Source organism: Meles meles, chromosome 7 (genome assembly GCF_922984935.1).
Source record: "Meles meles chromosome 7, mMelMel3.1 paternal haplotype, whole genome shotgun sequence".
Taxonomy (NCBI): domain Eukaryota; kingdom Metazoa; phylum Chordata; class Mammalia; order Carnivora; family Mustelidae; genus Meles; species Meles meles.
Genome location: NC_060072.1, coordinates 10,887,970 through 10,949,525, shown reverse-complemented (window position 1 = coordinate 10,949,525; position 61,556 = coordinate 10,887,970). Strand labels below are relative to the sequence as shown.

At 52.3% G+C, this 61,556-nt stretch overlaps 2 protein-coding genes across 2 annotated transcripts in view; one reads left to right on the top strand and one right to left on the bottom strand.

Moving 5' to 3' along the window:
* Positions 1-1,314: 1,314 nt before the first annotated feature.
* Positions 1,315-18,225, bottom strand: PVALB (parvalbumin). The gene is made up of 4 exons (XM_046012610.1): positions 18,072-18,225; positions 16,207-16,339; positions 14,879-14,988; positions 1,315-1,533 (listed from the first exon to the last, which is right to left on the bottom strand). Exons 1-4 carry the CDS (start codon positions 18,130-18,132, stop codon positions 1,505-1,507), a joined length of 333 nt encoding a protein of 110 aa, XP_045868566.1. The 5' UTR covers positions 18,133-18,225; the 3' UTR covers positions 1,315-1,504.
* A 42,585-nt stretch (positions 18,226-60,810) lies between these two features.
* Positions 60,811-61,556, top strand: part of NCF4 (neutrophil cytosolic factor 4) — an 18,036-nt gene continuing 17,290 nt past the window's right edge. Inside the window, exon 1 of the mRNA XM_046012501.1 lies at positions 60,811-60,974. Coding sequence (XP_045868457.1) covers positions 60,943-60,974 — 32 coding nt within the window. The 5' untranslated portion in view covers positions 60,811-60,942. The remainder of the gene's footprint in view (positions 60,975-61,556) is intronic.

The following is a 61,556-nucleotide window of genomic DNA, read 5'->3' as shown; positions in this document are numbered from 1 at the left end:
AGTTCTGGTCCGGAGTCCCCTCCTAAGCCTGAGTCAGCTGACTCTGCCCAGCTGTGGGTAGTGGCCTGTCCATCCCTGCCCCTCAGCCTGAGCTGGGATGGAGCCCCCTGCCCTGGCCTTGCCTTCAGTGAGGGCGTTCCCTGCTAGCCCCGCCCAAGACGACAGGGCAGGTCCTGGGGGCAGGGTCCAGCGACACAGCTGGGTACAGGGTCTGGAAACCTGACATGAGAGAGGAGAACACACCAGTTCCCTCCCCAAGGCGGTCATGGGAAAGAGCAGAAGGCATCCTGCAGGAATGTGGCCGTCCCTGCTCCTGATTTCTGCTGGGACACCTCTCTCCAAGTATCAGGCCCTGAAACTTCTGTGGACCCGACCTCACCTGTCTTCACAGATGGGATCCATCCGGGATGTGCCAATCAGGGCCCCCAGCCTTTGGGTCACAGTGACTGGTTCAGGGAGGGACGCAGGCTCTGGAGGTGGCTGCCAGGGTTGGGGACCCTTCCTCCACTACTTAGACAGCAATTTGGGGGCAAACATAGAGCTTCTCTGGGTCCATGTTTCTTCATCTGTACCAAGGAGACAGTGATAGCCCTCACTTACAGGGTTGTTGTTCAGAGGGAATCACGGAAAGGGTTCAGCACAAAGGAAGTGCACAATAAATATTAGCTATTGGTATTCATGGAACTAAATTTGGGTCTTCTTGATGGAGGGATTGGAAGAGAGAAGTTATTTTTACTGGCTTTGAGCTGCTGGAGGAATCTTGCCATCACGAGGGAGCGCCTGTCTGACAGCGAATCTAGCACAAAGGAATCCAGTGCTCAGAGATATGGGAAGAAGGGATATCACTTGAGTCCCTTGATCCAACCGTTCCTGAAGGCCTACCCCTGGACTATTCAGGCATAACCAAATCTTTGTGTTTTTTTTTTTTTCCTTTTTCCTTTTTCGTTTAAGTTACTCTGGGTCAGGCTTCTGTCATTTGTAACAAAGAGTCTTCATGGCTGTCCACTCCTCCCTCCATCCATCCACCCATACGTCCTGGCTGTGTGGGTTTACACACATCACTTTCCTTGCTAAGACTTAACTTCTGCATCTGTAAAATGGGAGTTTCATCACCTACCTTATGGGTGGTTTCAAGGATTAATGGATAACCCACGCAGGGTACCATTCTCAGGACCACAGGCGGAGGAGGGGTCAGGAAATTTCCCTCCTGTCCTGTCCTTTCAGTCTAAATCCTACACCACCCCCTTGCACAGGTGTGGAAAGCCAAGGCAAGCTCCACACCCCACCAGACCCGGGGCCTCCCGAGCAGCAGAATCCGATTGGTTCAGCCTTTATTGTTTCACCAGCATTTTTCAGAAGAATGATGTCATTTGAGGGCCACAGGGGATGGGAGGAGTAAAAAATAACATAAACACACTGAACAGAAATGCAGGAGGGCAGCAAGAGGGGCTGACATTGGGTGTTTGGGGCGGAGGGGTGGAAGACCAGGGGTAGTCACAGCCTCTTAGCTTTCGGCCACCAGAGTGGAGAATTCTGCAAAAGAAGAGGACAGAGAGGTGAGTCAGAGGAGGACAGCATGGGAGGACTCACCACGGCCTGACCGCTGCGCCCCACACGGTGCCTCCTGCTGGTTCTCCCACCTGCTGCAGACCTAGAGTAACGGAATGAGTGAGTGTGGGGAGGAATGAATGAATGAATGAACGAACGAACGAACAAATGGGAAACGATGAGCCTATTATCTCTTTTGTTTTGCTTTTTAGACATTTCGATTCCACAGTAGTGAATACACACGGTTATATTCACGTTAGGTGTGCAGTACAGTGATGCCAACTACTACTTCCGTATCCCACTCAGTGCCCATCCGGAGAAGTGTTCTCTTAGCGAGCCCGCCACCTCTCTTGCTCATGATGTCCTGCCACCCGCAAATTCCTAATAGTAACTACAGTGATAACAGCGGCAGGCGTCTGATGGTTTACCCCACATCAGGAGCTATTCTAAGCACTTGATATTCAAGATCTTGTCTGACTCTGATCTCGCCGTACGCACGTGGTCTTCATTCCCATTCTACAGATGAGGAAGCTGAGGCTCAGAGTCCAGCTGTCTTTATGGGGCCACACGGCTAGTGACGAGCAGAACCAGGGCTTAGACCCAGGTCTGTTGGAGCCTCTTGGGACCTGGAGCTCTTCCTTAGCTCCTTGTCTAATTTCTCCCCGGCTGCCTACCAGGATCACCAGCAGAATCCTAAGAAGACACAGATGGCCAGGTCCTTGCCCTAGGATTTGTGACTTAGGAGGCCCCGGGTCAGGGAGGAGTTCTTTTAGCTGTTCAGCGGGGATTCCGGTGAGCAGCTTGGTTCAAGGACCGCTGTGCGTTCTTCCTCCTCAGGGGGGCCGAACCAGACTCTGGAGGAGACCAGAGCAAGTGACATCTCCACGCAGGTCAGACAGGTGGGGGCGCGGGTGCTCCATTGAGCTAGGCCCTGTCTCACACAGCGGCTCACGGAGTCCTGCCCACCCCTCAGGAACCTGGGAGCTAGTCCCATTTTACAGAAGGGGACACTGAGGCCCAGAGAAGACAAGTGACTTTTCAGAGCCTCTGGGGTCCTAAGGGGCTCAGCTGGGACTCAAGCCCTGGGGTCAGGGTCTCTCTACAGGGCTTGCCCCTCCCGCCTCAGGAGCGTCTCCCTGCCCCACTTCATTGGATATGAACTGATGTCAGGGGTTGGTGACAGCACTCGGGGGAGATCCCGTGTCCCTCTACTCAATCCGACTCCACCTACATGAACAAAGGGATGGCCCCGACCAGGTAAGGGGAGACACAGGGGAGCCGAAGATGATCTCTGCCTTGAAGGAGCTTCTGGCCTAATCAGGGAAGAAACCGTCCTTGGCAGGACAAGCTCCATGCCGCTGGCCTTCTGTCTGAATCTCCAGTGTGCCCAGCCCATTCCCACCCCAGGATCTTTGCACCTGCTGTTCTCTCCGCCTGGTGTGTTCTCAGACTTCCCACGGCTACCTTCTTCTCACTCACCAGGCCCCAGCTCTGATGTCGCTCCCCTGGGGCCTTTTCTGACCTCTCTGGTGACAGTAGTGACCCTCCCCTACCGGGATCCTTTTTGCTATCATCAGTTTTTATTCTAGTCATATAGCACTTACCACTCTCGAAATCCTTCTGAGTGTGTTCTTGCTTATTCGTTATCTGCCTCTCCCACTGGGACATAAACGTGTCTCTCTGGAGAGAGCCCACTCCCCTTCTTTCCTGCTCCATCCCACCACCTGCCTCCAAGCCCGACACTGAGGGGCCGTGCGTGTTTGTGAATGGATGGAAGGTGCAGAGACTTCACTGTCACGGGGAGAAGAGGCACACCTCTACTTAAGGTGTCACCAAAACTTCAGAGGGAAGGTGGCTTCGAATAGAGTCCTGTGAGGGAGCAGGAGCCCACAGGAGAAAGCAGACAGTGGCAAGGGATCACAGGCCGTGGCTTTTCATGGCGCAGGCTCGGAAGGCAGGAAACAAGGGGACAGATTTAGGAAGAACCCAGTAGCCATGCTAGGCTGGTGTCCTGCGTGATAGGGCTGGCGCTCCAAACAGGCCTGGGGCCCTGAGTCTGGTTCCACCACTTATGGGCTGTGTGAGCTCAGACAAATCTCCTGGCCTCTCTGAGACTCACTGTCATCATCTGTAAAAGGGAGAAAAGTCAGCGCTGCTTCTTGAATTGGGAGATAGTCAGAAGCGAGGTGCTGGTGCACAGGAGGTCCTTGGATTCCCCCTCCCACCCCGCTGTGAGCTCCTCTGCCCCTGTTCCCTAGGTCCTCCTAATGGCGGGGTCCTTGTGTGACAGTCACAGGGGCTATCACAGAGTAACGGGGGCTTCTGAGACCTTTCTTTGGAGTAAAGGGGGCCCAGGGAGTGCCTGCCCTGTTGTTTTTCTCTCCAGGAGACCAGAGAGGACAAGGAGGAGTTTGCCACCCTCTACCACGATGCTCTCTGAGAAGCTGTGTCCCCAGCCTGCCGGAGAGTGTGGGCCCCCAGGTAAGTCTCCACTGCATCTAGAAAGCATTGAAAGTTAGGGGGCCAGGCCCTGCCTGGCGTGTCTGCTGGGAAATGTGCCTCTCTGGGTGTGGGTCTGGGTGTCTGTCAGGGCAGCGGAGGTGGGGGGCAGTACCAATTCCTTGGGAGAGACCCGTGAAAACGAATATGAAGTGGCCTCAGAAAGGCCACCAGAAGGACTGGGGCTCCTTAAGGGGAGCACTGCCCTCCCCAGATTTTGAATGAAGCACGTATGTGCCCCCACCCCCGATCCCATGCGACCTCATTGTAGTCCTTCTGTGCCGCGGTCACGTGCAGTGGTAGCCCTGGGGGACGCTGCGTGTGGGGTATACGGAAGCCACCATGCTGTCGTTGCGGCTCTTCTGTAAAGCGAACGTTGTTTCCAAATAAAAAAGCGAAAAAACTAACAGCAACCAAACCAAACACAGGCTCCCACCGTGGGATTAACAGGTGGGATCCCTCCCAGGCAGAGGGACACGTCCCCGGGCTCCTCCTTCTCCTGGGGTGTGAGCTGGGAAGTGGACGCCACCCTCTCCTGTCCCCAGGCTGTTCCCGAGGGCAGGAAAGACAAGTGACCTGGATGTGGGGACCTAAGTATCGACTAGAGGTGGCAGAGAGAGAAGGTCCTCTAGCTGGTCCGAAACACCCACGGGGCCACAGGCGGAGTGGTAACAGTGAGGGGCAGGGATGGAGCCCAAACACCGAATACTCCAAAAATCCCTCCCAGGGGCCAGGGACACAGTGTTTGGTTCCTCAGCCAGGAGCTCCTGTGACCCCACAGCCCCTTGGTGAGGCAGGCTGTTCTCTCATTAATACTGTCCATTTTTATAGAATTTAGGAATTCTTATGTATTGAATGCCAAATGGCAAGTGTTTTACACATTTTATGTGTGTGTGTGTGTGTATATGTGTGTGTGCGTGTGTGTATATATATATGTGTGTGTGTGTATGTATATATGTACATATATATACACACACACACACACACACATATATATAATCTCATTAAATTCTCATGACTCCTCCATGGGAGAGATGCTTTCGTCTTTATTTTACAGATGGAGAAACTGAGGCCCGAGAGCTAAGTAGCTTGCCCAAGATCACAGAGCAGACGGGAGTCAAGCTTCTGCTTTAAGGCTCCCTTCTTTACCCCCGAGCTTCCCCACCAACTTTGACCTAGGTGCAGAGTGACTCATGCGCCAGCTCAACTATCCCCATCCTCCATGACTCTGTCACTTTACCCCCGTTTTATTTACTTCATGGTACTTTGCACTCTCTGAAATGAGCTTATTTACGGACTGACTTCCTTTTGTTGATCTCCCCTTTACTAGAATGTAAACCCCAGGAGGGCAGGGAGCCCCAACTTGTCCACCACTGCCCTAGCAACAGAGTAGAACCTGGTGCTAATAAGCAAATGGATGGATGGACAGATGGATGGACGGACGGCTCCTGAGTCCTCCGTGGGTTTCAACAAATTCCGACTAGCCTCATAGAATTCTCACATCGGGCAGTAATTCCCAAGTCGCAGATGGAGAAACGGAAGGCTTGGAGACCTGAAGGGTCAGGGTCATGCAGAAAATAAGAGAGAGAGGAACAAGTTGGCCAGTGGTCCCAGGTGCACCCCCTGCGTGAGTGTGGAGAGGCCATTCCTGACTGGGCTGGGGTCCCAGGCTGTGTGCGGCAGGAACTCTCAACCTGCCACTGAATCTGGAAAACTGGCCAGGGCCGAGGTAGCCTGTCCTTGGGCAGAGTTCGCTCTGCGCCGGGATAAAGGAGAAATGAGTCTGTCTGCCAGCGCCAGCTCACGGAGAAATTGTCGAGAGGGAAAGTTGGTCCTTATGGTTTCCCGACCTGCACTGACCTCCCTAAGCCTCCCCCTAGAGATCACGGTCCTGGGGCCGCTCATCGGCAAAGAGCCATTTCACCACCTTCACGCTAGATGATGGCATTTGGTGCCATCAGTGTGAAGGGGACCAAGGAATGCCAACCAAGGGACGTTCCAGGGGCAGAAGGTCAGGCCTTTTGGAGCCTGACTGGGGGGTATCTTGGACCCGTGGGCTTTTCAAAAGCCTCTGAAGACAGACCCCTCTGCCCACCCTGGGGTCTACTCTGAAGCGGGCAGGACGTCACAAAGGCCACGTGCCCTGGCTTTTTGCAGAGAACACTGCATTCTAATTTTATCCTCCCAGAAGCTGGAGCAGGGCATTTTGTAGACAAATCGAGGGCAGCGGTCACCTCTTCTGGACCTTTCGTAGGTGCCTCAGGGCAGAGCTCTTAGCAATCAGCCAATTAACAAACAGCCCTCTTCTGGGGAGGGGGGAGTCTCCTCTAAAATGTTAGGTTTCTCCTTAAAGAAAAACAAATGAGCAGACATACAAAGTCCTGCAAAGTCTATGTCACCTGATTTGGCGGTAGGATGCTGGGATGCGGAACGGGGACGGGGTGCGGACCTTGGTTCTGCCTCCTGCTCACACCGTGCTCTCCTCTGTGCAAGGTCAGGTCTAGAAGACGTCTTGCCAGCTCTCCCACAGGGCTTGGAGCAAGGGCTCTGGGAGTCAGCTCCCAACTCCTGTTTTTGCTTCCATGACCTTGGACTAGAGCTACTTCACCACACCGTGCCTCAGTTTCCCCACCTGTAAAACGGAGCTCTCTGACTCATTCAAAGGAACCTGCACTAAGGCTCTTGCCCCAGGCCTGACACGTGTAGCCAGCACTCCGCATTTGGTAGCTGTTGTGATGCTTCTACTCGGGGTGCCTGGGTGGCTCAGTCCGTTAAGCATCTGCCTTCGGCTCGGGTCATGATCCCAGCCAGGGTCCTGGGATCGAGCCCCACATCAGGCTCCCTGCTCGGTGGAGAGTTTGCTTCTCCTTCTCCCTCTGCTGCTCCCCCTGCTTGTACTCTGGCTCTATCTCTCTGTCGAATAAATAAATAAAATCTTAAAAAAAAAAAAAAAAAAAGCTGTTCTACAGCTAAAGCTATGTGAAACCAAGCCTAGGAAATGCCTGTCTGCTGCCCAGCACAGAGGGAACGAAGGCCTGGCAACCAGCACTATGACATTTACTATCCATTTACTATCCCTCACGGGAGCTCTTACAGCCCCTGCCCCGCCCCCGCCCTACCACCATTTCCTGTCCCACCTGGCACCTGGAGCTGGGTCTGATTCTTGTTCCTTCGCTTCCTGGCTGGGGGACCTCCACTCACCACTTCACTCCCGTTTGTGAAGGGGCATGATAACGTCTGCTTGCCTGGCAGTTGGGAAGGCCAAACGAGCAAAGGCAGAAGGATGCCTGGTCCGAAAGTTTTAGTTCCCTCTCCCTTGGAGCTCTGCTCCAAGCGACACAGGCTGGAGCTTCAAAATGGCCACAGAAATCTCGGAGACAAGGACAGGGAGGACGTGAGCAGCCAGAGGGTGGGGGGCGGGGGTGCCTGAAGAGCAGGCAGCTGACCTGCCCCAAGTTTCTGGCACCATCTAACCCACTGAGTCAGGCCCCCAACTCCCGCTTGCCCATCTGTGGAAACTCAGCCTCTGACCCTCAGCTTCTGAATCTGTAAAATGGGGATAGGGCTCTGGGGAGGACCACATAAGGTAATCTGGTGAGAAGCGCCTGGTGCGGGGGGCCCAGCACACAGTGGGAGCGCATCTAAATCAAGGCTCCCTGTGGAGATGCGAGGGCCGGTGTTCCTTTGGCGGGACCCAGAGTCCTGACCTGGCTCTTGGAGGGGCCCTTGGGGTGGGGCGGAGAGGGTGGGGGGGCGGTGGGAGGGCTCAGTCCTCCCCACAGGAAGCTGAAATTAGCCTAATTAGGTCTGCCCCAGTCCCAGCACCGAGGGGACTGGACAAATTTAGAAGCTCTTGACAGGTGAGACCAGCACATGCTGACGGCCCCAAGTGAACCTGAGACAGACATTGAGTCAGTGCTTGGAACCGTCTTCCCTTCCCTCTGTCGTGATGACCAGGACAGAGGCACCAGCCCCCGGTTTAGCACCTCGCCTCTAAATAGCTCCTGGGCCGGGTTCCTTATAAATCGGTACTGCAAACAGGGATCACTTTCCCACCCTGGGGAACGGGAGGCAGGGTCATTTGGGGTCAAGCCAGACGGCCACGCAGAGCGGCGTAAACAGTCCTGGGGGCTCCCCCCGTGCTAGGCCCTGCCTTCGGTGTCATCCTGTTCCATCTGCGCTGGCTCTCTTGTCCCCATTTTACCAACAGGGAAACTGAGGCCGTGAGTCACTCAGCCAGGAAATTCTAACTCAGGACGGCTCACCTGGGGTGCGTCCCTCCCTCTCTCTCAGAGGTGGGGTTCTGACTCACGCCCTGACCCACGGAAGCAGGAGAGGGATCGATGGAGAGGGGATGTCTTCTCTCCTCCCTCCCCACGGCTCCTCCTCACAGGAAGGCAGGTCTCTAAGAGTGCTGCTTCCTCTCCCTCCGATCTGTCATATCTAGCTGCACACAGGCCGGGGTGAGGGAGCGTCCGTCCACTCGCGAATTCAAGCCAGCATCTCGCTAAGCCCGGAAACCATTTATAACCTGAATGTCTCCACGAAGCCGGCGGAGGGAGTGGCAGAGTCAGGGGACACAGGTTCTGTTCCGCCAAGGATTTCTGTGTGACCCTGGCACAGCTCCCACCGGGCCTCAGTTGTCACAGCTCTCAGTGGGGATCACAGACTCTGTCCCCCCAACCTCATGGGGTCGGTGTGAAGACGCAGGGAGACGGGACAAAATACTGTACACCTTAGGACTCTGCCACCAGGACCACGGCCGGCTCTGATAGGCTCCTCCTGCCTTCCCCAGAAACCACATCCCACAGGGGCTGAGGGCTGGAAGACCTCTCCTGCAGTCCCCGTCACTGTTCTCTATCTTAGACCCCGTTTCCTGTCCTTCGGTGTTTCGAGGCGGCTTCCGAGAGAAAACGCGCTTGTAAAATCGGAGGAAAGGAATCACTTCCAGAACACTCACTTCATGCAAGCAACAGCCCTGTGAGGTGGGCATTTTTGTTCCCACTTTGGGATGAGGAGGTGGTTGCCCAGAGAGAGAAAAGAGCTTGGCTTGTCTACACCACCGCATTCTGTGGGTTGGATTTTCGGCCTGACTTCAGGTGTTTTGGCCCAAAGGCTTACTCCCTCACTCCTTGCCTGCTGGAGACATTAAATGGGCTGCTTAAGGATAAAAGAGAACAGATTTTGCCAGAAGGAAGCAGAAAAGGTAAATGCCCTGAGGCATGTGAGTAGAGGAGATCGCCGTGGTCCAGCCATAATTATGATGAAATTTTTCAGCATCAGAAGCAAAAAGTAAACCACAGGCTCTTGGGCTGGAAGAGGCTGGGAGCCTTGGAAACAGGACCCATCACCGGAATCAGGTTTCAGGGAACCAGTAACAAGGATCCTCTGTGTGTGTGTGTGTGTGTGTGTGTGTGTGTGTATGTGTTTGTGAGAGAGAGAGAGAGCATGTGTGTGTGAAAGTGTAAGAGAGTGTGTGTATGAGAGAGTGTGAGTGTAGGAATGTGTGAGTGTGTGAATGAGAGTACGTGTGATTGTGTGAGTGTGTATGAGAGAGTGTGTGTCTGTGAGAGAGTGCATGAGGGAGTGTGTGTGAGAGTATGTGAGGAGTGTATAGGAGTGTGTATGAGAGTATGTGTGAGAGTGTGTGTGAGAATGTGTGTGTATGAGAGAGTATGTGTGTGAGAGTGTGTGTGAGAGAGTGCATGAGGGAGTGTGTGAGTATGTGAGAGTGTGTAGGGGAGAGTGTGTGAGTGTGTGTATGAGAGAGTATGTATATAAGTGTGTGAGAGTGCATGAGGGAGTGCGTGAGAGTGTGTGTGAGAGAGTATGTGTGTGAGTGTGTGAGCATCTCTGAGACAGTGCATGAGGGAGTGTGTGTGTGTGAATGAGAGATCGTGTGAGAGAGTGTATGAGTGTGTATATGAGAGAAAGTGTGAGAGAGTGCGTGTGTGTATGCAGCGTGTACAGATCTTGTCCATGTGTGTGTGTATGCGGGGTATGCAGATCTTGTCCGTGTGTGTGTGTGTGTCCGGGGTGTCCAGATCCCGTCCGCAGCACGGTGGGGAGCAGTGGGCCACCCGGAGTCAGAGTGTCGGGTTTGGAGAGCCGGGATGCTGATTGGCCGTGTGATGGGCTGATTGGCAAGTCGCCCCACTTCCGAGGCTCAGGTTGCGGGTCGGTGCGGTGCGGGTGTATCTCGTGGCGCTGGGAGCTGTCATGCAGCTGCACCAGCCCTATGAGCTAAGGCTGGGGCGCAGTGCCTGGCACACAGGACATGCCGCACGGGTGGCAGCCGCTGGTCCTGTCGGCCTGCACGTTCCACATGGGCAGGCACTGCGAGTGGAGAGCCCGGGCGGGGGACACATCTGTATGAGAGGCAGGGGACCGGGGGGTCCTGGCTGGACCTCTGAGCCTCCTTCCTGGCTCTGTGACTCAGTGGGCCTGCACACTAAACCCCTCAGTGCCTTGGTGTCCTCACTGTAGAAGGGGAAGAGTGATGGCACCCATCTTCTAGGATGATTATTCTAGGACCAGGGCATGGTCCCCGGGGCACCAGCCCCACCGAAGAATTTGTTGGAAGCGTGAACACTTGGGCTCCACTCCAGACGTGAGGAATCAGAAACTTGGGTTCGGGCACGGCCATGTGTGTTGTGAGAAGCCCTCCAGGGATTCCGATGTTGGCTCCAGTGTGAGACCCACCAAGGGGAAGGGCAAACACTTGAGAAGGAGTCCTTCCCTTAGCCGGTTATTTGTGCCTGGGTTTTGCAACTGTGGCCGGGTGTGGGGTACCTTCTACCTCTGTCCAGCTTCTTTCTCCTTTCCTGCCTTAAAACTCTCTGTTACCAGCTCTGCACCAGCCTCTCAAGGGTGGACTTTGAGAATCAATCGACCACATCTATAAAAGTCTGAGCTTCCTAGAAGTAGTTGCCCCAGAGACGGGAATGCAAAGGGTTATTATTAGAACTCTGTCTCTCTATTCCCTCCCTTCAATCTGGGGTTCTCAAGGACCTGGTAAGCATCACTCACCTTGAGAGGGCAAACAGTGGGAGACGAACGTGGTCCTGCTTCTAGAATTCCCCAGCACCTGCTGCATGCAAGCCCCCAGCCCACACGGGTCTCCAGCCTTTGCCCGTAGACCTCTCCCTACACACCTCTCCCTACACACCACTCTTCCTCATCACTGCAGCCCCAGAGCTGGCCATGTATTCATTCATTCACTCATTCGTTCATTCAGCAAACTTCCCTTGTGCCCCTTCTGTGTGTCAGGCCCTATTCTAGGTGGTGGGGTCAGAACGGAACAAGACAAAATTCCTGCTTTTGTGGACCTGGCATCGCAGCGGGGGAGAGAGAAGCAGGCAATAAGTCAGTACATAAAATCATCTTAGGGTAGGTGCTCGCTGAACTCCATGAATGAGCAGAGCACGCACAGGGCACGTGCTTTGATCCAGCACACGTGAGCTCAGATCCTGACCTTGCCTCTTCCAAGACATGAGGTTTAGGCAAAGCCCTAGCCTCTCCGAGCCTCGGTGTCCTCGTCTATAAAATGAAGATAGTAATAGTCTCCACTTCAGAGACAGCTAGGAAGATCGGGGGCGTAAAATGCTGAGCACAGTGCCTGACACACGGTAAGTGCTCCGTGAGTTTGACGTTACTGCTCTCATTATGCTAGGTGGCCCGGGCTCAGCTGGTCCTCTGCTTAGAGGTTTATTTGCTGAGGCATCCGTTGGAATCCCAGACCTGGCTGGGACCCCAGTGACTGGCTCCTGATTATAAAGATCAGGCACCTGAAGGTCAGATGGGGTTCCGTAACTTCCCTCGGGTCCCACCAGCAGTTGAAAGCATCCTCCTGCTGCTGGGCAGGGCTTGGAACCCTTTGCCTTTATAGGAAACAGGCAGGAAAGCATCGTGGCTGAAACAGAACTTCCCAGGGGACTGCAAAGTCCTCTGCCTCCCATCTCACTGCCTACCAGACATCGTCACCCCATCCTTCCCGGCACCCTCCAGAAAAAGTACCATGTTTGGGGTGGAGGTGAGAAAGGGAGGTACATGTATCTTCCATTCTCAAAAGTGTACCACGTGGGGCCCTGCTGACTCCGGGGATCCGCCCCCTGTTTCTTCTCCTGCCCCACCCTGTTTCATTCTGCCCTGACCCCCAGACCTCCCATCGGTCATCCTGAGCTGGAAAGCGCTGGCAGACACCCCTGGGTTTGCATCCAGTGTGCCTAGGGCGCGGACGCTGCTCCTTCTGCACCAGCCCCTCCATCCTCCGTCCTAGGTGACGCTCGGGCAGGGTTCGGCACGCGTTACCACACAGCTAACAAGTCTCTCTCTTCTTCCACCTCCAGCCAAACAACTTTCTTGCCCGTTTCTAGACATCCCTAAACCTCCCAGCCTTGTGCCCTTGCTGAAACCAACACCTTGCCCTGAGCTCTCCCAGGAACACCCCCGGCCCCCTCCTCCGGCCAGCGGCTTCCTGTCCCCAGCCTCCCATACGCCTCCACTCCGCCATCTCGCCCTCTCCAGAAGGCTCCTCCGCAACCTCCAGGTGTTGGCATTCCTTTGTGTACATATACATGGAACTGTAAGCACCTTGCAGCTAGGATAGAAATAGCATCGTGGCTGCTGCTGGCCGAGAACTTGCAATGTGCTGGGCGCTGGCTGCGCTTAACATGCTTCGGGTCACGGAACCTCACAGATGCCTGTGAGCGATGTGTCGTCATGCCCAGCTCATCGATGAGCAACTGGGGCTCAGGGCTGCTGGGCCTCTGCTCTGGGGCACCCAGCCAGGAAACAGGACCTCTGGGAATAGGGTTGAATTCATCTTTCCCTCCCTGACAGCCTCGCACTGGCTTGCTACTCGGGAAACGTCTGTTGGATCTGTTGGAAGAGTTGGGTTAGCTCTTTAAGACTGGAGATGGGCAGGGAGGGAGGCGGAGGGAAGCAGCCTAGGGTATGGCCTGGTTTTTCTTTATCATGTAGGTTGCTAGTGAGCAGCCATCCATGAAGGCCCCGCCTACCGCTTCCTGCCCAGCTCCAGCCTACTGGCTGCCCATAAAAAGGGGAAGCAGGTCTGGAGGTTTGGGTTGGGGTCCCGATGGGAACCCCATTCCCAGGTGGGGCTCTCAGGAAGGAGCCTGGGGAGATGTGCTACTCGCCACTCGCGGACCCGCCAAGACCAGCCAAGACCAGCCACCCATTTCTCTCCAGCACTTTCTGCACCCGCTCCTTTAAAATCACCTCCCTCCTTCGCAGCGCAGGAGAGACAGCTGGCGCTGGAATGCCAGGGGACTCGTTCAGCCTGACCTTGCCCAAGTTTCTCCATTTTGGTCTCGGGCATAAAACTTTAATCACGTACACCCACATTCAGAAGCCTTTCAGCTTTCCCAGAGCCATTTTGTGTCAATAGCCACTTAATTTTCATGATGAGCCCAACCAGGTCTTGGGATTTAAACCGTGAACCCCACTTGCTGGCACGGGAACTGGGTGTAGAGAGGGGCCGGGGCCAAGGTCATAGCTGGGGAAGCGCAGACAGGAAGCAGAGCCTGGAGGGCTGGTCTCTACACTCGGAACGGACGTTTATTAAGTGCCTGCTTTGGGGGAGATGTGGGCTCTATACTGAATATAAAAGGATGAAGACAACCTAGTCCCTGTTTTTAAAAATTTAGGTAACAAACACATATATAGCCCCGACTCCTGCCAGACACTATTCTAAACCCTTTACACATTAACACATCTAATGCTCACGACAATCCCATGGGATAAGGACTGTCGTTATCCTCAGTTCAGAGATGAGACAACTGAAGCCCAGAATAGTTACTGGAGTTGCCCAAAGTCACACCGCCAGAAAGTGGTAGGGATTTGAGCCCATGAGGCCAAGCGCCCCTACACAGTTTTCTCTTAGGTTGACGGGAAGGACGATTAGAAGATGAGACACAACTTGCTGGAAAGGGTTATTCTAAATCCCGGCTCACTCACTTCCATCCTAGCTCTTTGAACAGGCTAAGCATCCCCTGCCTCAGTTTCCCCATCTGCAAAATCGAGATCATTCTCCAGGCTGTTGGGATGCTAAGAAAGATAACGCTGCTGGGGTGTGTTCTGTGTGTTCTGTGAATATTCGTTCTGAACGGAGAAGGATGTGGGATGGTGGACCGCCAGCCCCTCCTTTGTTCTGAAAGCAAAGCCCCCAAAGCAAGGCAGGGTTCAATACTCCTTTTCCTGATTCCCAGGTGATTGCCAGTTGGCTGTTTTTCCTGGCTCTCCTACAATGCGGGAAGGGTATATTTGGGTGAAGCCCAAACAGGTTTTTGAAACCCAACGTTACAGGATACCAGGACAAGATGCTGAGGACGATAGAAGACAAGGAATTTCCATCCCTGGACTTTGAGAAACATGAGAACCCACAGGGTCCTTGGGGATCAGTTGGCCTCATCTCCTCAGGTTACGGTTGGGAGACTGAGGCCCAGAGAAGGACAGAGACGGCCCAAGGTCACACAGCCAGTTGGGCAGAGCCGGCACCAGAATCCAGGTAAAAGTGCAGGCGAAGTTCAGGGAAAATCCCCAAATTCTCCTTGATTCCTTGCGTAGTAGGGAGGGAAAACGTATCTATTTCTTTCGGGTTGTTCAAATTCAGAAAAAATAAAATGTACCAGGTGTTTTGCGTGTGTTCCTGGCTAGAGCTCTCAGCCTAATGCATTGCCTTTTCCTTCTAATCCTGAGGAGTGGGAGACCCCTCCTGTCTCTCTCCTGAGACAGAGATAGCTCCAAGCTCTTAGCATCCGAAAATCCCAAGATCCACGATGTGCTCTGGCCCCAGGTCATGGCTACTTACCATCGACCCCAATCTTGCCGTCCCCATCCTTGTCTCCAGCGGCCATCAGTGTCTTGGTTTCTTTCACAGACAGGTCTCTGGCATCTGGGGAGAAGCCCTTCAGGATGAATCTGGGGAGAAAAGCCGGGGAGGGAATCACGTGGAGGTCACCTTGCAGGAACAGTGTCCGGATGGTGGGCAGGCACCTGCGCAGCGGCAGCGGGCAACTGGGAGAGGCGGCCGGCAGTGGGCGTGCAGTGGCTGTGTTGTGCCGGGCGGCCTGGGCTGTGGTTGTGCTTTAACGGGGGGGCATGCAGGGAGGGACAGCCCGTCCTCGGCGAAAGGCCGACCTCACTCTGGGCAGGGCACCTGCATTTGCTTTTTTTTTCAACCAACCCCAAAAATGCAAAAGTGTCTTCTCTGTGCCGGGGCCATGCTGGAAATCGGGGCCACAGAGAAGGAAGTCACCCGAAAAAATGAGGAGGAGGTCGAGTGCTCAGAGCGAGACCACACAGGATGATGGATGCAATGATGGGGATAGAGAAGGGTGCTCAGAGGGTGCATCCATCCCACCTGGGATGAGGGGGAAAACCAGGGAGACTTCCTGGAGAGGGTGACGCCTAGAGGACTAGTAGAAGTCAGTCTGTGTGTATATGTGTGTGGGTAGGTAGAAGGAGAAGGTTCTAGACAAAGGGTATCCTTGCAAAATGATTTGGGGTGGGATTGGATGGGTAGGGAGGTTCCTACGGAAAGGTCTCTCTCCACACCCTCCCCCTTCTCTTTAGGACGAAATTCAAGGCCATCTTGGCCAGAGAGTGATGTAAGGCACAGCTGGGTGGGGAGACACGAGCCAGGTGCATTTTCCTAGTCATAATCTTCCCCTCCTCCGCTTTGTTCTCAGGACTTCTGAACCTCAGAGTCGGTTCTGCATCCCCCACTTGTCCAGACACTGCTTTAGCTGCGCTGGTACAGAAGTGGGGGTAGGGGGGTGCAGTCTGCAGGATGGTGGAGGGTGCCTTTGAGGCAAATGAAAAATCAATGAAATAAATACTCCAGCTAGCGCTCTCTGTCTTGCACATGGCGTTAGGCATCCAGAAAACCTGCCTCTTCCTGTGTGTTTAAATATTAAGTAGCCTCATCCCATTAGCAATATTAAGTGGCTATAATTTAATCTAGTAAGTTGCACTTTCTGCTGCCGATTTCATTCTTCCGGAAACAATAGTGGTGAAGCACAGATATTTTCTGCCAAATGTGCAGAGAGAAGGGGCAGATCTGATGGGCCCTCAGAAGCCAGAGTCCCAACCCCCACACCCTCTCAGGCTGGGCGGTCCCTGCAGGCCTCAGTTTACCCCAGCTCATCCTCCTCGATGAAGCCGCTCTTGTCTTTATCCAGGATGTGGAACACCTTCTTTACATCATCCGGGCTCTTCTTCTTCAGGCCGACCATTTGGAAGAACTTTTTGTGGTCGAAGGAGTCGACAGCTGTGGGGGCAGGGTGGAGAGGGTCCGGTTAAAATGAGGACAAAGGCAGATGGTAGGGAAGGGCAGGAGGGGCAGTAGGGAAAGGCAGGAGAACAGGGAGGGTAGCAGTATTTGTTGATTTGAGCTCCCTGGGCCATGCTGGGGGATGGAGGGATGCTCCTGTCTGGGAGGGCGGAAGGAGCCCAGACCAGCGCGGATGGATGGATAGTGCTTGGCCCAAGGTCACACAGCTAGAGGTACAAAAGGTAGACCACTCTGCTATGCCCTTCCCTGGGAGCAGGATCACCTTTGAAGACAGAGCAGCTTCCTGGCTTCCATGAAGGCTTTTGGGTGTTGGCTAAATGGGGATGGGCTGGGGATTTGGAGGTGGTGTGAACGTGGTGTGTGTATGTCTGCGGGGGCTGACCTTTTTTCTCGGCCACAGATTGTATTGCCAGAAAATCGACCAACACAGGGAAGACAAAGTTTCTCTCAAGGTCATACAGGGGGAGGAGGAGGGGGAGGACCCAGAAACCCTGGCTTTGCCACTGATATCAATTCTGGTGGGAGTTGGGGGTGTGTTGGAAGGCTCCCCAGGAACTCCCAGTTAAGTTTCTTTTCAGAGGGAGAAGTTTGGTCAAGGAGTCTTGGGTGGGTTATCCCAGCACCCCTGGAAGGGTAGCCTTCCAGAACTTCTTCATACCCTGAGGAGGGGGATGCCAAGCAAAAAGGAAATGGGACGCCCCCTCCCCAATTTTCTGTGTGCTAAGCTCCCTTTCAGGAACACCCGGAAAGGGTACAATTAGAGTCGTTTTGGTGTGGCAGGGAGGGAGGGATCCTGTTGAGAGTCATGTCCTCCCCTCAGCCTTGAGCTGAGGGAAGGACAGGTCCACCTCTGACACTAAGGAGGGGGACCAAGACCTGGAGATGACCTTAGTTCTAATCCCCCTTCTGTTCTAGGTGACCTTGGGCAAGTTTCTGGTCTCCTCCCAGCCTCAGTTTCCCCAGCTAGGGGAGCAGAGGGAAGAAGCAGGTAGGCAACTAAGTGCTCAAGTCCAGGGCAGCTCAGAGAGGTTAGACTGCCCACCCCACAACCTGGGCAACCTATGGAGGCTGGAAGTTGCAAGCGCTGAGGATGCCCCCCGCAGGGTTGGGCGGAAACAATGCCAGCTGCGGGGAAGGTCACCCCATTCGATCCCTGGAATGCTTGATCGCTTGCGGGTCCTTGGTGGTGGTGGGGGGGGCGAGTGGGGAGGGGTGCCCTGGGCCCCAGAGAGGGGCTTGGACTGCAAAGGAGCCAGCCACCGCCAGCCAAGTAGAGTCCCGTTCTCAACGGGGGGCCTCCGAAAAGGGCTGCTTGGAGAGAAGGCTTGCGCACCCGCGCCCCTCCAAGTGCCTTAAAGGGGAAGTATCAAGCGCCCACAAGGACCTGGAAGGTCCGCTTTGGACCCCGGTGTTTGCCCTTTGTCTGGACCCCGAATCCTCGCAGCACGGCCACCCTGTCTTTGGCACCGGCAAGTTTCCGTTGTCTGGCAGAGCACCACCCGGCCTCCCCACCGGCTCCCTGCGCCAAGTCCCGCTCGAGAGGAGTTGGGAAATGCCGAGGAACCCCCTGCTCCGTCCAGACAGCTCCCCGCAGGATGCTTGGGCAGAGGAGCGCTCCGGAGGACTGTCTAGCCGCGCGACCCGGGGGGGTGCAGGGCCAGGGTGGTGGATCAGGGGAGAGGGCTGGGGAGGGGAGCGCGCTGCTCACCGGTAAAGGCCCCCACTGCCTTCTTGATGTCCTCAGCGCTGAGCAAGTCTGTCATCGACATCCTGCAACTGTTTGAGCGCGCAGAGCAAGTGCGAAAAGATTAAAAAGTGCTTTTCTCATCATTTCTGCTCATATGACCAGCGCTGCAGTGCTGCGCGCCGGGCGCACGCCCGCCGGCCTGGCGCAGAGCCAGGGGGCGCGGGGCTGGGCGCGCAGCCAGAGCGGCTCAGTCTCGCAGAGCTGCCGGGGTCCGGCGGACGCGCCGACCCGATGCCGCTCCCGCCTCGCCCCGCCGGGGGTCCTCGGGATCCCTGGGGCCACGGCCGGTGCCGTGGGATTGATGGGGCGCCCGCGTCCCCAGCCGGGGCTGGAGGGCTCTCCTGCCGTCAAGGGCACGCAGGAGGCGCCCGCCTGGTGCGGCGCAGCTTCTCGGGTTCGTGCACCTCGGAGGATGTCCCGCCGCTGGGGGGAGGATACCCAACCGCCAGGGGCCAGGCCTACAGCCTGGTGGGCCCCTGGGTCCTACTCCCGTTCTGTCTTCCCTCCTACCTCAGCCTCCGCTCTCGTCTGTCCTGGATGCAAATTTATGCTGCAAAATCTGAGCGCTGAGGTCTGGAAACCTGAACCCCAAGGCCACTGGGAGGAGGCAGCCCGGAGAGGCTAGGCTGCTGCCCGGGGAGCCCTTTCCAGATGCCCCATCCCACATCTGGCCAGGGATGCACTGAAACCTTTTTTTTCCCCCCTAGTCTGACTTTCTAAAGAACTGTTCTCAGATCTCCACCAACTACTTGCTTCCCTGGTCTTCTGAGCCACTGACTGTAGTGTGGGTCCAGACTCCTGCCCCCCACAAAGCTTTTGGGAGAGGGGAGGTGGGAGAGGCCCCTTAAACTCTTTCTGCACCCTCTCCCCACCAGGCGACCAAAAGACCCATGTCTGGGGAGAGGCTGGAACCTTCAGCCCACACTTTCTAGACAAGCTCAGCAGGCTTCGTGGCTTGAACATCTTCTCCGGGAAACGTGACACTTCCTAATCTTAGGCAGCCAGAGACCAGTTGCATTCTTTCCCACGGTCTCCCCAGGATTCAGGCTGCAACCAGCTGCCTCTACAGTTTACAGAGCACTGGATGGGGAGTCGGGATGCCTGGGTTCTAGATCTACGGCTGTGCTAAGTCCCTGCGTGACCTTGGGTTATGACCTACTCCTTTTCTGGTTGTCTGCGTCCCTCCCTTGTGTTGATGGTGTTGGTGGTCCCTTGGGGTGGGATCTTGAGCCTCCAACGGAAGGTGTGCGCAGGTGGGGCGGGGCTGAGTCTGGTGCCCCTTGGTGGGTGGCTGGGGAGAACTGCCCAGCTGCCCGAGTTCCGGCACACTTGCTGTCAACACCGTCTCCCTCGGCTCAGCCCTGGACGGCTGCCCTTCCTGGAAACCTTAGGACGACGCCACTCGGGCTGCCCTCCTCCCTGTGAGTCAGCTCCTTCAGTCCACAGCCCTCCGGCTGGCTTCTAAGGAGCAGAGGCTCTGTCTCCTGACCCGCCGTCTCTTGCTGCATGGCCCTCTGTGGACCCTTCAGCAGCCTCTGCTGTCCCAGCCCCCAGCCAAGCTGTTCACTGGGACGTGCTGGGCTTCTGTGAAATTATTTCAGCCCCCGGGCTCAGCTCATGCCGGGGGTCTACCTGGAGAGTCTGTTTCCCTAGCTGAAGGATCCTTATGTTTTACTGGTGGGGAAATTGAGGCCAGAGAGGGTGAGTGAATGGCCTAAAGACACACAGCTAGGCAGTTGGCAGAGAGAGACCCCCTGCTGGGTCTGCTAACTTGGAGTTCAGTGACCCTCATCCATGGAGCCCCTCCCCGCTGCCCAGGATCCAGTCCTGTGAAGTCCCACCCATCTGAGCCACAGACCATGCCCAAACACTGACCCCCGTGTCAAAGGCAGGAACCTCAGCACAGGCCCATCTTCCCTCCTTCCTCCAACTCTCTCTGCTAGAGAAGCCTTTCATCAGCTTGACACCCTCTCTGGGCCAGAGTCCACCCAGTCAGAGCACCAGACGATGTTATTGGGGCCGGCCGGCCAACCCTCCATAGCCCTTCCTCCTGCCTCCTCTGCCCACTCATGGGCCTTCTCTGATGGCATCATCAGAGTCCACAGACGCCTGGCTCCACCCCTCTCGTTCCAAGGTGGGGAACCTGAGGCCCAGCCAGGAGGAGGGATCGGTCCCAGGTCACACCAGGAGTTCGGATGGAGAGCTGAGGAATCCGTACTCTCGGACCTGGACTCCTCAGCTGCTGACCTTTCAGTGCCCCCTCCCAGCCCTGTCTCCCTGGGGGCAGGGACGATGTGGCTGTCCCTTCCATCTGGCCTCCTCCCCACTGTAGCCGACCTCCAGCCTCAGTAGCTGCCACTCACCTTGGGTGGGGGAGGAGGGCTGGAACCTGTACTGAAAGCCCGGGCGGGTGGGAGGTCCTGCAGGGAAGTGAGCCTCGAGGTGGGACGGCCACCTATATAGGCTTCTGCTCTGGCTATTTTGGGAGGTGGCGCTACCCCCGGCCCCCGGCCCCCTCCCCTTCTGGTGTCAGGTACTTCCCAGCCTCGGTACTGGGTGTCTGTATCACATTCACCCTCCCTGGGCCCATCAAGCCAGGCCTATTAATAACCCCTGGCCCCTGCCTCCCTCCGGCACCCAAAATTGAGGCTCAGGCAGGGCTCTCCTCTTCCGCGAAGCCTTCCGTGACCACTTTAGACGGCAACACTGTTTCCAGCCTCCAAAATCCTACACGGGCCGGGCTGGTTTCTTGTGTACACCACCTCCTCCCTACAGCCTTGCCTGGTCACTCTCACATGGATGAGGAAACAGCACAGACACGCCAGGTGTGGTGGGAGTTCCTACTCAAAACCACAGACCTGGAGCTGGGTGTGGGCCCAGCAGGGGGAGGACATGAGCCAGTGTATGGAGATAGGGAGAGCCCCTCCCTGCCTTTGCATTCCCATCTCCCCATCTGTAAAATGGGCTCAGTTGGGGGTCAACTTTGCTCTATAGATGGGTTTGGGGGTCTAAGAACCCCCTGAAATTTTGTGCAAAAAAAAAAAAATCACATGCAAATGTGCTCTTGGGAAGCGAAGTTTCGTAGTTTTCATAAGATTGGCGCAGGAGGGGTCTCTGGCATGATCTCACTGGACACAGCCATCTAGGAGGTCATGCTTGAAAAGCATGAGTGAATGAATGAATTTAACATACATTTATTGAGTATCTAGTATGAACACCATGAAAGTTTCCTTCCCTCATCCCCAATCTTAAAAAGAATCTCCAAGGTGCTGATATTATCTGGAGTGAAGCTCCATTCTTGAGGGTGACATGAGGTGGCCCAGACTCTCTGCGGAGTCTGTTTGGGAGAGAAGCTGCTCTAAGTCCCTCATGGACCCCTGGCCCCATGCATGGAAAGAGTAGAGGGTGGGGTGGACGGGGAAGCCGGTGCTAGAGCCTGGATGCGGGGTCCATCCTGGATGTCCTGATGTAGCGGTCTGGACTAGCGTGACAGGCATGGCTACAGGGAGGCGTGAGAGATAGGGAACCTCTCGAGGGAGACTCTCGCAGGCTTGGGGGCTGTGATGAATGCATCTGACTCTAAGTTTGTGAGCTGGGCGGTGTGCTGCTGTGGAGGGTGGCGAGTCTGGGGGAGATGACGCAGAGCTGAGAATCCTAGGACGTTAGGGCTGAGAGAGGCTCCATCGTGATGTACTACAACCTGCTCATGTAAAGGGGAAGAAGCCAAGGCCAAGGTGACAGACGCAAATCGTGCAGAGCGTGGTGGGCCAGCCAGGACAACCTGTTGGATCTGGGATGCCTGGGGGACATTGTGGTGGAGATGCCAGGAGATCGACATTCTGGAGAGAGGCGAGACTGAACACAGAGTTTTGGTAGTTGTCAAGGAGGTCGTGGACTGGAGGTCATGGCCATGGCTGAGCTCTGCGAGGCAGGAATGAGACCGAGCCTTAAGGACTGGCGCTTAGGAAGATCCCTGGCTAGGATCTGGGAAAATAGTTGTGTTAAGCATGGTGTACGTTGCCTCGCGCTTTCATCCTTGTACCCCCTTATGAGCTGGGCATCGCCTTCCCTATGTTACTAACAAGGGAACAAGCCTAAGAGAGGTTAGGTAACTTGCCTAAGGTCACTGAGCAGGGCTAGGACTTAGGTCTCTCTGACCCCCAAGGCCCTTGCTCCTGTCCTCTCTACTCTCTTGGCTTCCTGGTAAGACTAACAGGAGCGACACAGTGAGGTCAGAGCTGATCAAGAGCGAACCCTTGGGAACCAGGATGGCCTTCCTCTCTACACCCACGTGTCTGCTGCATGTGCCTGCGCTTAAGCGGGTCTACGTGGGGTGAACCGCACTGGGAGGGTACATGCGCCGAGAACGTACTGTATGCTCAGTGCTAAATGCGTGTTATTTTCTTTTGCCCTCATTATGATCTTTAGAGGCTTAAGGAAGTAGCCTTTCTGGGAAGTTTAGTGACTTGTCCCAGATCACACCGCTCGGTGTCTCTCTTTCTCAGCTAGACCCTGTACTGCACTGGCCACCTGAGACTGATCGTCCCCTGAGGATTCCAAAAATGGCCCTGCCCTGCAGGTCCAAGTCCTGCGGGGGGGGAGTCCACTGTCCCAAGATCTTGATCAGAAGTCCCGGACCTGAGTTTCTTTGGCTGCAGTTAGCTTGGTTCGGTCATACGCCCTTCTTGAACCGGTCACTGTCATTTAGCGAGGGCTGCATGGGCCTGGGTCACAAAGCACCTTCAAGCCTGGAGGGGGGCAGAATGTCCACCCCATTGGAACTACCGGAGAAGGAGGCCTGTCCCTGGACCAAGAGGTAAGGGACTTGGGTGGTCAAATCCCATGGACTGTTCAGAGAATGAGTCTTGGAGGTGGCCCCGTGGCCCGGGCATAAAGGAGGTTTATGGCCCAAGTCCTTGGCGGGTTTGATGGTAGTCTGCATTAAGCTTCTGCAGTGATTCATTCTAGGGCCTAAACTGGCCTTTCAGGACCTGAGATCCTCAGCCCCTTCCTGTCCCCAGCAGGCAGCTACTCCCATCCCCTGGGGCCTCTGTTCCAAGGCAACACCCCTGCTCGGTGGAATTTCCCCGTTGCTTCTGGGTTTCTTACCTCAAACAGCCAGGAAGCAGCTGGGTGGGTAGATGGACGACCCCCACATTGACCCCGCCTCTTTTATCCTCTGGGTCCCCATACTGTGCCTGGCCTTCAGCTGGACACAGCCACGCACATGTTCCCAAAGCGGATCCCAATATCCCCTTTTACAGATGGAAAAACCGAGTTTTCCAGATGTCAAGTCACTTGCCCAGGGTCCCATGGCACACGGAGACCAGAGCCCAGGCTGTCTGTCCCCAGCCCCAGGCAGGGTCCAGCGCAATCCCTGAAGCCCGCTTCGGCCTCCCCGCTGCTGGAGGGGGACAGGCCAGCGCGTGTGGGTCAGCAGTCTCTGAGCTGCTCTGGGCCAGGCGACAAGCATTCAGCTGTTCGCTTCACGGGTGCTCTTGCATTAGTTCTCACTATTTCCACCTGCTGCGGCCGGGAACAGGATACAGAGTTTCTCACATCCAGGGCCCCGGCGGGCTGGGCGGACGCTGCAGGATCTAATGATATTTATGAGGTCAGCCCTGTGGTATGACGTGTATTAACTCGAAGGAATCTCGGCCCCATTCCTGAGAGCCAGATCTGGGGCCGGTGGCCCTGTCTTCCCTCTGGCCTCTCTCCTGTACTTAAGCGCAATTTCGCCACTGAGACAGAGGTCAAGGGGCAGAGGGTCCTAAGAGTGGTACGGGCACCCAGGCTCCCTGCAGTGGCACTGTGTGACCTTGAGCTAGTCGCCCCACCTCTCTGGGCCTCCGGTCTTTCCTTGAGCAGTGATGCTGAAGAGAGGCCGTGGAGAATACCAAATGGGTCGTGTCCAAGTAGGGGTCTGGAGGCTACGATATCCACAAACGATAGTTGGGGTGGATGGTTATCATTGTGATGAACTTGCCCTTGAGCCTGTCCTGCCACTGGACGGGGGAACCCTGGAGCGGCTTTGTGGAGGGAAACCAGGGTGGAGAACCCGAGTGCCAGCACCTGACCGCCCCTGGCTTTCCCAGGATGGTGTCGGAGATCAGGCTGCAGGTCCTTGCTGGGGAGGTCGGGTGACAGATACTCGGGGGAGGTACTGCAGCTTGGGAGGGTGGGAGGGGCTGCAAGTGGGGTGTCCCCCACTTCCCCACCTCCAGAGCCCTCCTGGATTGGGCTGGGATCTGGAAAGTGAGCCAGGGGTGAGCCTGTGAGCCACGGAGACTGTGGCCCTTGGACAGCCGGGTGTGTGTCCTTCCCTTGAAGACCCCATCCCGTCTTAGTGGTGCTCAGGGGAAACGAGGGAAGAGTTAGGACCCTGTGCGGGCTGGAGCAATTCACGGGAGCATGGTACCCCATGGCCATGGCTGGAGTAATTCAGGGGAGCAGGACACCCCATGGCCATGGCTGTGGTCATTGGAAGACTTGGTGGCAACTGGAACGGGCAGCCTCCGGGATTCTCCCTTCTCGCGTTATGCTGGGTGATGTTTGTGGAGAAGCAGACAGAGGACGGTCTGCAGAGTTTTAAGAGCTCTCTTGGCTCCCAGGCGCCTGCTGACATCAGGGGAGCAGATGACATCAAGTCTCAAGCCCAGCTCGGATCAATACGGCCATCTGAGGTTAAAAAGGCAACGGGCTTTCTCACGTTATCGTCTCTTCTTCAGGCACATAGGTAGCTGTGGGGGCAGATGCTGAACCCCCTTGGGTTTGTGTGGGACTCCGGGCCAGCCTTTCTGACTTGGGATGGCCAGAGCCCGGCACTGCCCTGGGGGACCCCAGGGTCTCTAACTGTGCGCACGTGTGCTTTCCGGCATCCCACATCTTTGTGCTCAAATCAGGCAAGTTCTAATGTTCTAAACTCTCCCATAGCCAACGGGAAAGATGAAGAACTCATCTGGAGACATTTATCTGGACCCAGTATCGTGGGCCGAGTGTGTCCCCCACCCCACATCTAGCTGTTGAAGTCTTAACCCGCAGGACCGCAGATCGTGACTGTATTTGGAGACAGGGTCCTCGCGGAGGTGATGAAGTTAACGTGAAATCAGTAGCGTGGGCCTAATCTGAGGTGACAGTGACCTTCTAGAAGAGGACACGGGTGCTCACGGCACCGAGGGAGGCCACATGAAGACACAGCCGAGGACGGCCATCTGCTAGCTCAGGAGCCAGGCCTCAGAAGCAATCTCAAACCGGCAGCCTCCAGAGCTGTGAAGAGAGAAGTCTGTGGTCTGCACTCCCCCCCGCCCAGTCTGTGGTCCTTTGCTGTGGCAGCCCCAGCTGGAGGTGTCCGGGTGTAAGGGGGGGAAAGGGTCTCCCTTTCTACGAGCATGACCCAGAAGCTGGACCACGTTTTTGCGACAGCTCTCGGCGTCCTTTGAAATGGCTAGCTTTCCTTTCTTTTAAAAAGGTTTTATTTAAAAAGTGACGGAGACTCTTTAGAGAAGCAAGGGAAACAGAGGGGCTAAGGGGGAGGGCGAGTCCCCAGTAACCCATCACCACCCGAGTACTGCCATGCCGTCATTTCTGGAGGCTTGTGCCTTCTTGCTCCTGTGGACCATCTGCCTGGGGCTCACCCTCAGTGACTTAGCGTGGGGGCCACTGCTTCCTGGAAGCCCTCCTGGGTCCCCCCCCCCCGACCTCACAGCCCTCCTAGCGCCTGCATTTACCTCCATCGCGACCTCAGCAATGGCCGCATTATTCCACGTGCTCTCTGTTTCCAGCTGCCTTTCCAGCCGGGCCTTGGAGGCACGGACATCAGCGTCCAGCTTTTCTCTCGGAGAGCCTCCGAGGAGAATAAATCGAACTGACGTTTTTATTTTTGGTTGTATGTGGACAGTGGTTGTTCTCGACAACATTCTTGGACTGCTCCCCATAATGCCGTCTACATCCTTTTGTTCACCTGCACTTAGGGAGCACCTGCTGGTGTATAATTAGTCTTTCAGGAACCTCGGCCTCCCCTTGGGGTTCCAGACTCATCCCCGGCGCTCTCCCTTCCTCCTGACCTGAAACTGCGGCTCACATTCTGGTAAGAGCAGGTGCTCTGGGGAGCAGGGACTGGATATTTGAAACCAGGCTAAGCAGATCTAGAATGTATGGCCCCCTTATGTCTTGGCATCCCTTCAGGCTCTGGGGGAGGCTTGATATTGGTGGCACCTAGTGCGAAAGTCTTTGGTGACACGACCTGTGTGTTTTAAGGACACGGCTGAACCCTTGCTTGCTTTTTCTTATCAAATATTTATTTCTTCCATCCTGATTCTGGGTCAGATTCTTTTGGAAAAAAAAAAATTCAATCACAGAAGCTGAATCAGTTTGGAAACACGATGGTTCCCGTCTTGCTCCGGGACTGTAGACTAAGCCATAGATGGTGATGGAGAGAACTGAGGTTTGAAAAATGACAGTGATGGGACTCGGGAAATAAACAGGTGGCCAAAGGGAGGCGGGAAGGACTATGGGTTGGAAATACAGGAGGGAGGGTCCTCTCTCTCCCCTTCCCTCCTCCTCTCCCCTTCTTGTACCAATCCTCTCTCCCTCTCCTCCTCCCTCTTCCTCCCTCCTCTCTGTCCTTCCCCTCTCCCTCTCTCCCTCCCCTCTCTTCTCTCTTCCCCTCCCCCTCTCCATCTCTCTTCCCTCCCCCCTCACTCCTTCCTCCTCCTCACTCTATCTCTCCTTCCCCCTCCCTAACCCTTTCCTGCCCCTCCCTCTTTCTCTTCCTTCGCCTCCCTTTCTCTCTTTTTCCCTCCTTCCCCTGTCCCCACCCCCTCCCTCTTTCTTGGCGCACTGCTCCTTTCCTTTCTCTGTCCTCGGCTGGCCTTTCTTCTCCCGGACTCTCTATCTTGAGTCCTTGGTCTTGTTGGGCTATGGAGCGAGTGGGAGTGGGAAGGGGGGAGTGCTTAGTGACCAATGGATAGATTTGGGTTTTTCCCCCTCTTATATTGCTTTTTTTTTTTTCCAATTGTGAAAAGAACACATAACAAAATCTACCATCTTAACCATTTTCCAGCGTACAGTCAGGGGAAAGCTGAGTGGGAACTCACACCCCGGCCTGTGCTTCACCTCTGGGCCCCTGAAGGAGGGTAGGACTTCTGGAAGGGAAGAGCCCAGGCTCTGGCGGCAGATGCTGGCTCGTATTTAAACCGCGGTCAGAGTGCCTCACCTAGAAAAGTTATAAAATAGGAAATGAAGCCTGAAGACATGACGTTAAGTGAAGAAGGCAGGCACGAAAGGTCACATGGTGTGTGATTTCCATTTATATAAGACATCCAGAAGGGGTAAATCCACAGGGACTGAGATCTGGTTGGCAGTGGCCAGGGGCTGGTGAGAGGCAGGGCTGAGGGGTGCCTGCGTAGGGGGCGCGGGGGTTTTAATAGAGGGTGACGGAAATGGTTGGGGGACAGCTAGAGGGCGTGGTGGCATAACACTGTGAAATTATAAATGTGGCTCAATGGCTCACTCTAAAATAGTTAATTTCTGTTATGTAAACGTCACCTCAGTTAAAAACATTTTCCCACAAAATTATTAGCGTGTCTTATAGATGGCAAGATATCAGACAATGATTGTTTTTGCTAATACAGTTGTGGAAGGCACACGCAAGGGAGACATTACCTTCAGTCCGCCTTGAAGGATCACCCGGACCACGGTCCCGATGGCTGGTAGAAAGCACTAGAAGGGACAGTTTTCTTCTCTGGACATTTTCTTGTTTTTTCCTCTCTTGTAGGCTCACTGCTGCTCAGCCCTCATGGTTTAGTTCAGGCATCGCCTCTTTCCAGAAGCCCTCCTTGATCCCTTCCCCCCATTACCTGCCACCCACATGTCCCCCTACAGTTACTATGGTCATTACTATGGAGGGGTTGCCCTTGACTTTTCTGCTCCCGTCCTGTTTATGAGCCCGTTGAGGTCAGGGACCTTGTAGAGGCAGAGTGGAAAGAAAACTATGCTGTACAGCTTGGAGTCACATCGACCTTGGTTCCAAACCCTCCTTGCCCAACTTAGTGGCTGGGTGACCTTGAGGGACTGTGCTTAACCTTCAGGAATGTTAGTTTCACAACCCAAACGACGAGGATCATATTTCCTTTATGGGGCTGTGCCAAGGAGTCTGGTATGTCCTCTCACTCCCTGTGAGACTTTTAACTTCTCCCCTTCTTCCCCCTGCACCCCTCCTTATTATTATGGTGTTGTTTTTGATTTTCCCATAGTTTCAGCCCTATTTCCGAACTACTCACTGACCATATGGACTATAGAAGAAGGGGCAGAATAGTGTCCAGGAGGGAGGGTGGCGGTGATGCAGGAGGGGAGAGGAAGCAAGGGGGTGCGTCCTGGGCCCCGAGGGTGTGGGGACAGTGATGCCTGCTGCTGTCGCCTGGTGGATGGGAGAGGATATCTCGGCTGAGCAGCTGGCTCGAGCTCTGTGATCCGACCAGAGACTTGCCCTCTCTGAGCCCCGGCTTCCATGTCGGTAAATTGAGAGTCTGGAGAGTTCCTCCCTTGAGTGTGTCGGGGACAGAATGCACACAGGGATACGGAGCCTGGGTCGTGTGGGAGGTACCAGTGGCCACAGATACAAAGGCGACCAGGATGACTGCTGGCTTGTGTCGCGCACGCGCTAGCGTGAAGGACAACGCCACGTCACAGAAATATAAAATAGTGTCACCACTTTGCCGAATTCGGAACAGATTCTTCAGTAAGAGAACTTTCGAGGACCCCAGTTTCCTACCCAAATTTTTAACATGAGTCGCAGACAAGCAAATAAGGAGACTTCTGTTCCTATTGGCGTGGCTGGTGCCTGGTCTTGTCGGCGGAGGGGTGAGTGGGCAAGGGGCAGGGGAGGCCGGAGGCAGGAAGAGATGTCCCTCCTTGAATTCAGTCAGACCACAGGTGTGGGCCCAGTTCCCTCTGATTGCCGAGGATAAGAGGTCGGGATGTGACCAGGATTACTCTCTGGGGCCAAGTGAGAGTCAGATCGCATAGTTGCGTGGTTTTGGAGCAAGAGGGTAGACAGGGACCCCTCTCTCCAGCTCTGGAGACCAGAGCAAAAGCCTCCCCAAGGACTCCGAATTCCAGGGCAGGAGTGGAATTAAAGACTTAGGTCTACCTCAGAACCCAAAGAAATGCTCCAGCCATTTGAGCTTGGTTCCTGCATCTGTCAAATGGGTACAGTCCAGCCGCTTGAGCAGACTCCGGTCTGAGAGTCTCGGTTTGGTCCCTCGCACAGGTGATTCGCACACGCTTCATCATTGCTGTTCCCCTCACTTCTCTCTCGCTCCTTGGTAATCACTTACCTCTCCAGACCTCAGTTTCCTTCTTCGGAAAACCGGGAGGCATCCTGCTTCTGGAAGCTGTAAAGACAGAGGTGAGACCCCTCAGTCCCCCGAGCCCCCAAAGTGCTCAGTTGGGGGCTGAGGGGAGCTGCCCCTGCCCTGGGGGATATTCACTCCTCCCTCGGCAGCCCTCCTGGTCTGTTCCCCGTTCTCTGACAAAAATGGGAGCTCCAAGCTCGGCTCAGATCTCACGCGTCTCCTGTGAGGCTCCCGCAGAGGTCTGCGAGCCGACCACCCATCCCGGGCTTAAGGAAGGAGTCTTCTCCCTCTGCTTCCTCAGGGCCACATCTGCTGCATTAGACAAGACAGACCCTGGAGCCTTTCTCTCCAAGAGGGGAAGAGCCGTCCGAAGCTCTCCAGGAGGCATTCACCGAGCAAAACAACTAGGAGAGTGTTTCTGCCTTCGGGGAATGTACAGACGAGTTACAATGCAGATACTGTGCGTGCTGTTGGGAATAGATACGGATGCCTGTAGCTTTGTACATGTATGTCAATACGTGTGTACCTCCCGGTGTTTCTTTACCAAGTCTGCATGTTCTATAGTCCAGACCACTGCCACGTCTTTGTTAGACCATAACGGTAAATAGTCACCGAGTCACACACACACTCACGCGAGAGGGTAGTGTTCATATGTGGTGCTAAACCTGGACGTAATTCCAACCACTTTGCATTTTTCAACTCATTTAGCCTCTAGTGTTATCACTGTTTCCCTTGTACAGCTAGACATGCAAAGGCATCAGAGAGGTGAAGTGTCTTGCCCACCGTCACACAGCAGTTGAGTGGCAGAGCAGGGGTTTGAACCCAGGCAGTTGGCCCCAGAGCCTGCCCTCTTCAACCTCTACTTTCTTGACACTTACCTCAGCAGCCTCTGATTTGCAGAATCAAATCTGCCTGCAGAATTAGCCCCTCCAGCCACCCGCCACCCGATCTGAAGCGACCCTTCTTCCCCTGCTTAAAACCCTCCAGGCAACTCCAGTTGCCTCTGGGGTGGCAGTGAAGCCCCCCCGGGTAGGTTGTGTTGTCCTCCCCGGCCTCATTTTTAGAAACATGCATTTGAGATCAATGTCTCTGTCTTTTTTAGTATAAAACCTCCTTTATAACATCAGAATCATTCCCAAGCCAAGCATGGTGACCGTTCTACTTTTAGTCCCCACTAATTGAGAAAACATCTACCAACAAAAAACTACCAAGAATTCAACAGTACTTTTAAATATATTTAAGATGGGGCATCTGGGTGGCTCAGTGGGTTAAAGCCTCTGCCTCGGCTCAGGTCATGGTCCTGGAATTGAGCCCTGCATTGGGTTCTCTGCTCAGCGGGGAGCCTGCTTCCCTCTCTCTGCCTGCCTCTCTGCCTTCTTGTGATCTCTGTCTGTCAAATAAATAAATAAAATCTTTAAAAATAAAATAAATAAATATATTTAAAAATTGTTATATGTTATATATATATATATAACATATAACTATATATATATATATATATTTCAGTTATAACATATAACTATATATATATATATATATTTCAGTTTATATATATATATTTCAGTTTATATATATTTCAGTTTATATATATATATATATATATATTTCAGTTATAATCCAGGTTGGATTCAGACATAAATTGTCAAACTTTTATAATAAATCCTTGGACTCAAAGATCCTTAGCCTTCAGCCTAGAAACCACTTTTTCTCCCATTCTTCCAAGATCTTTCAGGTTCCTGAGGCGTGTTTGAACATGCTGATCCCTTGTCCTGGACTGACTTGTCCTAAGGACCCAGCTCAAGTGCTGCTTCCTCTCGGAAGTCCTCCCTGATTCATCTCCCCACCACTGCCCAGCAATTAGCTCTGTTCCATCGATTCTGCACCAGGACTGATTTGCTATCATTGGTCATGTTACACTGTCTTGTCATTGTTTGCTTGCAAACAGTTTTGTGGAATTTGGCCCCAGAGCCCCAGAGCTTTGGCATCTGTAAGACCCAGATTCCTCTCTTGGCTGTAGCATCTTCTAGCTTTGTGAACTTGGACAAATCCCTTTACTATTTTTGAACATCAGAATGCTCATGCCACCTGTCTTCCCAGCATTACCTAACTCGTTTGGTAACAGAACCTTCCTCTTCTTTCTCCCTCCCTCTCTGGCCTTCCTTCCTTCCTTTCTTCCTCCATTCCCTCCTTCCTTCCTTCCATCTCTCTTTCTTTCCCTCCCTCTCTCCCTCCCTTCCTTTCCTTCCCTCCCTTCCCTGGTTTTAAAATGAGGCATCCATTCCATGGGGTTTGATAGGACTACAGCAGGGCGCCTGTGTTCCGGACCTGGTCCATAAAAGTGCTCCATCCCCGGGTCACAGTGATTGGTTTAAACATGGGCATGTAGCTCCAGACAAGCTAATCCATGGCTCTTAAATTCATTCTTTTCCATGGAAGGGACACATCTTGTTTCCACATACATTTCATTGGCCAAAGCCAGTTACATGGCCCTAACTTCAAGAAGCTGGAAATGCAGTCCTCCCCTATGGCCTGAAGGGGAGGAGAATCAGAAATACCAGTGAGGGGCACCTGGGTGGGGTTGAGCATCTGCCTTTGGCTCAAGTCATGATGTCAGGGTCCTGGGATCGAGCCCCACGTTGGACTCCATCCTCAGAGTGGAATCTGTTTGTCCCCCTCCTCCTCCCCCCGCTTGTGCTCTTTCGCAAATAAATAAATAAACAAAATCTTAAAAAAAAAAAAAAAAGAATAAGTACCGGTGAGCAGTAAGGAAATCTACTCTTTCATCCCTGGGACACTCCTCCCAGAGGGGCAAGGCCATGTTCCCATATGTCCAGCGGAGGCTCACACGTGTGATGAGGGAAGGGGGCTGTTCTCAAGTTCAGGGAGCCACCACACTAGATGCTTATGACAGACGGGCAGGGTGCCAACAGCCCTACCTCTCACGTTAGCTCTGGGTATAGCAAATAACGGAGAGGATACCCCATGGTTCTCATTGTAAAAAGAGAGAAAATTAAGACTCCAGTGAAGTGACCTGCCCAGTCCTCAGAGATGGGTTCATTTTTAGTAAAATAATAATAATAATAATAATAAAATAAAAAACTAACAGGTAAGAGACAAAGCTAGTATAGCAAAATGGTAAGGGTCGCTTCTCAGCAGGGAGTGTGTGGTGTGACCATACAGTTCTTTCCACTTGTCTGTATGTTTGCAAACCTTCACAATAAGATGTTGGAAAATTTTAAACTTAAATTCACTCTTGGAATGGTTAATGCCCTTACATGCTTCAAACTTCAGAAGGTACAGGAGCTTTAACCGTGTGCCTCTCCCTTCTTCCCTTCCGCAGGCACCCAGTTCCCTCCCCGACCAACCAGTCTTCCCACCTTCTTACGTGTCTCTCAAGAGCTATCCTGCGTCTATGCAACAGCAGTATCGACAGACACAGGCCGTCTCCATTTCTGTTACTGGGCAGGTCACCGTACACAGGAACACACATCAGGGACTTCTTCTAGTCCCTGAAGAAGGGACTTGGACCAAATGCTTGGACCATATTACCTTATTAGATTCTCATCAACAACCTTGTAGAGGAGGCATTATAATCCCCATTTAATGGATGAGGAAACTGATGTCCGGAGAATTTAAGTGAACTGTTCTAGATCCCATGGCTAATACGGGGGCAGCATTAGGATTTAAACCTGGGTCCTTCTGACCCCAAATCCCGTGCCATGAGACACCACGGGGTGACAGAGCCGTGTGGCACCTATGAGGTGTTCTAGTATCTTGCCACGGGAAGGCGCGGGATAGTCTCCTCAGTGAAGCCACCAATGAGCACGTCCCTCACCCTGTGACCCAAGACCCGCTGATGATAGGAGGCTCCAGGGCATTCTGCTAATTTTCATTAAGAATCCTTCCCAAGCAGTGTCTCCTGGAATGGAAATAAATGTGTAACTGTCACGTCCGCTGAGTAGGTATAACGAGAAGCAATTTTTTTCTCCCCTGCCCCAGCCCAATGTTGTGGGGTTCGTTCCTGCCCTGTCCCTAGAGGAAATCGTCTCACTCAGAGAAAATAAAAAAAACTCTCTCCAGCTGGTAGCCACCCTGAATCTGTCAACTCAACAACTAGCCTGTCCTGTTTTATTTAATAATCAAAACAACAAGCTTCACACTGAGCTGAAGTTCCATCCCTCCTCTAGCTAGAGTGTGCCGTGGGAAAGGGGAATAGGACCCACCCTTCTTCTGGCTCCCGGCTTTTTGCTTTTACCACTCATCTACCACTTGCTAAGAATCGAAGGTGCAGGGGTAGGGAACTTCTTACCACTCTGGCACTCTTAGGAACTGGTGTTGGCTCTTTCTGGGTTGGGCAGGTGTTCAAAGCTGAGTCTTTCAGGAGACCTTTATGTGGGCTTTTTGGAGATGCTCACTCCAGTGCGGGTGGCGCCTCTCAGGAAGGACGCTGAAGAGTCTTCTCCTGATCCCTGGGCATATGCGGATCCCTCCAACAGCATTCTGCTGAGGCCCCGTCACCTCTCAGGGCTGTGGCCAATGGCAGGATCTCAAATGAGCTCATGCTGGCTCATTTTCCTGCGTGACCACTTCTGTAGAAGATAAACTCCCCTGACAACCCGAGACTTTTGGCAGCGGGGAGTATAGTTCCTTGTCCATCAGAGTCCTGTACACTGTTGTCGCTGGCCATTTCAAGACATCAGATGGCCATCCACGGGACCATGTGTATCAGGAATCTTGGGTCAGCCTTTCCCATTGGTAGGCTGGAAGCTTCTCAAGCACTCCACGGTGAATTGATCTTCAAAGATGACCATCAGCAATTCCTCCCATCTGGATGGGCACACCATTGACCTCAGCAAGAGGACCATATTACCTTATTAAACTAGTCCTAGTCCTCTCCTCCTTTGATGAATGGAGATGAGCGTGTGACTCCCTTTGATGAGTCAAAAGGGTCCAGAGGAACTCTGCAAGCATTGGAGCCTGGACCCGAAGACTGTGTGGTTTCACCTTTGCTCTTTTGGGAGCCAACCCATGTACAGAAGATCAGGCTAGAAAGGCAAGGGAAGCAAGGGCAAAAATGAACTATTGGGACTTCATTAAGATCAAAAACTTTTGCACAGCAAAAGAAACAGTCAAAAAAATCAAAAGACAACTGACAGAATGGGAGAAGATATTTGCAAATGACCCTACAGACAAAGGGCTATATCCAAAATCTATAAGGAGTCTTATTAAACTCAACACCCAAAGAACAAATAATCCAATCAAGAAATGGGCAGAAGATATGAACAGACATTTCTGCAAAGAAGACATCCAGATGGCCAACAGACACATGAAAAAGTACTCCACATTACTCGGCATCAGGGAAACACAAATCAAAACCACGAGATACCACCTGACACCAGTCAGAATGGCTAATATTTACAAGTCAGGAAACGACAGATGTTGGCGAGGATGCAGAAAAAGGGGAACTTTTCTTCACTGTTGGTGGGAATGGAAGCTGGTGCAACCACTTTGGAAAACAGCATGGAGGTTCCTCAAAAAGTTGAAAATAGAGCTACACTATGATCCAGCAACCACACTAATGGGTATTTACCCTAAAGATACAAATGTAGTGATCTGAAGGGGCATGTGCCCCCGACTGTCTATATCAGCAGTGTCCATAATAGCCAAACTATGGAAAGAGCCTAGGTACTCATCAACAGATGAGTGGGTAAGGAAGATATGGTATATATACAAAATGGAATATTATACAGCCATCGAAAGCCCAAAATCTTGCCATTTGCAATAACGTGGCTGGAACCAGAGGGTATTATACTAAGCGAAATAGGTCAATCAGTGGGGGACGACTATCATATGATCTCTCTGACTTGAGGAATTTGAGAAACAAGACAGAGGATCATGGAGGGGGAGGGAGGAAACATGAAACAAGATGAAACCAGAGAGGGGGACTAAATTTAAGAGACTCTGGGTCTCAGGAAACAAACTGAGGGTTGCTGGGGTGGAGGAAGGTGGGAGGGATGGGGTGACTGGGTGATGGACACTGGGGGGGGGGGCATGTGCTAGGGGTGAGTCCTGTGAATTGTGTAAGACTGATGAATCACAGACCTGTACCTCTGAAACAAATAATACATTATATGTTAGTTAAAAAAAAAAAAGAAATAACATTATCATAAAAGAAGGGGGAAAAAGAAGTTCAGGCTAGACTACTGAGTGATTAGAAACCACACAAAAAGAGAGAGGCTGCCCCCCCCTCCACACCATGCCAAGTATTTCAGCTGAATGCAGCCACATAAGGGACCCCCTGTGGGACAGAACTGCCCAGCAAAGCCCAGCTGAGCCACAGAATCACAAGACATCATACATTGTAGTTTCAAGCCACTGATTACAGCAGTAGGAAACTGACATGGAAATTGGTACCTAGAAGTGGGCGTTGCTGGAACAAGCCCCAAAAAGACATGGCATTGGCTTTGCGCCTTGGAGGCAGGTGGAGCTGGGAGGGGAGGGAGGAGATGGGTGGAGGCTACAAGATGAGCCAGAAGCTTGCTCCTGGAGGGTTGCAGAAAGGAGTGCTGCTACTTGTATGTAGCGGCAGAACTTTTAGCAACATTGTTGTTTCCAGTGATAGGGATGATGCAAACATAGCTCCTGAGTTTGTGGATCTTCTAAGATCCACTAAGAAAAAAAAGATTTTTTTTTTTTTTTAACTAACATATAATGTATTATTTGTTTCAGAGGTACAGGTCTGTGATTCATCAGTCTTACACAATTCACGGGACTCACCGTAGCACATGCCCCGCCCCCCATTCTAAGGATATTTCAGGCAGGATGAGATAAGGGGCAATTGGCTTCTTTTAGCCATAGAAAACAAGGTGTTTCAAGAGAGAAATAAGTGAAAGAAAGAACTGTTCACTTTTCAAGTAGAATTTTGAGGAAACTGAGGACCCAAGATAGTCTCTGCAATCTGCAAAAAAAATTTCAACATAAAAATAGTCTCAGGACAAAGATAAAACATAGGAGGTTGCTGCCATTAAAATACGGCCTCCAGATAAAGATCCTATGAAGGCTGTAGGACCTCTTTTAAGACTTTTGAAACATTTAAGTTGTTCTTCATAGACCCTCCCAAATAATCAAAGGGTTTTACAAATCTTAAGGGAGTTTTCCCCATGTAGCCCTCCATGCTCTTAGTAGGAGAAATCTGCTTTGGAAGGAGCTTTGGCTGGGTCTCTTATGGGTACAGAGTAAATCCCAATAAGATTCATGGGAAACATGCGAAGTTTTCCAGGAAAGAGGTTGGCAAAAGAACTATATCAGCTTGGACTCAAAAACAGTACAAGCTGAAAAGAGGTGTTCGGGAGTCTCAGCTTTCTAGAGTTGGGAAGCAAGCTGAGAAACTTTGTCTGTTGCAGGGGTGGGCCATTTCTAGAAAAGGAAAGGTAGCTCAGAGAGTATAGAGCTAAGAGCCCCGAGGGCAGACCAAGGGCCAAGGAAAATGTAGATTAGGGAATGACTCCCTAGTGAGGTAACCTTTCCTGCCCTAGGTTAGCGGACAGTGGTAGCCTGCGCCCAGCTGCATTTCTAGATTTTCTATGAACCAGTGATTGCTGCGCGTTTCCCTCTCCCCCGTTTTGGAGGGGGCTGTCTATTATGGTTCCTTCCTTGCTGTCTCACTATCGTATGCTGGGTGTGGGGGGTAGTTGGGGGGAGGGGGTGGCGAGGAAGTTGTCTTTTTGGTTCACAAGCCTCTGAATGAAGAAGAGACTGAACTTGAGGAGCTGCCTCTGAGGGTCTTCCTCTGCACCTGGATCTGCTCGAGACCACGAGAAAGACCTCGAGACCACCAGAGCCTGATGTCAAAGTGAGATGAGAATTGGGGGTCCAGGGAGGGAGGGAGCATAGATTACATGTGGGATATTTCTGGCCAGAGGGCAGACTAGGGTGGATTAAGGATAGCTGAGAATTCTTTGTGTCCCCTCTCACTAAGAAGCAGAGCCTATCTCCCCTCTCTTTGAACCTGGGCTGTTCTGTGACTTGCTTTGACCAACACAAGGCAGCCGAATGCCAGTCACCATGTGTAGGATCTGATGACCCTGCTGGAGGCAGTGACAGGTCCGGGAGGATGAGACACATCAAAAGGGGGAGAGAGAAGCCCAACCTGCCTCCAGCCTTTCCACTTTCTCTCTGTGGTGTCAGACATGCGAGCAAAACCACCCCGTCCCTAGAGGCCTTGCTGAAGTGACTCAGCCAGCCGGCACCCCGTGGGGTAAGGATGAGCTGTTCCCACCAACCTTGACCAGTTGCAGAATCATGAACACATGAATAGTTGCTGCTGTTTTAAGGCACTAGATGTTGGTCTGAACACTTACTCGGCAATACAAAGGTGACGCAGACGTTGGTACCGGAAGTGGGATTTGAACTCATGAGAGAATCAGTTCTACTGGCGACATCTGCCTAGCAGGAGGCTTTCACACTGCTGTGGCCCCTGGACTGCCGTGCACCTTCTGTTTTCTCTCTTCTCATTAATGAAAGTTTCCACTGCAATGATCTTATCCCCATCTTATCCCCATTCTGTGTTGGGTGTGTGTGGAGAGAAGACGGGGGCCAGTAAATGATCCTGTTCATCCTTCAGTCACCAGATCAAGAAGAGATCCATCTGAGGAGAATTATCTGCATCGGGGCCTTGACTGGGTGCCCAGATTGGGTGACACTTTGAGGGGTCTCGGGAGGGAGTGGGTATATTGTCAACTTCCAGAGGGATGACTGTGGTAGGTTATCTCCAAAGATGGCCGCCAACAATTTCTGCCATCCTTGCACGTGCATGCCACTCCTCTCATCAAAAGGAATCTATTTCTCCATCCCCTTGACCCTGGGATGTCCTTGCAACTTGCATCGACCAACAGAATGGGCAGAGGTCCCGCTGTGAGAGTTGCAGAGCTGAGGCAACAAGATATCTTGCCATTTCCACCTTTGCTTTCCTCGGATCCAGCCACCATGTAATGGAGCTTGAGTTAAACCAACGAATGATGAGAGCCCATATGGAGAGAAAGTGGGAGGGAGGCCCAGCGTATCCACCCGCCCCAGCTGATGGGCCAGACTTGTGGGGAGACGCCACCGTGGCCTTGTAGTTGCAGCTGGATTCCCAGTTGAGTGTGGCCACATGAGTAGCCCCAAATGACACCACAAGGAGCAAAAGAACAACCCAACAACCGAACCCAGAGAATCATTAGGAATAATAGATCATTTTTTAAAATTTAAATTTTAATTAGTGAACACGCTGGGCAATATTGGTTTCTGGGAGTAGAATTCAGTGATTCATCTTTTATATATAATACCCCATGTTCATCACAGCAAGTGAGAAATAGTAGATCATTGAAGGTTAAGTTTTCAGATGGTCTTATCCAGAATAACAGCCAACACACCCTTCAACAATTCCTGTTTGCGGTTGGGACACATGGGCCTCTAACGACTTCCTCTAAAGAAAAATCTACAACCTTCGACTTCTCCGTCTTTCTGACTTTAACCCCTTTATAGCTTCCAAGAGGATAAGCCGAGAGTCACAAAACTGTTTTTTGGCCCTCTCGTTTCTGTAAGAGCAGCGTAAGGGGTCAAGTGCGGGGGTTGGCAAACTATAACCTCAACCCAGCCAACCACCTCTTAAAAAAAAAAAAAAGAAAGATTGTGAGCTATGGTTCACAAAGCTTCAAGTATTTGCTGTCTGGCCCTTGAAGGAAAAAAAAAATGGCCAATCTAGAATCCCACACTGGAATGTGACAGTGGGCTCCTGTCTGGGCCCTCAGCTAAAACTTAGATGAAAATACCTCCTTTTTACTTTCTGTTTCAGATGTTTCATGAGCACAGCCTTCCATGGCCAGAGGAGAGACATACGCAGGGGAAAATCACTTCTCTCCAAGAAGGCAAGAAGAAGCCCGCAATACCCTGTTTTCCTGAATGTTCCAGAACATTTTTTGCTGGGCATCTTTCTGTGATTTGACACACTTGGGGAAATCCTATTTCCTGATACAAACTATGGAGGACATACAGAAAAATGCCACAGAGCCAGGCTGAATTCTCAATCCGAGCTCCTCCTCTTGACCTTCTGCCTTCTTTTCTCCTTAGGGTGCTCTGGCTGGTTGACCATCTGGTCATAAATAGTTTAGCAAGCCTTTTGGTTTTCAACAGCATTGGGGGCTCTTCTAGCAGAGTCTTATGGGATGATTTCTGGTCATACACAGTTTAATTCATACTAGGCTGTGAGAGACTGCTAGTTCTCTGGCAGAGGTGAGGGGGTGGGGGACTTAGCTTTTGAAGGACGTCAGGGAAGGGCAGAGTTGAATCCAGAGATGCTCACTTTTTCTCTTTCTCGTCACCATCAAAGTTGCAGTTTGTCCCTCAGCACCTGTCCTGTAAGTGCTCTGTGATTGTCTGGAGTTACTTCCAAGCAGATAGGTTCCTTTGTGATCAGAGGAATATTTTATGCCAGGAGATAATTAATCTGCTCAGACTTGTTGCATATTCCCCTGACATGACAGTCTGCTCTGTCAAGGGTGGTTTTCATTTCCAGCTTCTTCCCTTGATGACATTCGGAAGGCCCCGGCTGTGCTGAGTCACCATTTCAGCTCCTGAGAACTTCTCTCTCCCGTCGACCGCCCTCCCCATCACTACAAAGAATGAATTTGCTGTGGAAATGGTAGAAGGATGCTCGGCTCTATTTGCAAAGCTAATTTCGTGTGGAGGAGGATTTGTGCGGGAAAAGAGCCGCGGTTGTGTTTCTGTTGGAATTGGGCATGAAGTGCCTTTGCATGCCCGGCATTTCCAGATGCTCCAAAAAAGGAGGACCTAGATGTGTCAGGCATTCACGATTGTTGCCCCCAAGAGGCGGTATTTTCTGCAACCGGCGTAAAACTTCCAACTCTAATTTATTGGGGCACTGTGGATAACTCAGTGGCGTTTTTAGCGACCTATTCTCTCTGTAAGTTCAGTGTAAGTCCAACTGTGCACAGTTTGGTGGTGCAGGTGGGGTTTAATGGTGCAATTTGGGGCTTCCCAATGGGCTCTGGGTCTGGGGGCCCTCACTCTGGGGAAAATGAATGATGGGACCTGTTTCTATGGAGAGGACTCTGTACGTGTGGTTGTGAAGTCAGCAAACGATAGTGGGGTTCCTGGGCTGGTCCTGGCACGTCTGTCTCAGCTGCCCTTAGAGGTGTCAGTGGGTGTCGCCTGCCATGATGGGAGAGGGAGTATAGATATGTATATATTGCTCCTCCTGTGAGCCTAACAAGCTGGCACGTTTGGCTCAGCTCTGGGTGTGCTGGCCGTCCCAACTCTGGAGTCTTCAGCCCTGAGAGCCAGACCTGGCCTGTGGGTCTGCATGGGAAGGTCGTCCCCTGCCACTTTCACTCCATCCTCGGGGGCAAGGAGGCACAGCTGGGGCCTAGTCCCGGGCTGCAGAGGTGAGTCTGGGCCCACACCAGGAGCTTACTGGGCCCGAGTCTCCAGGTGGGACGGAGGGGCTTCCACCCCGCAGGGAAGAGGGGTGCAGGTGGAGGCCAGGCGGGCTTCGTGCATGTGCCCAGAGTGGGTGGTAGGTACCTGTGACACTGAAATAGAAGGTTCCCCGCCTTTGGCTCAGGTCATGATCCCAGGGTCCAGGGATTGAGCCCGGCATCGGGCTCCCTGCTCCACAGAAAGCCTGCTTCCCCTTCTCCCACTCCCCCTGCTTGTGTTCGCTCTCTCGATGTGTGTCTCTCTCTGTCAAATAAATAAATAAAATCTTAAAAAAAAAAGAAAGAATCCATGTCCCACCTTCCTTTCTTTTTTTTTTAAGATTTTATTTATTTATTTGACAGACAGAGATCACAAGTAGGCAGAGAGGCAGGCGGGGGGGTGGGGGTGGGGAAGCAGGCTCCCCACTGAGCTGAGAGCCCGATGTGGGGCTTGATCCCAGGACCCTGGGTTCATGACCTGAGCCGAAGGCAGAGGCTTTAACCCACTGAGCCACCCAGGCGCCCCAGTGTCCTGCCTTTCTTGGAGTGTAGGCTGCCTTGGGGGAAAATGCAAACCAAACCCCATAAAGATGGAAATTAGACCACTTTGCTCCCAGTTTTCAACCTGCCATGATTCCCTGTCCTGCATGGAAGGAAATTACGGTTCTTTTTTTAAGTAAATATTTCATTTATTTATTTGAGAGAGAGAGCATGAGTGAGTGGGGAGGGGTAGAGGGAGAGGGAGAGGCAGACTCCCAGGCTCCCCACTGAACAGGGAGCCCGATGTGGGACACGACTCCAAGACCCCGGGATCATGACTGGAGCCGAAGGCACACACTTCACCAACTGAGCCTCCCAGGCGCCTGGGAATCACAGTTCTTTCCCAGGACCTAGACCTTCCAGCGTCTGGGACTCCCACCCACCCTCTCTCTGACCTCATCTCCCATCCTGTCCTACAGAGGGCCTGGCAGCCCTGCTTGTCCCACCACACATGTGTTCTGACCTCTGGGCCTTTGCTCTACCTCTCGGCTCCTTCTGGAACCTTCTTGCCTCAGATATCTAGACTCATGGCTCTCTCTCTCTAATGCTTCATCTGGGTCTCTGCACAGGTGTTGCCTTGTGGGAGAGGCCTTCCTTGGCCACTGGTCTCCAGTGGCATCCAAGCCTCCCATCCATGTCTCGCTTTCACTTTCCTTCCTTTACTCTCTTCAAGGCTCTTCTGCTGCTCGACCCGGGATCACATATGTATTCGTGCATCATTTGCCTCCTCTCCCGGAAAGAAAGCCCAAAGGTTTCCCTAGAACAGTGCCCTGCCAAATGAAGCACTCAGTCCTTATTTGTTGGATGGATGCATCCGTGAGCTGGTGGGAGTGACTCGGGGTAAATGGCATCCTAGTGGTGGGATGATGGCGTCTCTGAGTCAAGGAAGATGCTGGGAAGGACAGGGCGAGCTTGACCCCCAGCCCTCAGGACAGATGGGGTGTGACCGCTCCCAACACTCCTCATTGAGGTGCATCTGATACACTGTGTCCGCGACTCCAGAGTTTAATTTAGCTGATGTCTTGGCTGCAAGCGAGAGCTGGTAAATTTAGTTGGAGGATTAGGGAACGTATAAGACGCATAGCTCCTTAAAAGGAACTGGATGTCAGGGGAGAAGCAAAGCCAAGTGCATCCTGAGGTTGGCCGTGAAAGGGGAGGCAGCAGCCTTGCAGAGCAGAACGCATGGTCACGTGTGCTGAAGCCTCTACAGGGACAGCATCTCCACGTGGGAGTGACAGAGGGCGAGCCCAGGGACACTGCCCATCCCCGAGTCAGTCGCCCAGCAACCCAGAACAATCCCTTCAACCTGCTGTCAAGGAGAGGGGCAGCATGAAAACCACAAGGCTGTGCAGAAACCATAAATAAATAGATCACCAAATGTGACTCTTTGAAAATGTGGAACTCGTGCTGGGAAAAAAAAAATGCCATCGATAGAGTCCAAAGCAAACAACAAAATGGAAAGACACTTATTTGCCACCCACACAGTAGAAAAGGACCAGTTATCTCTGGTTTGCAGAATGCTCACAATCCATGAGAAAATGATTGGACAATCCAATACAAGAAAAAGGGACCCAGGATATAACAGGAGGGGGAAAGGAAAAGAAAGACATGAGGTCAATAAAGGCATAAAAGTATGCTCGGCCTCATCCAGCAGCAAGGAAACACAAATCAAAATGAAATACTTTTTTTTTTTTTACTCATCAGCTTGGCAAAAACTGTAAAGTGTGATCCTCGCCGGTGATGGCAATGAGAAGAGGAAACATAAGTTTCCCTTCTAAAAGGTGATTTCTATCCAGATTAGAATGTGTGTGCCCTTTGGCCCAGAAATTCCACCACAAGGCAGTTATCTATAGATATTTATAAAAATGCTCCCTTGGCATGCCTGGGTGGCTCAGTTGGTTAAGGGTCAGACTCTTGGTTTTGGCTCAGGTCACAATCTCATTGGTCATGAGATTGAGCCCCAAGTGGAGTCAGGCTTTGCACTCAGTGGGGAGTCTACTCAGAGGGTCTCTCCCTCTGCTACTCTCTCCACCCGTGCATATGTACCCCCTCTCTCAAATAAATAAATAAATCTTAAGAAATATACATATGCTCCCAAAGGAATATTTCTTCTGAGCATTTTGGTAATAGCAAAATAAGCTATAAACAGTTTAAATTTCCATCATTGGAAATTTAAAAGTTGTTTGTCTTTTTTTGTTTACCATATATATAATTTATTTTTATTAAAAAATGTTTATGAGGTTAAGCTAGGTCACAAGGTGAGTAACCCATTTTTACTTTCTGGCTTAAAAAATAATGTATTATATACATGATGTATAATATAAATGTATATTATGTATAATATGTATAATATAATATATATAGTATTATGAATAATATAAAACAAAATAGAAAAACTTGCAACTGGTTTTGGGCAAGCCAAGTTCCAGACATGCAGTCTGAGGACTGCGTCTGAATGATTTTGTCATCTGCTAAACTGGGTGATGATTTGGGACAAGACATACCATTTCTTTGGACCTCAGTGTTTTCATTTGTGAAATGGAGGGAATATTCCCATTCTGTACTGTGATTTTTGAGTGAGTCGTTTTACTCTCTGAGACTTGGGCTTTTTATCTATAAAATATGGGTAATAATTTCCTCATTCTATAGGATGGTCGTGAGTAAATAAAATAATGCATGTAAAGCATTTAATACAGCATCTAAGTAGCAGGTGCCTAAGATGACAGTGATGATGATGATGGTGATGATGATGATGGTGATGATGATGGTGATGATGGTGATAGTGGAGATGGTGATGATGGTGATGGTGATGATCATGGTGATCATTATGGTGATGGTGGTGGTGATGACGGTGATGATGGTGATGTTGATGATGGTGATGGTGGTAATGATCCTGATGGTGATGGTGTTAGTGGTAATGGTGATGATGGTGGTGATGGTAATAATCATGATGATCATTATGGTGATGGTAATGGTGGTGATGATGGCGATGATCATGATGGTGATGGTGATAGCGATGATGGTGATGATGGTGATGGTGGTTTTGGTGGTGATGTTGGTGATGATCATTATGGTGATGGTGATGGTGATAGTGATGATGGTGATGATCGTGATGGTGATGGTGATAGTGATGATTGTGATGATCGTGATGGTGATGTTGGTGATGATCATGATGGTGATGGTGATAGTGATGGTGGTGATGATGATGGTGATGATGGTGATGATGGTGATGGTGGTTTTGGTGGTGATGTTGGTGATGATCATTATGGTGATGGTGATGGTGATAGTGATGATGGTGATGATCGTGATGGTGATGATGGCGATGATCATGATGGTGCTGGTGATAGTGATGGTGGTGATGATGATGGTGATGATGGTGATGGTGGTTTTGATGGTGGTGGAAGAGGAGGAAAAGAAGGAAGACCAGGAGCAGAGGAGGGACCAAGATGGGGAGAATGAAAAGGAAGAGGAAAGGAAGGAGCAGCTGGAGGCCACTATGTGTGGCTACTGTACGTTCCTTAGCTCGCGCAGTTGTTCTAGGTATGCTTTGAGGTCTACACATAAGGTGACCGCTCGTGAATTTTATGATCAAGGAGATCGAAGTCAGAATTGTGACTGATCTGAGGTCACCCTCTAGGCAATCATCAAGCCAGCATTTGCCTTGTAATATTTTTTTGTGAGAAAAAGCCAACATTTGAACATGCAACCTTGAAGATCTTTTTGGTTCCAAACCTCCCCCTAGCACCCAGCATGGCGGTTGGCACATAAGGAGGTGATCAACAAATTTCATATAAATCAGAATTTATTTCTCAAGGAATTGTTATCCCTCCAGGTTATGCTTTGGGAGTTGTTCCAAGGCCTGTGGGTCGTCATTTCTTTGCAAGTCCCAGTGGTGAAGACAGTCTTCCTTCCGGAGTGTGCTGGTTATTACGCTCTCCTCAACCCCAAACCCACACTTTTCTGAGATTCACCCTGTGGCACAGGGCCTGGGACTCTGCAAACCGATTTCTAGGCAGATAACTGTTGTGTCTTAGGCTCTGTCACTAGTGGGCGCTAGAGGGAGATGCAAGGTTGGAAGGGGGAGACAGGCCTAGTTCTTTTCCTTCTGCTTGCAGTCCTCCTGTGGGGGGACAAGCCTCACTTCTTCACCTTAACAATGGCCTTTCATCTTTGCAGCAGCACTTGGTAACCATCTTCAATTTTTTCCAGCACTCCCCCAAACCCCATTGCATTCCCAGAGCCAGCTGGGTAGTGTCCCCCTCCGCAAGAGGTCCAGATCCCAGCTCTGTGAGGTCCCCTCTCTGACCTTCTAGGTTCTAACACCTGTCCAAACAATTTCCTAAAGCAAATTCTCTCTGTTTAAATAACTAGTGTGCTTTCTTATGTGGAGGTGTACCCTGGCTGATACAAGGTAAATTTGATTTGGGGCAGTAACTGTTCTTTGGACCTAGGTCTTAGGAAAAAGAAAAAAAAAGAAGAAGAAGAATCAGATTGTCTGGTTTTTGCATTTTACATCAGAAATAAGGCTTCACCATGAAGAAATGAGATGGATGTTCTCTTATGACTTACTGAGCTATTTCCCACCTCTTGGTTTTGGTTTTCTATTTTTACCACCTTGACAGGCAAGGGTCTGAGCATAATGAGCCTAGAAGGTCCAGTGTCCAGAAGGCAATGGACAGACTTTCCCTCGAGTCTGGATTTGACCCCTCCCAGCACCTCCACTCTGGCCTCAAGGGCTGGGAAGGGGTCACTGACATCCTTTTAATGTTCCCAGTTGAGGCCCCGAACTCCTTCCTGCATTTATCCTTAGAGTGGTGGCATCAACCTGAAACTGTCAAAAGACTTTTAACTTTTAAACCCTAAGAGAGGAAGGACAGCTAAGAAACAAACACAAAGAGGGCATGAGTTAAAGCAATCCTGGCACCGCTCATCATCTAGAGTTTGGAACTTGCTTGCAGCCTGACCCTCAAAAGAATCCAGAGGAAGGTTGTTCTTCCTCATTAACGAGCTCTTGGACGGTGTCCCCAGAGCCAGAGTCATTTGCCACCCACGTCCAGGGGGTGTGATGGTGCTGATAATGGTAAGTTCTTATATTAAGTCACTTAACCACCCTATAAGACAGATACTGTTCCTAGCCCCATCTTACAGATGACAAAACTGAGTCACAGAGAGGCTAAGTAACTTTCCCCATGTCACTCTGCTGGTAGATAGCAATCGGGGGTGTGGACCCAGTGAATCTGGATCCAGAGCTCCCCTCCTAACCAAACTTCCAGTTCTTTTCCCTGGAATGTCCCTCTTTTCCGGGCGGTTCACCCTCCACGGCATCAATCTTGCAAACTGCCGTCGACTAAGGGCTTACTTCACAAGGCAGCCTAGATTTTTGGAAAACTCCTTGTATCGGGCTGGCATTTCCTTCTAGTCTCTTCCACCTTGGGTTCTTGGGATTTCCTTTTAAAGATGCATAGAATGAATGAATCTATGTGTCTTTAAAACCAGCCTGAGTCCCTGTCTGAGTTTTCTCTTCTCACATGGTCTGAGATCATCCTGACCCACCACCTCCACGTAGCTGACCTTGGGCTGGTGACATAACCCTCTTTGCCTCTGTATCCTCATCTGTGAAATGGGAATCATGGGAATGTACACCCACTGGGTGCTTTACATAGGAAGCCTCTGGAGCAGCGCTGAGCACACTTGGGTAAACGTGGGCTCCTGGTTTGGTTCTGTAGAATTAACACCCCCAGTCTTTCCGACGGGGATGGTCATGAACTTGCTCGGTACACAGTGTGGTTCTACAGAACCAGCCGCACATTTTGTGACCCTGCCCTCTGTCTGTCCTTCTCCACTGCCCCTCTCCTTAGAATCTCTCAACCTTCCCCGGATACATACTCGGCCAGATACCCAATTTGCTGGCTTCTAGTTTTGCCCTGTTTCAACCCATCTTCCCCTGGGCTTCCATGGTGTTCCAGAGAAACACAAATCGGCTCTGGCACCAGTCCTGCTCAGCTCCTGCGTGACTGCTCCTGGGCTGCTGGATAAAGCTCAGACTTCTTACTTTGACTTGCAAGTTTCTCCTTGGTTTGTCCCCTGCTGTCCTATCTGCCTCTCCTCCCCTCTCTGCCCTCCTGCTCCATTTTTGGTGAAATGGACCATCTCTTAGATCTCTGAGCCTCCCCTGATTTTGGGCCTACCTGCTTCGGGCCTGATTCCTCAGGGCCTAGCAGAGGGGGCCAGGTGTGCAGGAGGGGGACGGGTAGACCCTGGCTGATGTCTGGGCTGGTGGGATGGTGCATAAGGTAAGGGGTCTGTAAGCCGGCGTGGCCTCCATGTCAGTTCATGGCATTATTTTTTCCAGGGGTCACATTCAAAATCTGTAACCACATTCGTCTGGTCTGCAGACCTCCTGATGGACCAGGCATTAACCCTTTAGTTGACAGATCCTGAAGAGTTTTGGGGGGTCCAGGGAGATAGTAGGGATGGGGTATAGGCTCCAAGGAGCAGTGATTTTTAACACAGTGGTTTGGAAGCATTGCAGTATTTTAGCAATGGTACGGCAGTGCCTGTTTCCCCAGAAAGCTCCTTCCCCATCTCTGGGCCCCATTTGCTTCCCTCTCCCCGGCTCCCCCCCAAGCCCTGTCCCACCTCCAGCCGATCACTATTTGGAGGCTTTTATTTTGAAGCCTGCTCTGGGTCCGGGTGACCCGTTTTTTCCAGAATTTGCCCACAGGGCTTGGAAAGTCTCCCTCCCCACATGGCACTGTGGACACCCATCTGGCCCGGTTCTTTAGCTTAAAGGCCCCTCAGCCCGGGGTTGCCCATCAGGATGAGGACAGGGGGCTCTCAGCCGGTTCTTCTCATCGTTCCCAGCTTACAGAATGCAGACAGCAGCGGGCGGCATGAAAAGTCATGATTTGACCCCCGAGACCTTCATCCAAATAGGTTTGCAAACTGCATTAACCGTTGAGACAAGAGTTCAGTAATCACATCAAAAAGCGAAGGGTGTTGTTTGCATCCTTGTGTGGCAAGGATGGAGTGCTCTTGGACTGGACAGGACCTGGGTGACCTTGCACCGGCCTCTGGGTGTGTCCACGGGTCAGGCAGGATGCCTGTCTCCAAAGGGTAAACTCCTCTGCTCTGTCTTCCTGTCCGTCGTGGCGGGTGCTCTCCATCAGGTGGCATGCTGGACCCCAGGCAATTCATTCTCCAATCCAAGAGACAAGTTCCCCACCTGTAAAGAGAGGCAAAATACAAAGAAAAATTTTTTTGAAAATCACATGGCCAGTTGGAAAAATGGAATGTCGGTCATGCTTCACTCCTGGAGGAGGTGGTAAGGATGACTTCCTAGTTCAGGAAAAGGCCTTGGTTAATTTTGGGGTCATTAAAAAAGGGCAGTCTCCTGGGCAGAGTCTGGATGGAAGATGTTTACGCACATGGTGCACCACCTGCAGAGGAAAGGTGGGTGTTGGTGTCCTCTCCCTTCTGAGCTCTTGCTGACATTATAGAGGAAAAGTAGAAAAAGCACGATCCCACAAAAGTGGGGAATAGAAAGGAGGTATCAAGAGATGAGAGATTGCAACACACTTTTGGAAGGGGCTTTGTTTGGAATGATGGTGCTGTATTTAGAAAGGCCGAAGGAACTCAGCACACTGGTGAGTGTGGGCACACTGGTGAGAAGGAAACAGAGTGAGGCTTGAACCCCAGTGACGTCCAGACACAAGGGGAGCTGGTGGAGGGGATGATGGTGATGGTGCGAGATGAGAGCTGATGGCCATGGGCTTACCGGTGAGCCTCCTGCAGGAGGTTCACTCTCTGAAGATGGTAGAGAGGAAACTCTCACGATACCAAGGTCACCGGCATGACAGAGGGTGGGGACATGGGGCTGAAAACAGGATACTAATTGGAAGTCTGATTCCCAAATGGTCAGAACATCTTCCTGGTCCTCTCACTCCCAAGGAACCTGAGCCTGTTCCTACATCCTAAGCAGAGACTGGCAGCTGCCAGACAAGTTACTGGAGAATTTCCTAGAGAAAAAGACTCATGGCTGCCATCATAGTTGGAGTTCCCAACAATGTAGCTGTTTCTCCACCCCAACACAAAAACAGACACCTGTCAGTCCATAAACCCTCCCTTGCACTTGGAGAGCTTCTGATCAGCGTTTTTAGTACATTTGTCTTAAGTGTTAGTGAACAACCCAAGAGTACTGACACATCAGGAAAGCTGTGAATGTGCAACAGAGACACCAAGTGAAAAAGATAAAAGAAGTGCCTGGAAAAAACCCCTGTCCCTCTAGATTGGACTCAAGAATGAATGAGCTAGATCAGAATGACTCCAGTCAAACCACAGGGGCAGGAGCAAAAAAAAAAAAAAAAAGAAGTGCTTATCGTTGTATCCCACTACTGGAGATTTCTGGGCTTGTTTGTTACACAGCAAAAGCTGACTGATACAATCCATAAACAAGAAGAGGGCACTATAACAACCGAATAATCGGAAAGCAAGAGAGAGGTCTTGGAAATTTAATATAAGGGAGCCAAAATAGGAATTTCAGTGGCAGATTTAAAAAGTAGGTCACAGAACCAGTTCTTGGGATATAACAGGAAGAAATGAAGACGAAAAAGAGGAAGGGAAGGAACAGGCTTAGAGAAGCAATCAGGAGGTCTACCATCTGACTTAGAAATTTTTTTTTTTTAGGGGGCGAGAGAGAGCAGAGAAAATTATCAAAAAAACAGTCCAAGGAAACTTCCCCAAACTGAAGATCCTGAGTGTCCACATTGAATTAGGCCTATCATAGAAGTAGTAAAATGAAAAAGAAACGTCCACGCATCGTCATGTGACCCCAGAAGATCACAGATAAAGAGGAGTTTCCAAAAGCTTCCAAAGAGGAAAAAAAAGATTGAATACATGCAGTAGAAAAAAAAACAACAACACTGAACCTCATTTACTATAAGAAGAAACTGAGGGATCATATCTAACAATCAATCAGTCAAAAACAGCACTTTAAGACTTTTGTTCAGAAATACAGAGGAGGGGTGCCTGGGTGGCTCAGTGGATTAAGCCGCTGCCTTCGGCTCGGGTCGTAATCTCGGGGTCCTGGGATCGAGCCCCGCATCGGGCTCTCTGCTCCGCGGGGAGCCTGCTTCATCCTCTCTCTCTGCCTGCCTCTCTGCCTACTTGTGATTTCTCTGTCAAATAAATAAATAAAATCTTAAAAAAAAAAGAATAAAAAAAGAAATACAGAGGAATTTAGAGGGAATCACGGAAGGCTTCCAGTAGTCCCTTTGGGATGGGAAGGAGAGGGCCGGAGCTTTTCAGTCCTCCTCTTCCTTGTTGCCGTGCCTGTGCCTTTTGAATTTTTTTTTTAATGTTTTATTTATTTGACAGAGAGAAATCACAACTAGGCAGAGAGAGAGGAAGAAGGAGGCTCCCCGCGGAGCAGAGAGCCCAATGTGGGGCTCGATCCCAGGACTCTGGGATCATGACCTGAGCTGAAGGCAGAGGCTTTAACCCACTGAGCCACCCAGGCACCCCGTGCCTGTGCCTTTTAATCAAACACTGACAACTCAAGGAACAGAATTAACAGGTGTAGTCAGAGCCACTGGGTAGGGAGGAGAGCTGGAAGGGAAGGCTCACATAATAGGCAACACTTGGAGCCCAAAGACAGAGACAGCTGGCGAGGGTTTTCTTGCAGCAAGAGTATGCAGAGGCCATCGCCCTTCTGGTCACCCCTCCACCTTCCGCTCTTCCCTAAAGGTCTATAAATGTGGTCCGAGGGGAGTGAGGGGAGAGGAGCATGTCTCACGTGGGACGCTGCCAGACTCAGGGAGGCCAGGTTTGGGAGGGAGGGTGTGGCCACAGAGGAGAGAAACCCCCTCTTCCTCCTCTTACTAGAGGAAGGGGACTCATGGGAAGAAGAATCAGGGTGAAGGCCCCCATGACAGCCCCAACTTCCTCGTCTTAAGCACCTACTGTGTGCCAGGCAGACAACACCTTTCAATCCTGTGACGCCTTTCCAGGGGATGGCACATAGTCTTTCGGGAGAAACAGGGGCTGGCCGAGCAACGGGGTGTGGCCCTCATGGGGCACCAGCAAACCGCAAACACGGATTCGAGCTGGAAGAGGAGAGGGACGAGGCCAGAGTCAGGCGGGAGCGTGGCCTGGATGACAGCAAGCTGGACTGGTTCTCCGGAGAGCTGGAGGGCTGGAAACCTCAGTTCATTCTTTCCAGGAAGGGCCTCCTGAAGCCAGTGGGAAGAGAGAGGCAGGGCTGAGGCGGGACGGGAAGGTTGGGGGAGCAGCTCAGGCAAGACAGGAGGCTGTAGGGATGGAGCGAGGGGGCAGCTGGAGGGCATCTGGAGCTGAAACACATTCCTGGGGATTGGCTTTAGCAGCCGAGGGAGGACGAGGAGGCCGCGTGACCTCCAGGTCTCTGCCTTGGCTGAACGGCAGAGACGGAGGTCGCAGGAGGAAGGGTGCCCTGCAGAGCTGGGGGGCATCTGTGGGTGGTGGGGGCCCAGAGGCAGTTGGACGCAGGGGCCTGGGGCACCCCTGGGGAGCGGCTGGTAAAGGGGCATAGGAGTAGATGAAGCCTGTAGCCAGGGAGAGTGCGGGTGTGTGGGAGGGGACTGAGGAAGTAGACAGGGGAGGAGCCCAGAAAGGGGCCGCCAGATGTGCAGGAGGAACTGAGGAGCACGTGGGTTCAGGGAAACTGAAGCAATCGGTGGAGACCAGGGCTGGGGAAGGGCGCTGGGGCAAGGGTGGGGTGCACAGAGGGCAGGACTTCTCAGGGCCTTGGGGGTGGGGTGCGCAGGTGGGAGCAGATTGCCAAAGGGTGAGAGGATGAAGGGCAGTTACAGAATTTCCAGAATTTCCTCCTGTTGCAAAGCTCTCCGGTTCCGGGGTGTGCGGTTCCGGGCTCCGGGGCATGCTGGGCAGTTAGTGGTCCTTGTGGGCTGGGACAGAGGAAGCTCTTCCCTGAACCTGGAGGCCAGAGCCCAGAGGAGGAGATGCAACCTGTGAGCCTACCCACCTGCTTTGCCCCCTTCCTCGCGTCCTTCCTCCACCCGCCACACGCACTCGTTGAGCCCAGTTGGGACACTGGAGAATCACAGATGAATGCGGTAGTCCTTGACCCGCAGGTGCTCCTGGCACACGAGCCTCAGTGGGAAGGGCTGGAAAGTCTAGAAGCCTAGCTCTTATGGGTAGGGTCCCCCAATCCATGAGCGCTAGAGCTAGAGGCCACCCCCAGCCTTCAAAGAGTCATTGACAAGCTTCTGCTCCCAGCGCAGGTTCCTCCTGCCTGATGGTCCTGCTTCCCTAGGGACGCCCTACCCAGGGGCTGGACTTGTGTCCTCGTGGGCTGGCTGCGTGTTGGGAAAACAGAAGGAGCTCAAATTATTTTAGCAGTGAGCATGTAAGACAGGGGACTGGTTGAACAGATCTTGGAGGACGGAAAAGCAAAAGGGACATTGCAGTATTGCAGTAAGCAGACGGTGCACCTGCTATCAGGAAGGAAGAGAGTGGGGTTATCACAACCTAGAAGCTTGGAGGAGGAACAGGTCGGGGGGGGGGGGCGCTCAGCTGATGTTGGTGCCTCAGAAGCTTGGAGAAGGTCCCTCAGGGAGCTGGGACTCAGAAATTCAGACCTCCGAGGAGGCGATTCGGTGAGGCTCATGCTGGGGATGTGGGAAAAAACTAGGATTGACCTCCAGGGCGGTGCTGTTGGGTACAGGGAGCAAACAGCAAGGAGTAAATGCCTTCCTCCTCTCCATCCTTCTGGTCTCCTGGGAGAAGCTACTGTCGGCAGGAACGAATGGGAATCAGTCCGCCGAGCAGCAATGTGGTTTGGAGACCCAACACCGGCTCCCAAAAGCTGAGCAGAGAAGGGTAGGTCTGACGTGGAGAGGAGACAGTTTAAGAACCAGCCCAGAGGCTGTGACTGCATTTCGATCCCCCTCCTGCCCCCCACCAACCCCCGCCCTCGCATTCACAGACCTGCAGTCTTGGAGCCATCGTGGACCTGGAACCTTCGCCCATCAACTTCCCGATACACTGGCTGGTGGGGTTGTAAAACGGCACAACCGCTTCAGAAAACAGTTTCCTTCTAAAGTTAAACACCATAGGATCCAGCCCTCTACCCTTAGACCTCTACCCACGAGCAATGAAACACAGGTTCACATGAGCCTTAATGCTGGAATGCCTGTCACAGCTTTGTTTTAATAACTCTAAACCCGGAGCAGCCCTGATGTCCATCAGTCTGTGGAAAGATCATCAACTGTGGTCTGGCCATAGAAGAGACGACCACTCGGTCATAAAGGGACAAAGCCGTGATGTACACAACATCAATGAATTGCAATAGCCTGAGACTCTGGGGAAAAAAGCCAGACACAAAAGACCACGTACTCTGTGATTCCATTTGTATGAAATTTCAGAAATGGCAAGATAGAATAATAGAGAGCAGAGCAGGGAGGTCGGCGGCAAGGGGCACGAGGGATCTTTTTGGGATCATGGAAATGACCTCTATTGTGTTGTGGTTGGTTACATGATTGTTGAGACCCATTGACCTGTACACGTTAAGGTGGTTGAGTTTTACCCCATGCCAATGACACTTGATAAAGCTGATTTTTAAAAATTAAATCCGAAGGCTGTTAGCAGGGGGCACTTAGTCTACTTACTTCCAAAGCCACCTCCTGTGAGCTACCATCCTCGTGACAAAGGGATCTTTAAAAAATGTTCATCAAGGGCACTTGGGTGGCTTAGTGGGTAAGCCTCTGCCTTCGGTTCAGGTCATGATCTCAGGGTCCTGAGATCGAGCTCCGCGTCGGGCTCTCTGCTCAGTGGGGAGCCTGCTTCCTCCCCACCTCTGCCTGCCTCTCTGCCTACTTGTGATCTCTCTCTGTGAAATAAATAAAATCTTAAAAACAAAAGTTCATTAGATTACATCACTCTTTATTTAAAGACCGCGATGGATTCTCTTTCCTCTGTGAAAGAATTCCAGAGGAAAACTACGGCCTACGAGTCCGTCGGTCCTTCTTACTGACCCCAGCACTTGCGGGGACAGGAGCCATAGTACCAATGGGGACCCAGGCACTGGGTATCAACACCATGAAGCTGTAAATCAAGCCAACAGACGGTTACTAGAGCAAGTTCCCTGTCAGGCAGACCTCCGTGAAATGCTGGAAGGTCAGGTTCAAATTGAGAATTCCGGGAGTCCCGGGAGCTCTGTGCGGGAAGGTGATGGCGGGCAGAGGCACGCGCTAAGCCACCGCCTCCCCGCCCCTTGCCTTTCCACCCTGGCTCCGTCTGAACCTGGGAGGACACCTGCTAGGCCTCTGGAGACATCTGTGTTTGTGACCCCCTGGGGGCTGAAACCAGCACTGGGCGTGGAACTGGGGAAACGATTCTCTGTATCTCCCGGCTTCTCCTGGAATCATTCGTACCTTGTTCCGTGTGCATGTGTGTGTGCGTGCAAGTGTGGGCGTGCGTGTACACACATGCTTTTGCGTATACGCCTGCGTGTGTTCGATGTCCGTGCGTATGTGCGCGTGTGTATGCACGCCTCCGTGTTTATGTGTGTAATTCAACCGCAGGGGGAGCTCGGTGAGGGCGGCAACCGGGCCGGGTTCCTGTCTGTTTCCTTCATACCTGGGCGGGGTGGATGTTAAGTGCGTGCCTGTGGAATGAACACATGGGAGAATGGGGGCCAGCCGACACAGTGACTGAGTGTGTTTTGGAGGCATCCGGATTTGAGGTCAAAATCTTACCTTGCTGCTCACTCCCTAAGTCACTGTGGTTCGGGCTCCTGATCTTGCAGAAACCGTTTCCTCATCTCCAGACCAGGGATAAAAATATGACCTCTTTTATAGGGGTAGGTGTGAGGATTAAGTAGCAATAACCGGAGCCAACATGTACTGGGCTGGACGTGGGCCGGGCACTGTTCCTAGATTTTGCAAGTGCTAACTCATATATTCATGCAATTTTCTGGTGAAGGGGTGGTGAAACCATAAACCCAGTGCGTCTCGGTGCCTGTTTCTGACCAGTGGAGAGGAGGTTCAGGATCCTTAGCCGCTGGGAGCATCTTCTCACGAGTCCTGCTCAGATTCCCACCGCCGGGCTCTTCTGGGGAGGACCGTGGGATCCAGCACCGAGGGCTCCCCGGGGCTAGCACACAGCTTGCTTGACCCTCTAAGTGGGGCTGTTCCTTCTACTGCGGTTCATGGCATTTCTCCTCTAGGTGGCGCTGCAGAGCGGCAACCGGGATGTTGATTCGCGGCGCCTCCTGGTGGTCTGTTTCTGTCAACACATCGATTATGTGTAAAGCCGTTTCCATAAAGTCAAGTGTGGGGAGAGTGGGTTAGAGGAATGTGGGAAAAAATTAGAAGCTGATGCGAGCAGTTTTAAGATCCAGAGGAACAAAGTGCGCCTGGGGAGATAGATCAGGAGGGGTCCAATCCATACCAAGAAAATTATACTCAATAATAACAATATTAACATTTGTAATCTACTGACCACCTTCTGTGTGTGGGTGCCATACTAAGCATTGGACCTTCATCCTCCTATTGAACACATTTCCAGAAAGCTTGCATCCCAAAGACAATTATCTTTATCTGGAGCCGGGCACACGCTGGGCATCTGGCACATAGTAGGTGCTCTACATTTTGAAACAATGAGTGATGCAGTCATCCTAGGAAACAAATATTATCATCTTCACTTAGAAAAATGAGCAAGAGAAATGAACTTCCGGTAAGCCACGTGCCAGAGCCAGGGCACCTGAGTTCCGCACCCAGCGCTGCTGCGAGCCGGGGCACCAGAGAGACCGCAGAGCCCTCTGCCTTCATGGAGCTTGCTGTCCCATTGGCTTCATCCACACCCTCTGTCTTCAAATACCACTCCCTGGGGATTGCCAGGGGGTGGCTATTTACGGCTCAGCGAGGAGGTCCAGTGAAGCTCCCCTCATAAATTACAAGGAGAGACACATGTGGGTCAAGATTGGGGAATTCAGTGCGTGAGGGATCCCCAGGAATCTTGCTCAGCCTAATCTGAGATTTTCCTTCTCATCCCTAGGAGAGCCGCTGACTCAGGCAGCAGGCATGTGCTGAGCTCCCAAAAGGAGCTCCTGGGGCACCGCCTGGTCCTGCCTCCTCCCCGGCCCCCGCCTGTCACTGTGCCCCATTTCCGCAGGGCTGGAGCTCTCCGGCCTGACCACCACGTCCTCGGAGGCCGTGACGGAGGGCGGTGCTCTAGTTCGGATCTGCCAGCACCCGAATGAGTCAGGGTTGAAGAGTGCTGTGCAAGTTCTGAGTTTTAGAGCCAGGCCTCAGTTCCATCCAGTCCTCTGGGAGTCCCTCGGGTGTGTCCTGAACATATGGAGCCCTGTCTTGGAGATGGGGTTACAAAAGGACATCGGTCGTCATGCAGCGATGCCCCTTCTCGGAGCGGCCTCTGTCTTTGCTGTTGACTTCATGCACCTGCTTTCTTTCAGCATTACATCCTCCTCGTCACTGTCAGGCTGTCACTCAACTGTCATTTGCTTGCCCCCTCCTCCCACCTCCTCCCCCAGCGACTTTCCTCCTCCAGATTCAAATCTCCAGGTTGTCGGCTTTGGGTGTGCTCTCAACGTAACCTGGGGAAGAGAAGGCCAGGGGCGCTTTCTTCTAGGAATAAAATATCGGAGCTCCAGGGCCTGGGTGGGAGCTACCGATCCCACTGTTCAATGAGTCTCGTTCACTCCAAGGCTGTGGCCAGTGGCGGTTATCAGAAGTCAGCTCCTGATACGGCGGAGGTCACTTCAGGCATTTCTTTGTACCTCTCCAGAAAGTCTCGATAAATCCTGGCTTAATGGAACGTGTGCGAAGTTTGGCTCCTCTTGCTGGCTAGTCTTCTGCCTCATTCTCCACTCCTGCGGCAGCCCCGGGACGGGTGCCTACTGCTGACAGAGTGTCTGGTCTCAAATTACACTGTATCAGAGCTCGGGCATAAAATTAGCAGCGATGTTCTGTGTATAAGGAGCCAGAGAAATACCCATATTCAGCAGAAACACGGGCAGGCAAGGAAGGAGCAGGGGAGGGGAGAGCTGGCCCCCACGGGCCCTGGGGCACTTCCCTGGACAATCTTCCCATCCCTGTACCACTGCAGAGGTGGTGATCGCTGCCCAGTGGCTGAGTCAGGGCCACACACGAAAGGCTTCTTGGGGGGTGGGGGAGTGAGGGATGGGAAGGCAAGACCTTGAGAAATCTGGGAAGGTGAACTTGAGGGCTTGTCATCCCTGAAGTATGCATGCGGGCGCACACACACACACGCACACACACACTGAAAACTAGGAACAAGAATAAGAAATCGCCATGGGTCTAGGCACTTCATACATTTTTCTTATTAATGCCCAATACTATTCAGTAAGTCCATTTTACAGATGGGTAAAGAAAGGATCAAAGAGAACATGCTGGTTGCCTGAGTTCGTATGTTATTTTTTTTTAAAGATTTTATTTATTTATTTGACAGACAGAGATCACAAGTAGGCAGAGAGGTAGGCAGAGAGAGAGAGAGGGAAGCAGGCTCCCTGCTGAGCAGAGAGCCCGATGCGGGACTCGATCCCAGGACCCTGAGATCATGACCTGAGCCGAAGGCAGCGGCTTAACCCACTGAGCCACCCAGGTGCCCTCGTATGTTATAAATGCATTCACATTCACACTCATGACAGGCCCACGTAGATCCCAGCACATAAGCCCAACCTCTCGTATCACAGTCTCACTACTGTGTACTCTGCTGCGTGCCCTTGTGTGGATGTGACCTAAACATGCTCCCACGTCCCTACACAGAGTTGTATGTGTTTACATACACATTAATGGGTAATTCTACATGTTTCTAATCACACACCCATGATGATACCCACAATCACATGCCAGGGCTGGGTCACACTTCTGGCTAAGATTGTTACTTCCTGTCTTTCCTGACCAACTCTAGGGCAGCATGGACCTCAGCCGTGGCTGGGAACTCGCAGCCTTTGGTGCTTACAGACGCCCACCCCATCTGCCGCATCACCGTGTCCTGTGACTCCCCATTTAGCTGCTTTATCCCACAGACCGGGAGCCCTGAGACACCAGGGACTGAGTTGGAGTCATTATTGTTGTTATCTCTAGTTCTCTGGGTGTGAGCTCTTCCGTATGTCGAGTCTGTAAGCTGTTTTTCATAGGATAGGTTTTCTTTCATAAAGCATCATTTTGATTTGTGAGTTCACAGGGCGGTTTTATTGTCTCTTAGAGGTTGCAGATTCCAAACTGCTTCGATGTGATGCCTTGGCTTGAGATTTCCACACCGTGTGGGTAGCTTGGATCCGGGCCTCACGCTAGAGCATGTTTCAGGCGTGAGGCTCTGATCTGGCGGCTATACCCTTTGTTCTACCCCAGGCCTGGGAGAGTATCTCTGTTCCTGCTGGAACCCCAGGCTGACAGCTGGGAAGGGCTGGTCCTCTACTCAGTTCTGACCGCTGGCTTCACACTGGGAACTCAGATTTGACTTCTTGGCAATAGTGAGCATGTAGTCTGGACCTACCTAGTCCCAGATTAGGAATTAAAATCTGAGCCCCAATAACCCATATCCACCCTCAGTTTTCCCATGGAGTGTGAGGCACCAGGCCCTCTCTCTGATCTAGATTCTCCCTCTCTTAGAACCAAACGCTATACGTTCTTGCTTGTGAGCTAGGTTCTATATGTTTAAAATACTAAAAAAAAAAAAAAGTATTATCCAGCTGGATAATATGTCTGGAGTAGGATGGGGAATTTCAGCTGGAGTTCATCCTGCCATCTTATCTCTGTCTTCCAAATGCCTTGCTCAGTAAATAGTCGTTGATTGCCTCTATTTTTCTCATTCATGTCCTTCCCTCTATCTTTCTCCAACTGTTCTTGCCTCCTCCCAGAGTCCATAAAGGTTTCAGAAGAGCCCTTGGCTGGGTGAAGAGAGGGAGATCCTCTCTGAGTCAGGAATGTGGAGCTGGGCCCAGAGCATGTTCCCTCCTGGGGACTCTGGCTCCACTCTGAACTCTCTTTGGGGCAGAGTGTTCCTTGAGGTGACTGGCTGGAGCAGGGATGAGGTTCAGAGGAAGGGCTTGAGGCTGCCAATCGCCCTCCATTCTTAACGCCAGCTAGCCCTGGGGATTCTGAGAATGGCTCCTGTCCCCTGTCCCTTCATCTGGGAGGTAACAAAGGGACTGTTGTAGGAGGCTCTGATCTCCGTGCAGCTGGCTCGGTCCCCCCAAACTCCAGTCCCAGTCCTAGAGGCACTGCTGTGGCATGGGTTTGGGACAGGTGGAGTCAGAAGGTCTCATTCTGTGATGCCCATGGATGGCAAGGCATGGCTGCTTGCCCTCTGTACCCTCTCTCTGCTGTTCCTCTGCTTTGCATCTGCAATGCCTTGAGTGAGTGTTGAGTGTGAACGAGAGTGTGTGAGTGTGTGTGTGTGGTGGGTTGGGGGGTTACTGGGTGTGGCTGTGGACTTCTCAGAGAGCTCCCTTCAGAATCCAGTAGCCATACCAGTGAGAGGAGCCACAGAATCACCAGCCAGAAGGATCACCTGGATCCTGGAGGTAGGCAGGACCGGGAGTTTGGACTTTCTCCTTAAATGCAAGGGGAAGCCGTTGAAGAGTTTAGGTAGGAAAAGATGTGTTTGTAACATGAAGTTTTGTAGGTTTGTAACATGGTTTGTTACAGGTTTGTAACATGAAGCTCACAGTGGTTAGCAGATCCAGCAAGGACCAGCGGGCTGGGCCAGGCCTGGGGATCTATGGACGAGGAGAGGATAGCCCAGAGCTCCTGGAGTAAGGGGAAGACAGAAGCATAAACCGACTGAAATTTACACTCCATATGGCAGAGACTGAGTGCTAACTCTGTTGGGGAAACCAGGGAGGCTTCCCGGGGGAGGTGGCATTTGCCCAGAGCCCGAGGGATGGCAGGCAAGGTGGAAACCAGCACTCCAAGCCTAGGGAATAGTTTGGTCAAAGGCTTGACACTGAGGGTGAGAGGGTAGGGCGTGATGAGCCGGAGGATGAGAAGTCACTCTCCAAGTTCATGAGGACCCTTGGTGGCTGAGCCAGCCCAGGGACCCTGTCTCTGTTAGAATGGAGCTCTCTGATGCCCAACGGCAGCCTGGCACCAAGAAATCACATCGAGGAAGTCCTCAAAGCCCCCAAATCAGTGGATTCCTGCAAACCCAGCATCCAAGGTTGGGCACTTCCCCAATTGCAGAGCAGCTGGGAGGTGGGGAAGAGGAAGTGTGGGCCAAGGGTAGACCTAGAGAGCCCAGAGGAGGAGCCTCTTCTAAATGAAAGAGTCAGGGGTGGGGCCTCCCCAGGGGTGGCTCTTGGGGACTCCCAGGACCACAGCAGAGACGCAGGGTGGCTAGAGGTGAGTGAGAGGTGAACTCGGCCTGGGGCCTGGCCAGGTGAGACTCACCACTCTCTCCCCAGGAGCACCGTTGACCATGGCCCTGGCCCAGCAGCTGCGAGCCGAGAGGTGAGTGCAGGACACAGTGCTCTCCCCCAGCCTCCTCCCTATTCCTGGCAGGCCTTGGGGGACCGAGGCCCGCCCTTCTGCAGCCACTTACCAAAGTCAAAAGCTAAAAGGCCGGAGCTGAGTCAGAACCCGAATGCTCAGAAATGTAGATTCTTAGAAGTGTTTCAAGGAAGCCTCCGGCTGTGGCTCACTTCCCTCAGGCCCAGATGAAGGCACCCGAGGCTCAGAGAGGGGAAGTGACCTTCCCAGGGTCACAAAGGAGTGGGTGTAGCGTCTGGACAGGGGTCCTGGGTCCCAGGCCGGGCTCGCTGCCCCTGTGGTCAGCAATGGCTTTCCATCTTCTGTTCAAAGAGAATCACAGGATCTGACTTCTTCCTCGTTAACCAGGGCCTGCCTCAAATGTCAAAAGTCTTCCCTCCCAGCCCTGCATTGCTCTCGGACCGCTTGCCCTGTTTCTTTTTCCTGCAGAGTCCTCAGACCACTGGCATAATAGTCTATACTGGTTCTTTCTTTTCCTGTATCGCTGACGCCCCCATCAACAGGCCCCAGGAGAGTACGTGCCCCCCCAGTCGCCGCTGTATC

Coding starts and splice junctions, on each gene's coding strand:
- PVALB (XM_046012610.1), bottom strand. CDS start 18,132: ATGTCGATGACAGACTTGCTCAGCGCTGAGGACATCAAGAAGGCAGTG. Junction 16,340..18,071: donor GGCAGTGGGGGCCTTTACCG/GTGAGCAGCGCG, acceptor CTGCCCCCACAG/CTGTCGACTCCTTCGACCAC. Junction 14,989..16,206: donor ATCGAGGAGGATGAGCTGGG/GTAAACTGAGGC, acceptor TTTTCTCCCCAG/ATTCATCCTGAAGGGCTTCT.